The sequence below is a fragment of the Cryptomeria japonica genome, chromosome 8 (genome assembly GCF_030272615.1).
Source record: "Cryptomeria japonica chromosome 8, Sugi_1.0, whole genome shotgun sequence".
NCBI classification, from domain to species: domain Eukaryota; kingdom Viridiplantae; phylum Streptophyta; class Pinopsida; order Cupressales; family Cupressaceae; genus Cryptomeria; species Cryptomeria japonica.
Window position 1 is genome coordinate 626116641 of NC_081412.1, and position 72089 is coordinate 626188729.

The 72089-nt window shown below is 38.5% G+C and overlaps 1 protein-coding gene across 1 annotated transcript; it reads right to left on the reverse strand.

Moving 5' to 3' along the window:
- Window positions 1-40733: 40733 nt before the first annotated feature.
- Window positions 40734-44370, reverse strand: LOC131045126 (pentatricopeptide repeat-containing protein At2g13600). Its single transcript, XM_057978660.2, has one exon. It carries the CDS (start codon window positions 44331-44333, stop codon window positions 41427-41429), a length of 2907 nt encoding a protein of 968 aa, XP_057834643.2. The 5' UTR covers window positions 44334-44370; the 3' UTR covers window positions 40734-41426.
- Window positions 44371-72089: the final 27719 nt, after the last annotated feature.

Genomic DNA, 72089 nt, shown 5'->3' on the forward strand with positions numbered 1-72089 from the left:
AAAAAAGTTGCAAGGACCATGTGCACTCCGAGCGCCACGGTCCCGAACATTTTTTCCGAAATTTCGAGAGATTGTCGTGATTGCATTTAACAGCTTAAATCTAGAAGATTGGCTAATTTTACTGAAAATTGCTACCTCTAAATTCAAAATCTTCTCTCTCTTTCTAGTGCATGAGTTTTACAACAATAAGCCCTACTTACACTATTCCCGTTAGACGAAGCCTTAGAATTAAGTCTTTCCGAGGTTTAATTATTGAGGAGATGGAACCTAATTTGAATAGCCTTTTTAACGAGGACATGGGTAATTCCTCTAATCCTCCTAATGATGAAGAAGCTCTCCATGAGGTTTCTGTAGAACAACTTTTGAAATTGGATAATCAATTTGATGATTTTCACCAATGGATGTCTCATGAGTATCCCGATAGTCAAGCTCTTCCTTTAATTGAGGGTCTAAAACATATGCTTCAAAGTGATAAGAATGGAATTGATATCTTGCGTGGTATTGCACACATTGTGGATTCAAATGTGATGCCTATGAAGAGTTGTGCCAAAACTTTAGGTTATACACAACCTCCCACTCAAGTCAATCATATTGCTAGCATACCTACCTTTACATCAAACATAACGACTACTTCCATACAAGACATTCCTCCTATGATTACCAGTCATGGGGGCAATCCTTCTTCTTCAATTAACCCTATTCCTTCATTCAATCCGACTTCTTCATTCATTCCTGCAATGAGTGTCTCTATTACATCTCCACAAATGAACATCACGCAAGGGGGCAATTCATTTAACCATTCCAATCCTCCTTGTAGTGTTCCTCCTGTCCAATCATCTCCTATGACTAATTATCATAGAGTCCCACCACCTTACTCTTTACCTTCTTTCAATAACATAACACCTCCATCTCAATCTAACACACCTAATATGAACTCTTCGACTGAAGCGACCATTAACAATCTTGCACAAACTGTCTCTTCTTTACAACAACAAATTGCCTCTATGAATCAATCTAAGTTTAGTGTGCCCACATTTGATGTTGCGAGCCCACTTTCTCTTGACATTGTTCGAGCTATCCCTCCTAAACATGTTGAAATCCCGCATTTGGAGCTTTATAATGGTAAAGGTGATCCTCTAACACATGTTAAGACTTTTCAAACAATTTGTACTGATTTTGCTTATGACCAAAGGTTGCTTGCAAAATTGTTTACTAGAACATTAAGAGTCAAAGCCCTACAATGGTATTGCTCGTTGCCTTCTTATTCTATTACTTCTTTCGAACAACTTGCAAATGCTTTCATTCAACAATTTCAAAACAATATAAGTCCTAAAGTTACTTTGATTGATTTAATGCATTGTAAACAAGGCGTTAAGGAAAAAGTGACTGATTTCATTGGTAGATATAAACATTTGTATGCTCAAATTTCTTTTCCAGTGCCTGACAATGATATTCAAAGAATCTTTATTTCTAATTTACAAAAGGATATTCGAGACACACTTCTGTTTTCTGAGTTTACTTCTTTCCAACAGTTGTGTGCAACTCTTCACAATTATCAACTGACTGTGAGTCAAATGGAACAATCACATCCTATGGCTCCGAGTGATAAGGGTGATAGCAGTCAACAACCATTTGGAAAGTTTAAACCGAACAAAGATTCCATCAAATTCAATGAAAACATCATCAACAACAATGTGAACGTAGCATCAGGTGTGCCTCCTATTTCTAAGTTTTTCAAGAAAGAAAGAAAGTATACTCCTTTGAATGAATCATTGCATAGTATTATGAATAAGTTATTGGAACAAAATGTGCTTACTCTTCCTCCTGTACGACAAATTGATCCTACAAAGATTACTTCACCTTATTTTGATAACAAATCTTTTTGTCAATTTCATCGTCAGCCTGGGCATGATACTGAAAAATGTTTTTCTTTAAAGGGTAAAATTCAAGATTTGATTGATAATAATACTATCTCTGTTTCTGGAGTGAATGATAAAGGCAACACATCTGTAGCTCCTCCTAACCAAAATCTTTAGATTTTTACTAATCCATTACCTTCTCATACCTCTAATGCGATTGAGGCTAATGACTCCTCTCTCTCATCTGATGGTCTTGTGTCTATGACTCCGAATGTGATTAACTTTGTAGAGCAGCAAGAAAACCCTAAAGAACCTTCCATCACATTTGATTCTAGTGAAACTATCAGGGCACCTGATGGTCCTTTATACATAGTTGCAGAAGTCAAGAATACACCTTGCCGTGGAGTGCTTATTGATCCTTCGTGCATGGTTAATGTTATTACTGAGGAATTTCTTTTTACTTTGCAATTGAATCAAGTGATCTATGACAAAACAGATGTGATTGTGAAATTATTTGATGCATTTTCTTCTCTTGCAATTGGTTCTATTACATTACCTATTGAGGTCCATAATAAATCCCTTGATGTGAACTTTTCTATTATTCCTTCATCCGAACAATTTCGTGTGAAGCTTGGCTATCCTTGGCTATCTTCCATGAAAGCTATTGCTTCTCCTATTCATAAATGTTTGAAATTTCCCCATAATGGTGAAGTTGTTACTGTCAATCATAGTCTCTTTAAACCAGCTGAAAGAACTTCTAGCGTTCCTATTGATTACTTTTGGCCTAAACAATTCCAATCTCTTCCTCCGCGAAGTGATCATCTTTTCAAATCTTATCAAAAGTGGAAAATAGATATGATCCTATCTCTAAGTGAACCTAGAACACCCAAACTTGATATTCCTATTGTTCTTGAGAAGGAAGTTCTTCTTTTGAAAGATAAAACTAATGTCTTTCCTCAAGAAGATTCCCAACCCATCCCCATGGATGTGACTATGTCTATGCCTAATAAACCTTCTAAAAGTAGACCTATACCTCCTCGTCATGATGGACTTGGTCTTCTTCCTAAACCAAAAATTCCTCCTTTATATGGAGCAGTTCCTCCTCCTGCCTTTTATAGAGAGAAGAGACCTTCTTCTTCTCCTATTATCCAGCCTAAGAGACCACAACCTAAACACCCAAGTGATAAGGATGAGAACATTCCTCCTCCTCAATCTTCTCCACTTCCTACTAAGACTAGACGAAATCGTTCTGCACGTGAACGCTGACGAAAGCGTCGTCTTAGAGCTCAAGCAGCTACTTCTCAAATTTTACAATCTCCAAAAACACCTTCAACAAGCATTATTCCATTTTCTCCTCAGTCGAAAATTGAGCCTAAATCTCCTAAACATAAGATGCATGATGGTCTTGATCCTGTGTGAGTTAAAGATCCTATTTCTATAAATCTTGATGATGATATAGATGAAAATGTTATTCATGATGAACATGTTACTCCTCTTGCTTCTGATAGTGAATATGAACTTGTTGATATTGATAACCATTTATCTAATGAATTTTCTAAAGCACTTATCCTAGCTCCTAGACAAGAACAACGTGGCTTGGAACATGAACATAGCCCTTGTTTGGATCTTGTGATAGCTCCATCTGCTGTGTTGGATGTTCCTCCTCTAGCGTGTTCCCTGCCTTCCCGAAACATTGATCAGCAAGATCGGGGAGTAGATGACGTGCTAGACTAGTTACATTAGCATAGCAGATTCTCTCCTCCTCTCTTGTGTTACTTCTTCTATATGTTATTCTCATTCTTATATTTGTTGTCCTTAGTGCTGTCTACTTGAGGACGATGCAAAACATTGAGATCTCTTTTGGTCTCTCTCATGTTGACTCAAAAGACACATGTGTTCCCTTCTTCTAGGTGACCTTCCTTGATTGGGGAATGAAGAACAATTATGCATACATACATATGATATATATACATGACTATCATACAACATACTGACCCCGAGGAAAGCGAAGTCACCTCGTGCTTTGTGTTTTGTGTCTATTATCCTTGGGTTTATCTCACACTTGGGGGCTAAATCTTTGTGATAACGTGCTCCTTTCCTTTCTCATTTCTTATGTGTATCACTATGTTAAAACAATCACCCCCGTTGAGGCGTGTGCGATTGCTTTAACGTAGGGGGGCATACACCCTGTCTATCCCTTCAGGATACTTGAAAATTTCTTGGCGAACTTAGCTTTGCCTTGTAAATTTTTGGTATTTTTCTTGCATGATTCATAGTGAGGGAACCTTACTATTGACAGTCATGGTTCTCCCTCGTGATCTTCCCTTTTACTTTGTCAATCGAAGTCGTAAGGTCCTTAGTCCACTGGGGGTTTGGTGTGTCTTGCCTCCTTGACGTGGTGAAAGTCTTTCAATGTTGTTTCCTTGTACTTTACCGAAAGTATGAGCATACATACTCCCGCTAAAGTGGGGGCTAAATGTAGCGTCCTAAAATTACGACACTTGCATTTTGACTGCATTTCGGTCTTCACGATGGCGACGCAACACGGAACCTGAATGGAGACCCCGAAACCTATTTACGACACCAAAAACTGCATTTTTCAAGCACCCTGGCCTGAACCTCCTTTGCACCCTGCTGTCCCGGGAGGTGGGACCAGAGCGCCCAGCACCCTGGTCCTTCAGGACAAGGGCACCCAGCGCCCTGGTCCCCCAGGACCATGGCGCCCAGCGCCCTGGTCCCTGGCCCTATTTTGGGCCCGGTCTCCTTTGGGACTTCGGGTCTTTTTGTTTGCAATTTAGAAAATAACATTTCCTGGTCGGCCTAAGGTCAGGAAAATCAGTCTATCAGCCCTAATTGACAAGTATATAAACGTCATTTTCCTCTCCCATTTGGGTAAGAAGGACATATGTGTACAAGCGTGGAAACTATACTCAAGCATTCAAGCATTCAAGCATTCCTTCAAGCAATTGATCATTCCAAGTCTCCATTCAAGGCTAAGTGTTGCATTCAAGACAAGGATTCAACCATTGAAGAGGAGATCACATACTACATATAACATACAACATACAACAAACAGCAACATCTATACCTTCGCACATAAGGATACAAACATCCTTACAACAAGGTATTAGTACTTGTTTTACATTACAGACATTTACATTTACAACATTTCTCATTTCTTGGTTAATTCCAAAACCGGGGTTTGACCTAAAGGCAAACCCCTAATCCCTAACCCCCCCAATCATCTTCGCTTTTTTGTGTGTAGGTTGCAGGTACGCGGCTGAAATTGAAGATCTGGAATCCTTGTGCAGAGACGAACGGATCCCCCTTCGTTTCGCGGATTTTTCGGAGGACCGTGTGCACGCTGGGCGCCATCGTCCTGTCAACTTTTGTTCAAATTTGCAGGACAACACCGTATCGACATTTTACTGCTAATTCCAGGTCCGCAGCTTCATCCTATATCCCTATCTCAGTTTATAAGTGAATCTTTCTCACTTTCTATGCATGCCTAGCTTAATTCTTCTATCAACATTCTTTACAAAAGAGGGTAGCCTTGTTGTCTTAACCCTTGAAACGCATTTAGCATCCAATCTTGCATGGTGTGGGATTGGATCTTGTGGGTTTCAACCCCTCTTTTGAATGTAAAGTCTCTCCCCTAAGTGAAAACCATCAACCCTAGCGACCTCCCTTCTCTCTCCTCGGAGTTGGAAGAGGGGAGAGCAACTAGGGTTCGATTGCGATTTTCTGCTTTACACTACTTAACTTCCTTACACTCCTATTGTTGTGGCTAGTGTTGTGGGTGTTGGGATCCCTTCTCCAAGGCTATTTCCTACCGCTAGCTGGCAAAGCTTTGCTCATGTTGCTAGGATTTTTGTTTCTCAACCTCTCAAGGGGAAATCTTTCTCTCTTCCTTGTGCCAAGACCTCTCTTGTTGTGGTTTGTGGCCAAAATGTGATGGAAAATGTGGATTTCTACCAACGTTGTGGGTTGCTGTGTAGATTGCCTAGTCTTTGGCCTTCTCTCCCATATCTTCATTATTGGGTAATGGATTCTTTGAAGCCCTTGGTTGCTGGTAATATTGTGCTCTTTCCTTGTGCTAAGGGTTTTTATTGCTTCTTTTGATGACCATGATTTGGTGTTGAGCAAGATGTGGGCTTGGGAAGTTCATTCCCTCTCGGTTAAACCCTAGACAACTTCCTTTAACCACTAAATCTGTGTCTTCTGTGGGTTTGGCATCCTAATATTCCCTTTCATTTTTGGGAGAATTCTTGTTTTGTAGCCATTGGAAACTCTATCGGTCACTTCTTGAAGGTTGATGATTCCACTTCCATCATGGGTCGTTCTGCTTTTGCATACATTTTCCTTAATATTGACATCTACACGCCTCTTTCTAGGGATGTGGTTCTCATGGCTGGGGATATGTCATGGACATAGTCGCTAGATTATGAGGGCCTCCACTTTCAATGTCATCAATGCTTCTCTATTGGTCACTTGGCCATAGATTGTTCTTTCTTGCATCATAAAGTCACTAACATTTGGTGGAAGGATGTTAATGGTGATCACTTGACTATGCTGGCTTCTAATTCTTCTTTTGATTACTCGTCACAGGTTGATGATGACTCCTCCCAAGTTGGGAATCTTCTGTTGCTAGTGTGCCCCCCTCTTTCCCTATGGATCCTACTCCACATCTTTTTGTCAATGTGGCCTCCTTGGGCCTCGTGGACCTTACTCTATCTATTGCTCCTCTACTCTAGCCTTTTGTGGATGACATTTTAATGGGTCAACACTCAGATCCTTGTGATGATAGACTCTCTAAGGTGATTTCCCCTAATGCTATCCCTTGTTATGATGTTTCAAAAGATAATATTTCTTGGATTGTTATTTGTCAATGGTGGAAAGATCAATTTTCCCCCTCTTCCTTGAGTTGTGGGTGAAATTTATATCCACTCTTGATGTGGGTTAATAGCCACTTTGCTAGTGTGTTGTAAGTGGTTTGTTATGGCATTTGTCTTGTTGTCACTGGTATGTTCATGATTTGTTGTGGCTTGTTTGGCTTGTATTTGTATAGGGTCAACGCCCTTGTTTTGTTGCTTTTATAATTAAAAACATAGTGAGAAACCCTAATAATTTGAGAATACTTCTCTAATCAAAATGTGTACAATTAAAAGAGGTTGTAGTAGGGTCACCATTGTCTCCAATAAGAGTAAGTCCCTTTATGAAATATTTTGACGAGGAAAGCTCTCAATGCATTTCTACTGAGACCAAAATGATAGACACATTATGTGGATGATATTGATCAAAATTAACAATGTGGATGACACTGATCAAAGCTAACAATGTGGTTTAAAAATTTGGAAGAGTTTTCTTCCTATTTAAATAATTCTACAGGCAATATCAAGTTTCCTAAAGGGTTGGAGGTTGATAGTAATTTGTCTTTCCTTAATGTCTTTCTTTCAAGAGAATAGAATGATTGTCTGTTTCATCAAGTTTATAAGAAATAAATTCCACTTGTATTTACTGTTGGAAATGTTGTCATTGATATCAAAAGTTGATGTTTTCTTTATTTCATTGACGTCAAAGATTGTTGATCCATTGATATTGGGAGGTAGAAGAAATTGAAACCACAAAAAGTGCAAAAAGTGGAAGTGTTTTTTTGTAATTTTCAGAATGTCACAATTGACCTACAAATTTGGAGCATGTAAACATTAAATCTTTAAACACTGAATCTTTAAAAAGTCCAATAATATAAAATATATTACTCCAAGTCTAGTTTCCAAATATGTAATTTATTTTAATACTTAGATGATACAAATCAATTTTCAATACGCATGTATAAAAACCATTGTTTAAAAACACCTCTTCAAGACCATATCATGCATGTGTACAACCACCATATTTTGACCCAGATAAAATTGTTTTCTAAATCCTTTGGGAAAAGATGTGTAACATATTGAAGATCGACAAGGATTTTTTTAATAATTTTTCCCATTTTTTTAACTTAATTTTTTATTATCTCTAATTGGTGTTTTGAAAATGCTTCATGTATGACCACCATAATTCTATAGATTGATGCCCATGTAATTTTTTTACAAGAAACATAAAAAATTAAAAGTTATTAAAAATATATGAAAACTAGATATTTCTAGTTTATAGACTAGTTTCATTAAAATTAATTAACATATAGAAAAAATATAATTTGATCCTAAAAAAAGTATATATTTGAAAGCCAAACTTGTCATCTATATAATTTTAAAGTCAATCTTTTCTTTTGACATTGAAATGACCTTGTACTTGCATGTCCAAGGCTAAGAGTTGGCTTACGATGCCTTTTTTGAGCCTAAATCCAAAGCAAAACATAGGTCAAAATTTTAAATTTATACTGTATGCGGGAAAAGTGGGTTGATAAAACTTAAAATGTGAAAATATGACAAATGACTTATCCACACACACACAGGACTTCTTGATGCAAGCTATGGAGTAATAACGTATTACTCAGCTTCCCAAGGAGGGTCCCATGGTTCTCTATCTCACAATGTCCCTCAAACCAATGTTTTGCTCTCAGATCACTGAGCAAAATGGTTCAGGGATGGCAAATGCAAGAACGAGGGATGTTTTGATTGATTTTAGTATGAGATGTGTTGTAAGCTATGTATGATTCTAGGAATGCAATAAACTAGATGATAAGATGACGAGATTAGTATGGATACTATCCTAGCATGATATATTTAATCTATGATTGAGCTAAAATGATAAAGAACTTATTCTAAACATGCATATTTAGTCTAATTTCTGATCTAAAAGAGGCTAAATGATGAGCATATATGAAATGAAAGCTTGAAAGAATTTGAGCATAAGTGTGATGCTTCAAATTTGAAAGATGATTCTTAAGAATGGAGGAATGAGAGCTCTATTTATAGCACAAACAGGGCAATGGATGGTCAAGATTGAATGGTTTAATCAAGGGCCAAGTTTGAAAGTTGGGGATCCATGTGCACAATTGGCACCAATGAAATGGTGATAAGTGTCAACATAGGATTGCATTGAGAGAAGAGGTTGGAGGCATTAAAGGCCTGAGAAGACCTCATGGTTATCTAAAGGCTAAGGGTCAAGTCTAAATTAAGATTATCCACTGGATTAAGAGTTAATCCAAGGATAAACCTTTGTGCAAATGATTAAGAGATAATCATGGGCAAAGCATTAATGGCCTGATGAGACCTTTGGGTTGGGTAGAGGTTGAGTCAAAACAAATGTTTTAACCATGTGGGAGGGTTTGAGAAGTGACTTCCCTTTGCTTAGGGATGTGACAAAATTTAGAAGAGGGGTTAGGTTAATTAGAAGTGATTAGAAGATTCTAGAAGGGATTAGGAAGGGGTTTGGGATTTTGCAAGTGGATGGGGGGATAATAGGATTTAATTGAAATTATTTAATCCAATTTGGTTGCAATTTGGAGAAATTAAATAAATTAGATTTATTCAATTTGGGATAACTATTTAATTAAATTTGAATTTAATTAAAATTGGATAGGGGGGATTTAATTGAATAAAATGATTTATTCATTAAATGGTATAGTGAATTTTATTTAAATAAATTGAGTAATTTACTTAATAAAATAGAAGAATGTGGATAATTTAATTAAATTGGATTTAATCAAATAGAGAAATGAACATAAAATATTCATTTGGGAATGTGGTCATTTTTATACGTCTACATTTTGCCCCTCTTTGAAGTGACGTGTGTGCACATGTTATTTCAAAGAAAATGATGCCTTATTATGATTTATGATCAAATGCAATTTTTGTGTCGTTCTTTTGATTTGCTAGTCGTGCCCCGATGTTGATTTGATGCCCCAGATTCGATATTTGATGATGATGCCCCCTTGAGAGATGAATCAATATTTTGAAAAAAATAAAAAAAATTTTGATTTAAGTTGATGAGTTGCGTATGATTTGTATGATTTCGTGCATGTAAAATATGTGTGAATTGATTCTGTATATGGTGAAAATGGATAGCAATAAACAACAATATTGAAAGACTAAAATGGATTCAACCACTAAACCCTAGCCTAACAATGAACAAAGATCCACCATAACATATGAAGATAACCTAAGACAATGCAAATAACTCAAAAATCACAAAGATTATACCATCACATGTCCACTAGGGTTTTGATCTCCATTCTTCCTATCTCCATTGATCTTGTTTGATATGCTTGCTCTCAGATTTTTGTATGCACAAGAGCTCAACAAAGAACGGAATGTGGTTGCAAGTAGAATTGTAGTGTAGTCAATTGATCCAGTAGTTAGGGTTAGGTAATGAAGAAAGCATCTCCTTAAATAGAAGACACAATAGAAAATGGAGGGTTAAGATTGAGAGGTGTAAAAAGGAGGTCGGCTAGGATTAGAGGGTAGGTATAAGAAATACCAAAATAATGAAAGGGGTAGGTAGTGTAGGAAATAAGAGATGAATGACATGTGTCATGTGTAGAAAAAGATAATGAATTAATTAAATAAATAAAGATTTATTTAATTAATAGAAGAAGTAGGGCAATTAAATAAATAAAATATTTATTTAATATAGGAAAGGGATAATTTAAATAAATAAATGTATTTATTTAAATGAGAAATAAGGCTAGAAGAGGATAAATGAATTAATTAAATAAATAAAGATTTATTTAATTAATAGAAGAATTAGGCTTAGATAATTAAATAAATAAAATATTTATTTAATTAGACATGACAATTTTGGGTGTCTACATTTTGCCCCTCTTTGAGACAATGCGGGTTGTCGCGTTGTTTCAAAGAAGACAAGATGAACTGATACAGAGTTGCCCCAGGATGGGAATGATATGCCCCCTCGAGAGATTGGATGAAAAAGTCTGGAAAGATTGCAGACAATCTCTCGATAAGAAAGATGGGATAGAATGGACTGATTGGATAAAGTGACAAAGTCACGGGATGAGGAAGACTGACTCGGGAAATGAGGGCGAGGGCTAGGGTAGGCTATAAGATAGACCACGGGCAAAAGACATCCTCATTGTCATCCACACCCATAGAAGATCACAGTGCAGAGCGAGAAAAGAGCAGCAGCAGTCAGCAGCGATGGCATTCGTTCATAGATTTGACCGTGTCCGCCGATTCCAGCGACCAGCCGATGCAGGAGAGCCGGTAAGTACCCGAAAACCTCCTCGTACTTTCACGCATTTTGAGTTTTGTCATTAATGCATGTTTAGGAGCAATAAATGCGCTAGGAATAGGATAGTGTAGAAGTGCAAAAACGCGCAACCGCGTCTGTGTCAGCGCCAGGCGCGTTTGTGTCCAACAGGCGCGTCTGTGCCTGGAACCGCGTTTGTGTTGATTGCGGACGCGTTTGTGAAATTCAGCAGCGTCTGTGATTTTTAGTAGCGTTTATGTCATGCAGGGACGTCTGTGTTCCCTGGTCGCGTTTGTGTCCGGCATAGGCACGTTTGTGTTCAAAAAGCGCGTCTGTGTTGCAGAGGTGCGTTTATGCAGTCTATAAGCGCGTTTATGAGTTAAAAGCGCGTTTGTGTTGAAACAGTGCGTTTGTGTGTTTAAATGCATGGTTTTAGTCCTTTAGGTCAAATCGGCAGTTCTGTGATGAACATACGCTGTCGATTGGATAAGCTGCTGAGAGGATACACTCAAGCAGGTCCTCTGGGAAGATTAGGATAGATCAAGGCACTTTGTGATGAACAGGGAGCACCAGGATATGCAGCACTTTGTGATGAACAGGGAGTGCGAATGTGAGTGACACTTTGTGATGAACAGGGAATGTCACACACGTAGTACTTTGTGATGAACAGGGAGCACTACTAGGATAAATAGCAACACTTTGTGATGAACAGTGAGTGTCACTAGGGTAGATAGCCATATGCATTTAGGTAGCAAGTAGCATTTTGTGATAAACAGTGAATGCCACGATAACTAACAAGATTGATTTGCTTGACTGCAGGAGTATTTGCCGATGTTGGAGTCACGGGAGAGATTCCCGTCGACACAGAGACTGCGACCAGAGTTGTCTATCCAGGACATGATTTCCGTTGAGGAGATGGGTCTCACACATATGCTCTATGTGCCCGAGTTTCGAGCAAACATGGGTTTGCTGACTGCACTGGCGGAGAGATGGCACTCCGAGACTTGCACGTTTCACTTGCCTATGGGTGAGATGACAGTGACGCTTGAGGACATCTACAGGATTCTGCATATTCCGATCGATGGAGAGTTGATTCCATATGATCGAGATGGTGACAAGGAGGCCTTGAGATGGGTCTTTCAGGATCCTGAGTTGGAGATGCGAGCAGGCCATGTAGCCTGGGACACCATGACTGCCACAGGATTAGCATTGCCGGCAGTTGTTGGGGGAGTTATCAGTGGATATTTATGTCCAGACAGGGCCACACGAGGATTGGCAGTGGGCTGGGGAGGGGCCTTGGAGACGCTGATGGCAGAGCACACTAGGTATGCATGGGGGCCATGTGTCCTAGCACATTTGTATTATGAGCTGCATCAGTTTGTATACCATGGATCAGTGGGGTTGGGCTGCGGTGTGAATCTCTTGCAGGTGTGGGCCTATGAGCACCTTCCCATCACACGACCTATTCATTTCAGAGGCAGAGGACAGGGACAGAGTTTTGTGCACCTATATGCGATGATTACATCCCAGCCTCGGATTGGGAGATTGGAGCACTGGAGGAGAGTCATTGATGACATTGACATGGTGATCTGGAGGCCGTACCTGGGGTGCGAGGAGTGGGAGGACGATGCACTGGAGCTGCCCTACACCTTCCGGAGCAGGTACCTGATTGGGCGGACACCCTATATATTAGAGAGACAGCTGGTGGACAGGGTATGCAGGCAGTATGGCAGGATTCAGAGGATGCCCCGAGGCTCGGGCATGTATGCCCGTACGGTCAGAGATCAGGTGCAGTTTGGCCCACTGCTATCATATGATCAGGCAGTTATGCAGCTAGCGGAGATGATGTCGATGCCATGGGACATGTGGCCAGAGGTAGATGATGCAGGGATGGACGCAGAGTACTCTGCGTACTGGGCAGAGCATCCATTTCCTAGGTTGACAGATCCAGCAGAGCCAGTGGATGGAGAGGGTGGAGGAGAGGATGATGAGGGAGGAGGGGATGGAGGTAGGGGCTGGCGGAGGCGGAGGGGAGTGGTGGGAGAGAGACGGGTAGCACCTCGGAGGGAGGGAGGTCAGGAGAGAGCAGCTCCAGTGGTGAGAGGACGGGGTGGACTGCCCCTACAGGTGCCAGCAGCACAGGGTCCCAGAGAGGGACAGAGACAGGTACAGCCACAGGTACCTATACAGGCACAGGGACAGGTGCAGGCAGAGGCACAGGGATAGGCACCTGTAGAGGAGGAGCCACAGGCAGGGACGGAGAGCGGAGACTCTGATGAGGATGAGGTGCTTAGGCTGCGGGAGATCTGCCAGGGCCAGGCAGATGAGATTGAGGATTTGGTTCGAGAGAGGAACCACCTCAGGATCAGGGTCCGAGACACAGAGCGGGAGAGGGATCAGGCCATCCAGAGATACACCGAGGCCGAGACAGCTCTGAGGACAGTGTGGTTTTCACCATAAGACCCTTGTTTTGTCTTTATTTTCACATTTTTGCGACTAGAAGGCCCGACACCCTCACCAAAGTATGCCATGTTATTTAGCTCTATGGCGTATCCTGCTTTATGGTCTCCAAGAGGAAGATCATCGCGAATGCCAAGATAATCAACAATAGCTTCGTCATTTTGAAATGTATCAAACTGTGGTGGTCCATCCTGATCCCAGTCAATGAGTTGGGGGTGAACGAGGGGAAGGTCTTTAGTGTTTTTAGAGTCCGCAAGGCTAATAGTGAAGATGTGGTTATATTCAGGTATGTCAAGGTAGTCATCGAGGTCGTCAATGGCACTCTCCTCATCAGTGTCGATCGTGAGTGAGTCCAAATTATCATCACTAGTAGCACCCTCAGGGACAGGTGTCCTCATCCTATGTGATCCTGACCTAGGGCCCTGAAACGAAGCTTGTGCGGGATCCTTATGGGTCGGTTCTTGACCAACTCTGAATTTCTTGTAAAACTCCTCCTCCTCTGTAGGTTCATCTGGCTCTCTAAATGTCTCATTAAGTTCATAGTCGCTGGAGGATTTGTCTGAACCCCATTCCCACTCATTGGAGTCTGTGGAATAATTATCCTCTTGTTGAACTTCAGCCACTTTGACTCGCCATATTTGTTTTGTTCTCTTGTTTTGAATCTTGGGATTTAGAAAACCAAGCCCCTTAGAGCGTTCCCTTCTTGTAGTTAGCTCAGGTTGTAGAGGCTCCATGACACCTTCTTTGCGTAGTCCGAGAGGACTTTTTCCATCATACCCGAATCTCTGTAGAATTTTGAAACCTTTACCATAGTTTTCACAGGGTATTATAATTTGATCATGTGTATCATCTTCAGCGTCCTTATATAGCATTTTATATAAACTTTCTTCCTCTAGTTCGCCCCATTTTTGAAAGACGGTAGGATCCCATTTGAGGAGCATGATGGAGATTTGCTTATTAGGATGTGGTCTCCCATATTCCTTGGGGGAGTTCATGACTTGTCGTAAGAACATTGTTTGATTCAGAGTGTATTCTCCCATGCCTTTGTCTTGAAACTTGGCTCTAAGTTCACCTTGTTTGGATGTCGAGGGCTTTAATGACTCAGGATCAATATATGCTGAAGAAGGAGTAGCCTCACGATTGCTGGGAATGATAATCTCAGTATGTGATCTCAAGTTATTGCAATATATGAATGGATTTGGATCACCATTGACCGTTACCTCGACTCCATTATGAGGAAATTTTATGCACTGATGGTACGTTGATGGGACTGCTCTCATTTCATGAATCCACGGACGTCCTAGCAATATGTTATATGTGAGGTCTAGATCCAGGACTTGACAAATCACGTCCTTTGTGACTGGCCCTATTCTTAGTGGTAAGATGACTGTGCCCTTGGACGAACGCTCTTCATCATCATAAGCCTTAATAGTGATTTGGTTTGTAGCATTCACAGCTTTGTCAGAATATCCCAATTGTCTGATGGTGTTCAATGTACAAATATTAAGACCTGCTCCTCCATCTATCAGGACTCGTTTTATTCGGTGTTCATGTATGAAGGCTTCAATATGTAGAGGTGCATTATGAGGCTGACTTATGGAGGCGTCATCGGCTTCTGTGAATGTGAGGGAGTGTGGAACGGATAGGTATCCCACCATGGCTTGAAACTGATCCACGTTCAGATCAGTAGGGACAGCAGTATCTCTCAAGGTTTTGTCAAGGACAGCTTTATGTGCAGGAGATATACGTAAGAGCTCAAGAATAGAGATGAGTGTGGGTGTTTTCCCTAATTGCTCTACAAGATCGTACTCAGGCTTAGTTGACGAAAGATTGGTATTCTTAGTAGAGGTACCTGGCAATGTGATCTTACCTCGACGGGTTGTAACATGACATTCAGAGGTAGATGCGGACGAAGATCCCACACCTTTTAGGACAATTTTAGGTCGCTGAGGAGGATTCTCAGGATTTTTATTTTTGATAGTAATGGTAGAAATATGATTGTCCATTGAGATGTGATTAATAGTGGAATCATAATTGTAAGATGTTCTGGTGTAATTGGCTTGATCATCTGTGACTTTGCCTTTTCCCTTGTCATGTTTCGGGAATGGTTCCTTAAACACCTCATGCTCTTGGTTAGATGAATGTCCCTCAATCTCAATATCTCCTCTGTCAATGAGATCTTGTACAATGTTTTTCAATCGATGGCAATTACTTGTCTTGTGACCCTTGCTCTTATGAAATTCACAATATTCATCATCATTCCACCAATTCGGTTTTACCTTTGGTTCATATGGAGGAAAATCTGGGACCGTGATCACTTTGTTTGCTACAAGCTTTTTGAATACTGATTCAAGTGGTTCTCCCAATGGAGTGTACTTCCTTCGTGGTTTAGCAGCCGTTTGATTGTTCACTTGATTGTTGGTAGAATTTGATCCAGAAAAGATGAACTTTGGTCTCACTGTGTTGGCATCAACAATACCATCATTAACTGTGTTCTTGTTCTTGTTCCAAAACTTTGGTTTGTCCTTTCCCTTAAAGTCCTCTTTGTTTTCTTTGAATAGTTTGATAACTCCTTGTTCAATCAAGACCTTTTCTGTTGCTAGGCCCTTTTCAATGACATCCTTAAATGTAGACAAACAAGCTTTTCTGAGATCATAACCAATAGCCTTGTTAACATTTTGTGTGAACATTTCCACCATTTGTTTTTGCGGGATTTCACAAGAGCATCTGCTAGCTAAGTTTCTCCATCTTTGTAAAAATGACGCAAAAGATTCTCCTTCTTTTTGTTTCGTATTGCACAAGGTAGTAACTGAGACATCTGTTTCAATGTTGTAAGAGAAATGTTTAATGAATGCCTCTGCCAAGTCGCCCCATGACTTAATACCAGGAGGTAATTGAGAAAACCATTCCATTGCTTGATCTCCTAAGCTCTGTGGAAACAACCTCATTAAGTATGTTTCTTCTGCCGCTACCTCAATGCAAGCTGTGAAGAATTGTCTTATGTGTGCCTTGGGATCTCCTCTCCCTCTATATTTGTCGAATTTCGGCGTTGCAAAGTGCGGAGGAAACGGAGGCATTGGAATGCTCTTATCAAAGGGATAAGGGCATATATCTCTCATAGTATATGTGGGTTTTGATGTGCCCATGTCTTCCACTTTCTTTTGTAGATCTCTAATTTGTTGCTCCAAATTATTTTTGGGAGGAGATGGATTTCTTGTAGCATATCCCATGTTTGAAACACCCATTTGAGGAGGAGCTTGTTGCATATATGGATGATACTGATCGTAGACATGTCCATATGGAGGTCTATATTGTTGTGACATGTATGGAGCACTTGGCATAATTTCTTGTTGAGGGACCCCATATCTGTTTTGTGTATATAAACCATATTCAATGGGCCTTTCATTTTCCATTATGTTGCCCCCAATTTTGGCATGAGGTCTTCTTGTGTCAAAATTTTGAGGAAGTCCTTGAGTATCCATTTGTCTTGGTTGACCCATATCTTGAGCATGTGTTTGAACATAAGGCCTCCATGATGGTCTTTGAGTGTAAGTATCATGCATTTGAGCTTTTGTATGTGGGATTGCTGGTTTCTGAAGCAAAACTGATGGTGACTCCGGCATCATATTATTGGGTCCTCCACTATTTGGTTGAGTTTGTTGTGAAGGTCTACTTTCCATAAGTTGAGATAAGTCAAAATCATGTGGTATTTTAGCTCCACTTTGTGCCATCATGTTTAGAAAGTATTGACGATCTCTCCTCATTATCTCTTCAACCAATCTATTGAATTGAGGATCCATTATAGATTCTTGTATGTCTGCTGATAGTATTGAAGAATTGTCAACATTGTCATTGTGTGTAGCGTTGTGTATAGCGTTTGCGCTTTCCAAATTTGGATTGTGTCTATAAACATTCATGTCTGGTAATGTAGTGTGCTCAGGATTGTAGAAGACATCATTGTCATACTCATAAGAACTCATGTTTACGGACCCTTGAGCTTCTTTAGCTTTTCTCCTAGATTTTTGAAGACGGGTTTCAACCATGAACTAGGTGTTTAGCAATATGTGAGAGTCTTAGACGAAAATGACAAGAGTATGTAAGACCAAGAGTTGTATGGAGTGTAAATGAATCTGAAGTTTACTTGCAATGTCCAAAGTGTAAGACCAAGTATGTACGTAGTAGAGTAGGTGTGACTTCCAAAGAGAGGATAGTTTCTCTTGATGAGGTAAGCTGACCTTGACTCTAAGTAAGACCAAATGAGACCCAAAGGTAAGAAACCTTGATGAGGGACCACTTAACAAAGTGTTGTAGTATGTAGTGTGTTGACAAAGTATAGTGAGGACAAGCAAGTGACCTTTTGACTCAAGTTTAGACAAGTATGAATGTAAAATGAGGTATGAAGCAATGATGGACTGTGTAAGACCTTAGAACAGGCTGAATGCTAGATGAAACCTGAAGAGACAACCTAGGAAGCTCAAGTATGCCGAAACTGATTTCTTTGTTTGCTTGACTGTTAAACTTTTTTTCAAACCCTGACACAGACGCCTCTGTATACTTCACAGACGCGGTTTGAAGACACAGACGCTATTCTGTTTGACACAAACGTGATTCTGAGATTTCCTGTTGATGTTTGCTGGGACTGTAACAGTTTTTTGCAATTTTGGACACAGACGCTGCTGTATACTTCACAGACGCGATTTCCAGACACAGACGTGTCTCTGTTCGACACAGACGCTGATAAAAACACAGACGCTATTCTGTACTTCACAGACGCGTTTATCAGACACAGACGTGGTTTTAACAGACACAGACGCGTTTCTATAACCTTAGTGCAATCTTTCCTATCTGTGAATTTGTTTTGCTGTGACCAAATCTGATTTTTCGACTGTTTTTCGTGACAAGAGGACACAGTGTTGATGACCCCATGTTTGCAGACTGTTTAGACTCCAAAAAGTGTGTTGTTTGATGTAAAAAGTTTTTGCATACACTTGAAGACACAAAAGACACAATGTTTTGTTGTTTTGTCTTGATTGTTTGAATGTTTATCATAAGTCAAGCACAATTCTTATGGCTGGCCAGGACAATAATTGTTGATCCCACATGGGGTTTTACCCCCGAGGCTACGCTATTCAGAGCGGATACTTAGATGCTTGACCTCACTGGCTCCACCCTCGGCACTCACTTCTCGGGTCAGCTAAGCATCAGTCCCCATGAAAACTCCCCATGGTGAACTTTGTATCTCTACTAAGAACCGTATGTGTGTGGGCCGCTACCAGAGGTCCGACCTCCTGCCTCAACAACTAGAAGGATTTGGGCATCTAAAACAATGAGGTGCTAGTAAGGGCATTCGCTCGTGTGGCCATACATGCGGCACTTTCAGCTCTGTAAATACAGAAGGCTCCCAGCCGGTAGGGGTTACGCCCTACAAATGATCAAATAAATTTGATCAAACGGGTTTATGGGGAGACATAGTGTCGGTATGAACTAATCAGAACACGTTATTCATAGTTTTCACCATGAATACATTTGATTATAGTGGCTTGGAAGAAGATGGCTTTTCTTTTGCTACCACTTGGGTCGTTCTCTTCTCACTAGTAGTCCTAATGACCACACGGGAAGACAGACCCTCTAAAGAATAAACAAAAAGAGCCTATTGCTCAAGACACAAAAGACAATGGTTCAATTTTAGTGCACCAATTGAAGTGTTTGCTAAGCTATGAAGACAAGGCACACAAATAAAATTACAAAACCCTAGCTAAGGCCCTGCAACAAAATTGTTAGTAGTTTGGGTTGTTTCAAGTGATAACCCCTTTCTGCAAGCACACAAGTTAGGTAAATTTTAAGAAAACCCAAAAAGACTTTGTGAAAAGGGGCCTTCAACAAAAAACGTATTTGCCTCCAAAGCAAGCTGCACAAACCAGGTTAGCTAGATCTGCAAAGGTTAGCCAAAAATAAACCAGATCTGAAACCCTAAGTACAAAATCCGAAAACCCGAATCGAAAAACTTAAAAAAATTTGCAAAACAGAATGCCCAGACGCTGTTATACCAGACACAGACGCGTCTGTCCGACACAGACGCGGTTCTGTGATTCGGAGACGTGATTTCAGAACACAGACGCCTCTTTATTCTGCAGACGCGATCAGATGGTTCACAGACGCGATAAAAGATATCACAGACGCGACTTTCAGAAACCTGCAAAAAAATAAAAATGACAGAAACACAGACGCGATAAAAGATATCACAGACGCCTCTGAAATACAAAAACGCGATCCGAACACTCGCAGACGCGGAAAAAACCTAAAATGTCGTCGAAATCGTCCGATCTGCAACTTCAAAAATGCAAAATCTGCAACAAAAATGTTAAATGCAAAGGGACAAGAGTCCCACCGGGCGTGCCAAAATGTATATGGTGAAAATGGATAGCAATAAACAACAATATTGAAAGACTAAAATGGATTCAACCACTAAACCCTAGCCTAACAATGAACAAAGATCCACCATAACATATGAAGATAACCTAAGACAATGCAAATAACTCAAAAATCACAAAGATTATACCATCACATGTCCACTAGGGTTTTGATCTCCATTCTTCCTATCTCCATTGATCTTGTTTGATATGCTTGCTCTCAGATTTTTGTATGCACAAGAGCTCAACAAAGAACGGAATGTGGTTGCAAGTAGAATTGTAGTGTAGTCAATTGATCCAGTAGTTAGGGTTAGGTAATGAAGAAAGCATCTCCTTAAATAGAAGACACAATAGAAAATGGAGGGTTAAGATTGAGAGGTGTAAAAAGGAGGTCGGCTAGGATTAGAGGGTAGGTATAAGAAATACCAAAATAATGAAAGGGGTAGGTAGTGTAGGAAATAAGAGATGAATGACATGTGTCATGTGTAGAAAAAGATAATGAATTAATTAAATAAATAAAGATTTATTTAATTAATAGAAGAAGTAGGGCAATTAAATAAATAAAATATTTATTTAATATAGGAAAGGGATAATTTAAATAAATAAATGTATTTATTTAAATGAGAAATAAGGCTAGAAGAGGATAAATGAATTAATTAAATAAATAAAGATTTATTTAATTAATAGAAGAATTAGGCTTAGATAATTAAATAAATAAAATATTTATTTAATTAGACATGACAATTTTGGGTGTCTACAGATTCATCTCCCGATAAGTTACAAATTTTATGGTATAGAGGAGACCGCGACCATATTACAGGTCCAGTCGGCTAACCCTAATTTCATTTTCCTCCTATAAGAGGGGAAAAGGGCTTGATTTAGGTTCATTTGTGCTTTATTGACTTTGGAGAAAGAGAATTTTCTCTGGAGAGAAAATGCCTATTCCCTATCACCGACACCGTTTCGAGCATGTCCGGAGGTACCGGAGACCTGCAGCGCGTGGACCACCAGTAAGTCAACGTTTTTGTCCCTTTTTGGATTTTTTGTTTTGTCGTTTTTAGTCAGTTTTTGAATTTTAAAGTTTAGGTTTAATGGTTTAGCGTGTCTAAGGTCTAAAGTAGCGCATACGAAGTTTAGAGTAGCGCATCGAGGTCAATTTTAGGGGTCGCGTCCGAAAAAGATAGGTTAGCGAATAAAATTATTAGGTTAGCGCGTGCATGTAGAATAGCGCATGGAAAGTGTTGGATAGCGCGTCGCATCAACAGGTTAGCACATAGGACTAACCTAGCGCATAGGGGCCGCAGGGGTTCGCATAGGGAAGGGGGTTTAGCGCGTAGAACTAACCTAGCGCATAGGGCGAAAAGGGTAGCGCCTAGGAGGGGTAGATTAGCGCGTAGGCAGAGTCTAGCGCATGGGGTGGGTTAGGTAGCACATGGAGTGAAAATTTTAGCGCGTGGATAGAATCTAGCGCATAGGTTAGATAGAATAGTGCGTAGGAGAGGCAGCCTAGCGCATGGGGGTGTTTTAGCGGATTGAATATCTGTTTTAGCGCATCGAAAAAATTTGGCAGTATTGGCCAATTTGAAAATTTGTTTTGTTTGCCTATCGTGTTTTGATGAATTTATCCAATATGAGTGTTTGTATAACGTGTTTTGATTTGCAATTTTCCAAGTTATGTATAGATATCAATGTGTTTTGATTTATCAGAATATGATGTATTTGCATGCTCTGTTTCAAATTCAATGTGTGGGAAGCCTGAGTTGTATGACAAGTCGATATGGGTTGGAAACTTGAGTTGTTTTACAAGCTGATATGGGTGGGAAACTTGAGTTGTTTTACAAGTTTATGTGATTGTGGAGACTTGAGTTGTATTACAAGTTTTGATATGGTTTTTGAGAACTTGAGTTGTTTCACAAGTTGAAATGAAATGATAGGATTTTGAACTTTGATTGTAGATGAGCAAATTGTTTCATGTTGTTGATGTAAGTTTGATTTTGATATCTTTGTGTTGATTGGGAAACTGATATTGGATATGTTTTGTTTGTTGATAGGAGCGATTGGGTGTTGTTCAGTCGAGGGAGAGATTCCTGAGATCATGGACGTTAATACCGCAATTGTCACAGGCAGATTTGGACATTATAGAGAGATGTGGATTGACCTCTCTTCTGGATATACCTCGGTTCACTGTGAACCGGGGGCTTTTGACAGCGTTGGCAGAGAGGTGGCATACCGACACGAACACCTTTCATTTTGCCACTAGAGAGATGACAGTGACACTGGAGGATTGCTACCAGAATTTGCAGATTCCTGTAGTAGGGGCACTACTTCCCTATGAGCAGTCAGAGGAGGGTGGCACAGAGGCACTGCGCCGCATATTTCAGGATGACACAGTTTGTGGCTATGAGATCCCCTGGCAGGAGTTTTTGGATTTGGGTTATGCACTGCTGCCATCTGTACTGGCAGGATTCATTGGGGGATTCCTTTGTCCTAATCATAGGTCAAAGGGATTCTCGGTGGGGTGGGGGTTAGTGTTGGAGGAGATGGTCACACAGGGCCAAAGATTTGCATGGGGGTCAGCGATACTGGCTCATTTATACCGGAGTTTGCATGAGGTAGTATACCTCGGGTACAACAGTTTGTCAGCTGGCGTGACCCTATTACAGATATGGTGCTGGGAGCACATTCCAGCAGCGAGGCCACTAGCAGATAGAGATAGGCCCGTAGGTACAGCATATGCCTATGGATATAGAGGTCTAGTTGTCTAGCATAAGCTGGGCAAACTAGAGCATTGGAGGAGGGTTTTTGATGACATAGATACGATCACCTGGAGATCGTATACAGGTTGTGAGGTATGGGTGGAGGATGGGCTGGAGATGCCCTTTGTATTTATGACAAGGTATCTGATTGGGAGGACCCCGTTCGTCATTGAGCGGTTTGTGGTGACCTGAGTTTTGAGGCAGTTCGAGCACCAGCAGGGGATTCCTCAGGGAGCATGTTTGTATGCCTGGCAGCAACAGGATGTGGCCGATTGGGGGCCGACTATTGATAGTGCCGTGGCAGTGGAGGAGTTTACAGGGTTGGTCGGGCAGATCTGGGACTATGCCCCAGAGATTCAGGATGCAGGGATGACAGATGAGTTCGCCCGTTTGTTTGCTGCACTGGCGGTGGTGAGGATCTCAGATCCGGAGGAGATGAGGCCAGCGTTTGACTCGAAGGAGGAGGAGGGAGATGGGGGAGATGATGGAGATGATGGGGAGGATGGAGGAGGGAGAGGAGCTAGAGGGAGGCGGGGAGGTAGAGGTGTGGAGAGCGGTACAACAGGGGAGGATTGAGAGGGGTAGAGTGGCGAAGGTGCTAGCTGTAGTGGGGGGTGAGGAGGAGCTGAGTAGACCAGCACAGAGGAGGAGGGCAGATGTAATCCCACCTCCAGCACTAAGGACAGGGCGAGTGGGAGGGGTTCCTCCAGCATAGGTACCACTGCGGGTTCAAGTGCCAGGTCATGTGGAGGATGCACAGATCTGAACTTTGCAGATTACCGTTCAGCAGCTGCAGGTGTAGATTTTGACCTATCAGCGGCAAATTTCTTAGTTGACCACTGAGAGAGATACTGAGATAGAGCGGCGAGGACGAGCGGAGGAGATGTTGGCGAGTGTGCAAAGAGCAGCGGCGGGTGGTCCGTTGAGAGACACCCTTAGGGAGCTGACGCGGAGAGTGTAGGAGGTAGAGTATTATAGGTGGCATTATGAGGTTGTAGTACCCAGAGATCGGTGAGTGGAGAGCTTTGCACAGTCGAGATCGAGTCGATCTCGAGCCACTGGGACACGATCTGAGAGCCAAGGTGTGACAGGGCCAGCGAGACGGGACCCTCCTGGAGATCCAGGGGCGGGTACATCTGGAGCGAGACCATCTCCGTCAGGAGATAGTCATACTTGAGATACAGGGTCTCTGTTGTATTTTTGGATCATTGTTATACTTTGTACTGGACATAGTGTTTGTACACATTTTGTAGATTTTGATCATTTTTTTGAGATATATATACGACACCATTTTTGATCTATGTGATGTGTTTATATGGATGCATGTTATATGAGGTATTTTATGTGATGATGCAATATATGATGCATGATGCAGGATGTATGTTTTTTATATGTTGTGAGATGTATCTTGAAAATGAGATGTATGTTTTAAGATGCTGCTAAATGTATCGTGATATGTAAATGATGTTAAATGATATGCAAATTATTTGTAAAATGACATGCAATAATGATATGCAATTAATTGTAAAATGATGTGCAACTATTTGTAAAATGATATGTAACTAATTGTAAAATGATATGCAACTAATTGTTTTTGGAGCATCCCTCGTTTTGTATTTGCTATCTGATAGAACCATGTTTTTGCTTTCTTTGTAGATATCATCATTGAGCATTGATTTGTTTAGGATATGTTGAAAATTTATACAAGCATAATGGTATAATTGAACCATAATGACCTGAAAAAAATTTACATGATATTTAATTTTGCAAGATAGCACAAGCATCAAGGTATAATTGAACCAGGATGACCTGAGTGCGTATTGCGTAAATAGACAAGATTTGATTATTTGTATGCGTGAAGTGGAATCAGGCCTTCAGTGATATTCGATGTATCACGTCTCGAGGCAAGTATTCACACAGTACAAGTGATCACCTCCCAGACAGAAGACTAAGAAAATATTGGAAGTTCCCCTTGACCTCTAGCTGTGAAGCATTTAGTGAGACAAGGAAGAGAATCCAATAATGCCAAAAGTTCAAAATGCAAAACTAGTTAAGATTTTATGCTATAGTGCAACATTCAGTACTTCAGAAAATCATCCATCCTTGGTAGTTTTGTGTTTTGTTTAGTTTTTGTTTGGCAATGAAGCGTAGTTGTTTGTTGGATGTCATGCTGGTGAGTTTTGCATCTAGTCTTGATGTCTTGAGTGTTTGCAATATTGATATGATTCATATGCCCCTAGCTGAGTGTGCCTCTTGATGTGAATATATACAGGGATTCCAAGCCATGGTGGATTAGTGGTAAGAGGATATATATAGACAAATCAGGATAGTGACTACGCTAAGTATGTCCTGAATGGATATTTGCTAAGTGTCGGTCGATGGCCGATAGTGTTTGTAGGGATAAAATGGCGTGGATATAGATGGAGGAGCCATTCTTTCACAAGAGCGCCTGTTTACCAAGTTTTCACCCTTTGTTTTTATTGTACTTTGTTTTTTCTTTTTCTGGATTTTTTTTGATTTTTTTGTTTGTTTTGGGCTTTTTCCGTGCACTAGGCTACTTTAAGTATAGTACCTTTTTAGATGGATGCTGTTAGTTGGTTCATCGAGCACATCTCCTTCAGAATTTGTTAGCTGATAAGAACCTGATCCATAAACTGATATGATAACATAGGGACCCAACCAGTTAGGCTCAAATTTCCCTTTCTTTTCTCGATCTTGCTGATTTCTTGGATTTTCTTTAAGGACTAGGTCACCAACCTTGAAGTTGTGGGGAATGACCTTGTGATTGTAGCTCCTGCACATGCATTGCTGATATGCTTTGAGATGAGTATAAGCATGTTGGCGTCTTTCATCCAATAGCTCAAGTTCTTGTAGGCGGTTAACTCGATACTCTTCATCTGGGATTAAGCCTTTCAAAGAGACTCTGAGAGATGGGATCTCTACCTCCAGGGGTAAAATAGCCTCTAATCCATAAACCAATGAGTATGGTGTTGCTCCAGTAGGTGTGCGGATGCTGGTCCTATATGCCCAAAGTGCTGGATTGAGTTGTACATGTCAATCTTTGCCTGCATCATTCACTGTTTTCTTGAGGATTTTTAGTATTGTCTTGTTAGATGCTTCCGCTTGACCATTTCCTTGTGGGTAATATGGTGTAGAGAACCTATGTTGGATTTTGAATTTTTCACATAGTTCCTGTACATCTTGATTCTTGAAGGGACATCCATTATCTGTAATGATTGAACTTGGAATACCATATCTACAGATCAGATAATTGAGGATAAAAGAGGCAATTTGTTTCCCGGTTACTGTGGTCATGGGAACTGCTTCGATCCATTTGGTAAAGTACTCTGTTGCTGTTATAATGAACTTGTGTCCATTTGAAGATGAAGGATGAATTTTTCCAACGAGGTCCAGTCCCCACTGACAAAAGGGCCAGGATGTTGTAAATGGCTGCAGTTCTTGTGTTGGTGCATGTATCAAATTACCATGGATTTGGCATATAGGACATTTCTTGACAAAGTGATATGAGTCTTTCTCCATTGTAGGCTAGTAGTATCCCATCCTTAGAAGCTTTTTAGCAAGAGTAGTGCCGCTTGAATGTGTGCCACAAATACCTTCGTGAAGCTCGTGTAAAGCAGAATCGGAATCATTACGATCAAGACAACGAAGAAGAGTACCATCGAGACCTCGACGATATAAAGTATCAGTGGTAAGGGTGTAAAGGGCAGCTTGTCGGATAAAGTTACGTTTTTGGTTGTAGGATTGGTCAATGGGTAAGATATTGTGTTTGAGGTAGTCGTATATTGGTCCATATAACGAAGAATCTGAACCAGTCAAGGCATAGATAACATGGGATTCAGAGTGGTCATAGGCGGGGGAGAATAGTTGCTCTACCAGGAACTCATAACGACTCTGTTGCTCTGGAATTTGTAGTAATGAAGCGATAGTAGCCATTGCATCGGCTGCTTTGTTGTTCAACCTTGGTATTTGCTCGAAAGTGATGTGCACAAAATACTGTTTGAAGTCATCCACCATTCGCTTGTAGGGTAAGAGCTTGTCATCCTTTGTTTGATAGTCATTGTTGATTTGATGGACAACCAGTTGCGAATCCCCATAAACTTTTAACTCTATGATTTTCCATTCTACGGCCATTTTAATGCCTATGACCAGTGCCTCATATACAGGCACATTATTGGTGCATGGAAACATAAGTCTGTATGATCTTGGTATAGTGTGTCCTTCAGGAGTGATGAATAGGATGCTAGCACCGGAACCATGTTGTGTATAGGATCCGTCAAAGTATAAGGTCCATTGTTTGGTAGAAAGAGCAAGAACATCTCTGTCTAGAAATTCCACCTCCATGGTGTGTTTTTCTGGTAGGGGTGCTTCAGCTAACTGATCTGCAATTGCTTGTCCTTTGATGGCTCGTCTTTCTGTGTATTGGATGTCAAATTCACTGAGAATCATGACTCATTTAGCCAATCAGCCTGTGAGAGCTGCCTTGCTGAGTAGATACTTGAGAGAATCAATTTTTGCCACTAGCTTGATGGTGTGTGCTAGCATATAATGTCGGAACTTCTGAGATGCGAATACCACTATTAGGCAAGCCTTTTCAATGATTGTATAGTTGAGTTCATAGCCATTCAATGTTCTACTGATGTAATATATGGCGCGTTCCTTTCCTTGTTGATCCTCTTGTGCCAATAATGCCCCCAATGATATGTCTGTGGTTGAGATATATAAAATAAGAGGCTTTCCTGCAACCAGATGTACTAGAACTGGTGGATTCATCAGGTACTGTTTGATTTGGTAAAAAGATTCTGCACACTTAGCCTCCCATTTGAATGGTACATTTTTGTGTAGTAAATGGTTAAATGGTAGAATTTTATCGGCTAGCTGAGCGATGAATCGCCTGATTGATTGAAGTCGTCCTTGCAGAGATCTGAGTTGATTGATATTCTTTGGTGGTGGCATGTCCATGATGGCTTGTACCTTTGCTGGATCTACTTCAATACCCTTAGCTGAGACTATGTAACCTAGTAACTTGCCTGATGTAACCCCGAAGACACACTTCTTAGGGTTAAGCCTGACTTGGAATTTCTCCAATCGATCAAAAATCTTTGTTAGGATGCCAAGATGTTCTGCTCTGGTGAAGGATTTAGCTAGTAAGTCATCCACATAGTCTTCCATAAATGTGTGCATCATGTCATGGAATATTGTGGTCATTGCTCTTTGATAAGTGGCCCCTGCATTCTTTAAGCCGAAAGGCATAACATTCCAACAGTACGTTCCCCAAGGACAGGTGAACACAGTTTTATCTTGATCTTCTGGGGCGATTTTGATTTGGTTATAGCCTGAGAAACCATCCATTAGGAAGAGCATTGCATGGCCTGCTGTGAGATCTACAATGATGTCGATACTGGGCAAAGGAAAGTCATCCTTTGGACAAGCTTTGTTGACGTCTCTAAAGTCAGTGCAGATTCTGATACTACCATTTGGTTTTGATACTGGAACGATGTTGGAAGTCCATTCCGCATAGTCAATGGGTTGGATGAATCCGACGTCTAATAATTTCTTTAGTTTAGTTTTGACCATGAGTGCTACCTGTGGATTCATCTTTCGTAGCTTTTGCTTGACTGGCTTAACTCCTGTAGAAATGGACAGATGATGCATGATTAAGTGTGGATCCACTCCAGGCATATCAGCATATGACCAAGCAAAGTTGATTTGCTGTCCTTTAAAGAAAATGATGAACGCTGATCTTTCTTCCTCTGTTAGAGATTCTGCAAGGTGTAGGTTCCTAACTACTTCTGTGGTACCAATGTTGATTGATTGAGTGGGCTCAATCAATATGGGTGATCGCTCATGAAAGTGCTCAGGAAGAGTGTCAAGTCTCCCATCATTAGGTGCCTTAAAAAGGTTTTCACCCTCCGATACATCCTTTATTTTTACTTTTTTATGATCTAGAGCTGCCATTGACTGGTTTTCAGCATCCGATCCTTTATCTGGTTCATTTTTGTGACTGAGAGACTTGGCACTCCCTGGCTTGTAGACATCGTTATTTTGTTCACTGGTAGAGCCTGTTTCTGGATTTACGGTACATAGGTAATGGATAATAGATTCGTCATTTAGGAAAATTGGTATATTATGGATTTCAGGTTCATCCCAGTCGATGAGGTCAGGAAAGACAAGTGGTAAGGAATCGTTAGGTGGATCAAGTTCGGCTATTGTGAGTGTCAGGACAGAGTTTTCATCGTGATGGTTCTTGGTTTTAAAGAAGTTCAGGATTTTGTTGAGGTCTTCGATGGTATTATCCTCTACATATACTTGCTCATAATGTCCCTATTCGCTTTCCTCGGCGTCATAGATATTCTGTGATCCAAATTCCAGAGGTCTATCTTCTGCATTATGTTCTTCTTGGGAGATAGATATAGAATCAGTATCACTAGAGATATCTGTAGTAGCATTGGAGCAGGTACCCCATTCATATTCATTGGAATCAGTCTCATAGGCATCATCCCAGATTTTATCTGTGCTATAAACAGGTATGTTGTAGGGTGAAAACAAATCTTTGATGATGGATACCATTTTGATGGTTTTTGTTGATTTTGTGTCAGATCCATCCTCTACTTTTTGAATATGAGCTACTGCTGCAACTAGGGCCTTCTTATGACTTAGAAGTTTTTCCTGATGTAACTTCTGATCTTGACGTTTTCATGCCTTGCGGATTGTTTCTGCAGATTCAAAGAGTGCTTCCTGCTAGGATTCTTCTTTGTATTTTGTCTTTACTTTCCATTGAGGTTTGATAGGTAGGTGTGGCGGTCGTTTCAATAGGAACGTGAGTTTGGAACCCAATCCTGCTTTGTTTCTGCTAGGTTGTGAAGGAAGATCTATAGGTTGAATGACTCCTTTGCGTTTGCCAATAGGTCCTTTACCGTCATATCCCATTTGCTTCATAATTAAGTAGCCTTTTCCATACAGGTGTGTGGGTAGAACAATGTCCAGAGCGACTGCTCTATGATTTTCTTCCTCATCTTTGTATAACTAGCTAGGAACATCTTTGTCCTCTGATTCATGTGCCAGAGTACCCAATTGGATGAAGGTACCATCAAATTTAGTGATGGCTCGAGTAGCCAGTTGTGTTGATGTAGTAGGCAAACCATGTGATCTAGGTGATGTTGGCAATTTTGCCGAGCATAAAGGCTCTAGAGAGTATTCTCCCATGCCTTGGTCTTTGATTTGCATTTTCTGCTTGAAGTCTCCCCATAAGGAGTTGGATTTTACTGTGTGTGGATCTGATGTTGAAGATTGCTACTTTTCTCTATTATGAGGAACCAAACTGTCCTGGGCTGCCTCCATTGCATTGCAATGTTGAAATGGATTGTGATCAGCAGATATGGAGATTTCTTGTCCATCATAAGGAAACTTGACACACTGGTGATATGTAGAAGGTACTGCTTGCATTTCATGTATCCAGGGTCGTCCTAACAAAATATTGTAGGTTAGATCAATATCTAAGACTTGACAAATAGTATCTTTTTGTACTGGGCCTACTTGAATAGGTAATATCACTGTGCCTTTAGAGGACCTTTCTTCATCATCATATGCTTTTATGGTAATCTTTTTGCAAGGATCAATAGATTCTTCTGAGAAGCCTAATGCACGGATAAGCTTTAAAGTACATATATTAAGTCCGGCTCCTCCATCTATTAGGACTCTTTTGACTTAGTGTTTGCAAACAATGACTTCAATATGGAGAGGAGTATTATGTGGATGGATCAAGGAAGCATCATCATGCTTGGAGAAGGTGAGGTTATGAGGTCCTGTCATATGGGTGACTATGGCTTGAAATCTGTCTGTATCCAGATTTTGAGGTACATTGGTTTCCAATAGTGCTTGTTCCAATATGTCTTTGTGCTTCGGTGATAGTTTCAATAATTCCAGGATAGATATCTGAGTTGGAGTCTTGCGTTGTTGGCTAACCAAGTCATATTGGATTTTTGGTGTGGTAGTTGCAGGTGCAATATGTCCCTTCAAGACATATTTCTGAGTTTGGGTTGTGACATTGACAGATTCATGATCACGCTGATCTCGGATGGTGATGACATTTACACGATGATCTTCAGCTGAAATGTGGTTGATGGTGTTGTTGTAGATATGATTAATACGAGCTCCGTGTGTATCATCTGAAGTGGATGCTCCATCTTTGTTGTAATTTGGGAGAGGATTTTTAAAGGCTCCGTGATCATCATTTGTTTTAAGTCCATCGACCGTTAAGTCACCTCGATCAATCATGTCTTGTACTATGTGTTTCAATCTCATGCACTCGTTTGTTCTATGACCCTTGTTGCGATGGGAATCACAATAGTGTGAATCATTCCACCAAGGTGGTTTGATTGGGGGTTCATAATTGTTGATTGGAGGTAAAGACAGAATCTTGTTTGCCAAGAGCTCTCTGAATGCAGATTTTAGTGATTGTCCTAGTGGTGTGAAGTGCGCTTTTGGAAATTGTTCGTGTTGTTGTGTGAATTGTTGTTAGGTCCCAGATTCATGTTTTTGCTTTGAGTATCGTTGGTATTGTTTGTATTGAGTTGTCCTTGATCAGTGTTTTGTGCATATGTGTTAGCATTTGGTGCAGCATTTTTAGTATTTTTCGTGTTCTAAGGATTTCTAGATAATGCAATTACTGGTTGCTTTGATTTAGGATCATGTGATTCGTTGTTGCCTTCGTTTCTGTTTTGAGTCCAAAAGCGAGATTTGTCTAGATTGGTGTTGTTTTGGTTATTGTAGTTTGATGAGTTCGTTCCTTCCTTGTAAAATTTGAGTGTTCCCTTTTTGACACACGCTTCTTCCACTTGAATACCATTTTCAATCAATTTAGCGAAAGATGGTATGCATTGAAGTTTTAGTCTGTAACTCATTTCGCCGTTCAGGTTATCGATGAAGATTTCCATTTTCTCCTTTTCAGGAATATCTTGAGGATATCTGGAGACCATGTGTCGCCAGCGTTGAAGGAATACCATGAATGTTTCATTGTTCTTTTGTTTGGTATTACAAACATCTATCATAGTTATGGCATGTTGGATGTTGTAGGAATAGTGGGTTATGAATTTGTTAACCAACTCATAAAATGATCTGACAAGTGGTGAGATTTTGGATAACCATTCCATGGTTTGCCCTCCTAAGCTTCTGGGGAATAACCTCATTAAATAGGTGTCATCATGAACAAATTCAAGGCTTAGTGTGCAAAATTCGCGAACATGATCCCTGGGATCACTTTTCCCATCATATTTATCAAATTTGGGAACGTCCGAGTTTGGAGGAAAAGGCACCATGTTTAAGCTTCGGTCAAATGGATAAGCACAGATTTCATTTAAAGAGTACCGCACTGTTGTCCCTTGTTGCATATCCTGTATTTGCCTTTGCAACATTTGCATTTGTTGAGTAAGGGCTGCCAAGGGTATATTGTCTTGTCGAGGAAAAATTTCTTGCCTTGTATTGGTTCTCAGCTGAAAAGGTGTGGTAAATGGTATATGTTGCTCTGGTGTCTCTAGCTCAGGTAGACGCATTTCTGGTATGCGTTGTTCTAGAATGTGTTGTTCAAAGTTATGTTGTTCAGGTATGCGAGTTTCTTCTTCTTTGGGTTGTTCTTGATATGCATATTGTTGAGAACCAGTTTGAAAGATGTTTGGGTCGAAATCTTCAGGAAGTTTAACGCCTTTGCTTGTGAGCATCAACAGATATTTTTCTTTGTCATTTTCCATGAGTTTTTCGACAAGTTTTTGGAAGGAAGGATTTTCTTGACATTCCCGAAGAAGTGCTTCAGTAATTTCAGGTTCTTCTATGGGTGGAACTTCAAAAGGATTTGATAATCTGTGATTCATACTTGATTCTGCGTGTGTCTCGCTTTGTTTGTCTCGTTGAGAGCGAGTAACAGGCATTTTAGTAAAAAATTTCAGTGATAAAAGGGACAAAAGCCTCTTCGATGGGTTGCTCGGGTGTTGGTGGTTCTGGTTGAGATGTGTTATATGTGATGCATTCGTTGGGCAAGAATGCTGGATTGATTTTCTCGCTGCGGTTTATGGTTTGATTAAAAGCAGACTTTTGACAGTATGCTCTCGTTTTTAAAGGTTCTTTGTCAAATTCACTAGATTTGTTTTGGATGTAACGTTTGACGTGATGAAGGAATACTCGATGAGATTTGAAGAGTTGATGATTGATGTATAAAAACTTATTTCTCTTGATGAATTTGGAAAAACTAGGTTGTTTCTTCAACGTGATGTTATGATAGAGGTTCTTTCTTCTCAGAATAAGGGGATTAGTCATGCATGAGTGATCAATGATTTCCTTTGATGTGTTTGGATTCAGTTGATTCTTGTTTTGAAAAATTTCAAATCTTACTTTATCAGAGTGAAGGTTTAGATGCCCCTTCACAATAAAGCGTGTCAAATGATATGGATAAAAGCTTCCCGATCTGGAAACTGGATTTGACAATTTGAGAATTTTAAACAAGTGTTTTGAGATAGAAATCCGTAAGATGGTAAAGGATTTTGTTGATACTGATGATGAAATCTTTGGATTATGATAGGAGAGACGTCCTCTATTGTGCGATTTGTTTAGGATTCTGACAACTTTTGTTTTGACGCAAATTGAGCTTAAGAAATAGTTTTAGTGGTTCGTTTGTCACTCTGGTTTGATGAAAAATGGTTTTTTGATGAAAAAGGCTTCTAAAAATGTTTTTGAAATTTTGAAATTTTTCACGGTTTGTGCTCTTTGTTTTCCTGTTTTGGATCACGTGCTAGAACAGAGTCTACATGCACTACTGAATTTACTTGATGCGCTAAAATAATGGGCCTACACGCTAATCTGCTCCTAGACACGCGCTAAAGTTTGGATTTTGGAAAATGACGGTCTAACAGTTTCAAAGGTTTATGCGCTATCCTGGGTCTTCTAAGCACTAACTTCTAGACTGCATGTGCTAATGTATCTATGCTACGTGCTAAGCTGTTTCTTCCACATGCTAAAATTAGGACTGTTGAAAATTGTTGTGGAATTTGTTTGAAAAGGCTACGCGTTATACTGGGCCTGTTACGTGCTAACTTTTAGACTTTATGCGCTAATTCTTGGCACCTACGCACTAAGCTATTGCTACCACGCGCTAGACTGTTTTTCGGATGCGCTAAAAGATTTTATACTATTTTGCCTAAGGATAAAACGCTACTGTTTTAACTCTATGCGCTATTTTGAGGTTTGGATGCGCTAACAGAAGTTTTCCACACGCTAAGATGTTGCTCTTATGCGCTAGACTGCCCTGATTTTTCCTTTTGATTGATCTCTTGAGGATTTTGAATTTTGTTGAGAAATTTTCAAGTGTGATGGATAATTTTCTGAAATAATAAATGTAAGCATGACAAAAAAAATATAACCATTTTGCCTAATCTAACAAAAATTGTATGTTCTGCGAGGATGTGTTCAAATCTCCAACGTTTTAACAGGTTTGGATACAAGTCATACACTTCAGAAAGACTCTTTATTCAAGAGTCATAAATAACATCATAGCCCACTAGTCTCGATACTCCGTCAGCTCAAATAGCCGTGTCACCTCCTAGAGGGTGCCCGTTTTTTTGCCTTTTGCCAGAAATTAACTCAAAGTGAATTGCTTCACAGTTGAGTAGGTATCTTGGGAGATATATGGTGAGTAATCTTGGGGGTGGATTCTTCCCCACCCTTGCACTATGATGTTATAAATGTTCGGTTACTGACTCAGTTCAAAGTTTCTAATTCTATGGTTCGTAATCAGGCTTCCCGTTCGGCCGTCAGTGATAAACTCCCTCAGAAGGCTTCTCAACCTTTAGAACAAAGACTTTACGTATCTCAAGGATACTGGGGGAAGACTAATCTCTGTGCGCAACCGTTGAAAAGGACTTTCATCACTTTCCACATTTGATTATAGTGGGTTGGAATTCTTGGCATCAAAGTCGTTCCCCACTTAGGTCATTCCCTTCACACCGGCCATAAATGGCTTTAAGAGTTGATTGCAACTCCTCGGGAAGGCAGGCCTGCTAAAGGTTTTAATGCTTGAATTACTAAAAGCTGTAAGAGTGGTCTGGATTTTTGGTCACCCAGTTAAGAGGAGAGCATATACCTTCCACTTTTGAGACAAGGCAAACAAAGTTCTTTTTAGCTTTCAAGACAATGATTTTCTAACTTCTATTTGGAGATGTTGCTCCAACAAGCATGATGTTCTTTTTAACTTTTAAAAGAAAGATTTTCTGATCAATAAAAAGGAAATGGTCAACAAAGCAAAATTTTCGATTTGGAGGTCAACAAAAGAAATTGTTTTTAACATAAAATCCCCTGCTCTATCTGCAAGAAACTGTTAGCATCCTGCAAGCAAACAACAAAGATAAAACGTCAGGTGATCTGGAGGACTTCTACAAGTCTAAAATTTTAGTTCGGTTACAAATTTTTTTTGGGTTTTTGTTTGTGATGCGCTACAGAATTGACTGTACGCACTACAATAAAAGCCAGATGCACTAAAATTATGTTCCCCTGCGCTATATGGTTGCTTGGATGCGCTAATCTGTGAATTGGAAGTGCTGCTCTGTTCCTTTTCTTTCTCTCGCGCTCAGTTCTGCAGGAAAATTTGAAATATGATGCGCTAACTTCTGAGGTTTACGCGCTGGATGATGGACTATAAGCGCCAAACTGGGGATTGGATGCACTATTCTATTTACTGCATGTGCTACTCTGTGTTTTGCTCGCGTCGAGACCTACAGGAAATTATTAGTGGAGTCATGCGCTAAGAAAATGTCTTCACACGCTAAAGTATAGGGCCCACGCGCTAAACAGTGAGCTGGATGCGCTAGACTGTTGATCAGATGCGCTATGAAATGTTGCTGACGCACCGATTCCTATTTCCCGCGGACCTGCAAAAGTCATTAATTTGAAAAACCGATTTGTTATTTGGGGTCGGGCCCCACGGTGGGCGCCAGAAATGTATGCAGGAAAAGTGGGTTGATAAAACTTAAAATGTGAAAATATGACAAATGACTTATCCACACACACACACACAGGACTTCTTGATGCAAGCTATGGAGTAATAACGTATTACTCAGCTTCCCAAGGAGGGTCCCATGGTTCTCTATCTCACAATGTCCCTCAAACCAATGTTTTGCTCTCAAATCACTGAGCAAAATGGTTTAGGGATGGCATATGCAAGAACGAGGGATGTTTTGATTGATTTTAGTATGAGATGTGTTGTAAGCTATGTATGATTCTAGGAATGCAATAAACTAGATGATAAGATGACGAGATTAGTATGGATACTATCCTAGCATGATATATTTAATCTATGATTGAGCTAAAATGATAAAGAACTTATTCTAAACATGCATATTTAGTCTAATTTCTGATCTAAAAGAGGCTAAATGGTGAGCATATATGAAATGAAAGCTTGAAAGAATTTGAGCATAAGTGTGATGCTTCAAATTTGAAAGATGATTCTTAAGAATGGAGGAATGAGAGCTCTATTTATAGCACAAACAGGGCAATGGATGGTCAAGATTGAATGGTTTAATCAAGGGCCAAGTTTGAAAGTTGGGGATCCATGTGCACAATTGGCACCAATGAAATGGTGATAAGTGTCAACATAGGATTGCATTGAGAGAAGAGGTTGGAGGCATTAAAGGCCTGAGAAGACCTCATGGTTATCTAAAGGCTAAGGGTCAAGTCTAAATTAAGATTATCCACTAGATTAAGAGTTAATCCAAGGATAAACCTTTGTGCAAATGATTAAGAGATAATCATGGTCAAAGCATTAATGGCCTGATGAGACCTTTGGGTTGGGTAGAGGTTGAGTCAAAACAAATGTTTTAACCATGTGGGAGGGTTTGAGAAGTGACTTCCCTTTGCTTAGGGATGTGACAAAATTTAGAAGAGGGGTTAAGTTAATTAGAAGTGATTAGAAGATTCTAGAAGGGATTAGGAAGGGGTTTGGGATTTTGCAAGTGGATGGGGGGATAATAGGATTTAATTGAAATTATTTAATTCAATTTGGTTGCAATTTGGAGAAATTAAATAAATTAGATTTATTCAATTTGGGATAACTATTTAATTAAATTTGAATTTAATTAAAAGTGGATAGGGGGGATTTAATTGAATAAAATGATTTATTCATTAAATGGTATAGTGAATTTTATTTAAATAAATTGAGTAATTTACTTAATAAAATAGAAGAATGTGGATAATTTAATTAAATTGGATTTAATCAAATAGAGAAATGAACATAAAATATTCATTTGGAAATGTGGTCATTTTTATACATCTACATATACATGTTGGGTGCTCTGGGCTAATATTTAAAAAATGGGTACCATTTCTAAAAAAAATAAACAGTTTTAAGAAATGAGTACCTGCTATTTAAATTATGGTTGCTTGTTTCTTAAAACTATTTATTTTTAAATGATGGGTGCCCATTTTTTAATGATAACAAGTGCTCATTTTATTTTTTTTGCCTTGGGATCTCGAAGCATAATGGGTACCCGTTATTTATAAAACAAGTTCCCATTTCTGTCAACATTTTTTATAAGGCAAAAAATTCTCCTAGAAGTGGACTCAATTACTTTTGGGTGCCCATTTTATTATCTTTCAAGAGAGGTAAAATTCATTGTAGATTTTATTTGATTTTGTACGTGCATACAAAACGCATCAACACTCCCCACATAAAAAAATCATCTTGCAACCCATCTATGTCTTGTGCTTTACCTCCTATTAGACCCTTTATGCCTTGTTTGAGATCTTCCTAAGAGAAAAGCTCAATCAATATATTGATTATGAGAGGGATGTATTTATCTTTGATCCAATCATAAAGAAGCTTTGCATATTCTAACCATTAGACATTTGTGATATAATTCTTTATTTTTTTTTCACTATTTTGTAGTTCCCTTCTAAAAGCCTTTGAGGTTGTGTTTTCCAATAGCTATTTTCTCTTTCCCTCTTATGTTCACATATCTTTCATTTTATGCTTGTATCAATTTCTCATAAGTTTTATTGTTTTACTTGTTCATCCTACAATCTTCCAAAAGTATTTTTTTAGCCTTGCACTCCTCGTCATACCATGGGATAGCTAGGAAAATACTTGTATATTTGAACTCTTAAGCCAAGACCTTTTGCAAGCTCTTAATACCTTAAGAATTAATTGGATTAACTTACAAGGTCACTTGCTTTCCCTACTACACAATCCTTTGTATTACTTTTTGCTTCATGAAAATGTTTCTTAAGGGTTATCATGAATGCTTTTAGATTGGAGGTGAACCTTTTGATTATGATGGGGATATTCTCTTTATTGGTTATTTATGAGAATTGCCAAAATTAACAATCAATGGTTATGATTAGATTTCAACTTAATAAGGTGTTCCCTAATATTAACTCCATCAACCTTGAAGTAGAGCCATAAGAACAAATAACATAGTCAACCACACTTTAACCCTTGTATGTTTTACAAGTAGTATCACCTAAATTTACCATGCTCCTATGCCATTGAATATAACCATGTCGTGCAAACTACACAACCCTAAAAATTATGCCCTAAATTATGTAACACCCACATTTCCATCTTGTTATATTCTTTATCAAAGCTGACGTTCTTCTTTCTCTAGCCATAATGGATTGTTTCCCCTCCCTCTTGGCTACTCATCTAGAGAACTTCATTGTTGGTTGTCCTTACACTAATGTCTCTTGTTGAAAATATTTCCCCTAAGGAGCTAAAATTGAAATGTCATTTTTTAACAAAGCATAAATGTCTTCATTGCCTAATTTTATTGTTCACTCTTTTTCTTTTATGTTCAACTATATCTATTGTTTTTTGGGGTCTTCTATTTCCACTTTTATGATTCCACACCACATTTCTCTTATTATTTTTATAATCCCCCATGCCCTTTACCATTTTTATTCCCTTTTCTCGAAATTGAGTGTTCCTTACACCTTTCAAAGTTTGGATCTTTGTGCCATCATGTTTGTGCATTCCATAAGAATGCTAATGTCTTTCGCATCTGCTATGGACTTCAACCCAAGTCCTCTTCTCCATGATAACCTCTATAGTTCCAATTTACCATGTGTAGGTACTCTAGGGGGCCTAAACCCCTATTTCTTGTGTGACAAGTGATAGCTAATTTGAACCTTTCTATTGTTCATCCATGCCCATTTTCTTGCACCTCTTGCTATTTTCACTTTCTCCCATTCCTTAAATCTTCTTGTTTATGGTCATGTCTTCATCTAGGTATACATGTCCCTTTGGAACGTAGTTCTTTAGAATCAAGTTCTTGTCTTCTATATTTCTCATGATAACTCTTACATACTTATTGCTTCCTCATAATCTTTTCTCAAATATGTTTGCTTGATTAATATGACCTACCTATACCTATTGGTCTTTAAGGAAATCCATTGCTAAAATGTTAGTCCTCTCTCTCACATCATAGTCCTTTAGACTGTTGATGTTGGTCTTTAAGGAAATCCATTGCTAGAATGTTAGTCCTCTCTCTCACACCATAGTCCTTCAAACTGTTGATATTGATATTTATAGCTTTGTCTTGCCTATCTTTTTCTTCTTTTATTTGCATCTTAACTTGTTTTCGTATGATTTCTCTTTGTTGGCTTGACAGATTGCTTACAACTTGTAATATTGGCCTCTTGGAGTTGGTCCTTAATTTATTTTCTTTTTATTTCCATGTTCATAATTGCAAATTGAATCTTTGTTACTTTCATCATGCCATTTTCTTCTAACATCTTTGGATTATTTCCTTCTATTGTTTTTAGTTGGTTTAAATCATGCTTTAACATGGCCAACTCTTAGTACCCGTTTTCCACAATATTATGTAAATTTAATACTTGTTATTTGAGTATTTTATTCTCCCTTTCAATTGGTTAGTTCTATTTTACAAATTCCTTTTGTTTCTAGAGTTTCAAGTCTCTTTTTCATGCTTATGAGCTTATTAACATATAGCTCCAAAGAATACATTATTGTCTTGGAATGCTTTCTCCCTTTTACCTTTGTTTGTCTTGAGAACCCCTGTCTTGCTTTGATTTGCCTATTATTCATCATGAATTGACAAGGCCACTTTATCTTTTCTTTCAATCTCACCTTGCTTGTTTTGCTTTCCTTCTATTTGATGCATTTTGATAGTGATGGATCATTGTTGCATGCATAGTGATTTTTTTCCTTTTCTATTTGCCTCACGTTTTGGATCTACCTATGCTTAGGATCCCCCTATATTGCTTTGCATTCAAGAAAACCAACCTTTCACCTATGTCAACTATGCTAGTTTGCATGTATTTTATCATGCAAGACCCCCATGGCCCAACTATTACCCATACCTCACGGTCAAGATTAGGATGTGGACTTGTAGCTAAAGACCTATTTGAAAATTGGAGACCGCGGTTCCAAGGAAATATTGGACCCTCGTAAGATAAAAACCTTGTCATTGAAGTATTGAACCATGCAACTGTTCTACATATTTCACAGGAACTACCTAGTTCTCTTATGGTGAGCCCCTGAAACCCCCAGGTCTATATTTGACTGCAGATCCCTCCTGTTGTTCGATTGTGTTTTGTTACGATCTTTCCCTTTTTGTGTTTTAAGTTCTTCTATGGTGGGCTCCTGAACCCCCAAGTCTATATTGACTGTAGATCCCTCCTGTTGTTCAATTGTGTTTTGCTACGACCTCGGTTTAAATGATTATGGAAAGAGGTGTGAGATATTTGAAAGTGTTACAATAAAATATATTGCAGAGGAGACAGTGTGAGGATTACCTATTTTTGTTGGACTGTGCCCTAGAGCCCATGCAATTACTGCCAACTATGCTTTCTGCCATTGATTGACACTTCTGTTTACCCTGTTCTTCTTTGTCTTGCTCTGCACTACAAACCTCACCTTCCACTTTCCAAAAAGTCTTGCTCACGTTCTGGAGGAGAATATGCTATCCGTTTGGAAAACCACACTACTTGCTGGAAAATCCTACTCGTGTTCTGAAGGAGAATATGCCGTCTATTTGAAAAACTACATTGCTCTACCGTGATCTAACTATGATGCTCAGTGCATCGCGATGCATGAAAATAAAATCTGGTTGACCTTGTGCTCCATCTCTGGGTTTTCGAGAGAGGCTTCACGGTTGCTTCAATGAAAGGCGTTCTAGAAGAACTAAATTATGAGATCTTTACAGCAATTATAAGTTCGAAAGGTTTGCCATGTCATCTTTACATAATCCACTCTTGAGAGTACTTAATTTCATTTTGCTTCGTTTGGGTAAAGCCTAAACGGCCAATACACTGTTTGTTATTGTAAAACTTTGACTCTAAAATAACAAACTATGTGCAGTTTTTTACTTTTAGGCTTTGTATTGAGCCTAATACAACCATAAGGAATGGCCAGTCCTATGGCATACTTTATATTACAAGTGCATAGCTGTTGAGAAGCTTAGTTGCACGGATCATGACAAGTTTGTATACTAGATCTTAGTCCCATTAGTAAATAGAATTGGACGGTATTGTATGACAAAACCACGCTTTTAATGGGATGGGCGATAACCTTCTTGTTTTTGAATTGTAGTTAGAAGTTATAGGATGTAACCAGCTTTCACAAGCAGCATCAAGGATTGATGCAAGTATCTCCTTCATGCCTGTGTAACACCTATACCTAAGTCAGCTGAAAGCCAGTTTGCTTGAATTCTCAACTCGCTCCCATAATTTTCTATTCTCCTTACAAAATAATGTTTTATCCAAACTATTAGATTCCTTCAACTCTGTAGAATTTTCAGTAATCTGTCTCCTGCAACAAAGGTGTGCATCTCTTTATCAATCTCAATCCAACTGCATCCAGGAGTTTTTTTTACTCCTCGATCTTTCATCAATTTTCTCACCTTTTCAATCTCATCCCATCTGCCAGCTACAGCATAAATGTTTGAGAGCAGCACATAAGGTGCTGTGTTTTTAGGGTTCAATTCAAAAAGATGTTTTGCCACAAATTCTCCTAAATCTACGTTGTTGTGCATTCTACAAGCACCGAGCAAACAACTCCATACAGCAATATCAGGTTTTATTGGCATTTTGTTGATAAAGTCTTGTGCTTTTGCTAGATGCCCAGCACGGCCAAGAAGATCAACCATGCATATATAGTGTTCCATTGCAGGTTTGATGTTATAATATTCATACATACAATGGAAATGTTGATAACCTTCATCGACTAATCCTGCATGGTTGCATGCAGACAAAATATGAAGGAAGGTAACATGGTTTGGGTGCACCCCAAAGACTTTCAACTGTTCAAAAAGATCAATGGCCTCCTTGCCACAGCCATAGATGGCATATCCTCCAATCATTATGTTCCATGAGACCAGATCTCTACGATGGAGTCCGTAAAAAAGTTTTCGGGCTTTTTGTATATTTCCACACTTTGCATACATGTCTATAAGGGCATTCATAACAATGACATCAATCGAAAATCTGCTTCTGATTATTTCTTGGTGAATTCTTGTACCCTGTTCCACAGATGCTATATTTGCACACACAGGAAGTATTGTAGTGAATGTTTTTGGGTCTGGTCTCTTTCCCTCTACTTGCATTTGCCAGAAAAGCTTTAAGGCCTTCTCATAATGCCCATTATGTGCAAACCCTGCAATCATTGCATTCCATGAATCAGTGTTTCGCAGAGGCATTTCATTAAATAGTTTTAGGGCCACATCAAGAAGTCCATTATTAGCATTTCCTGTAATCATTGCATTCCAAGAGATTGGATCTCCCTGATGAATGCTTTTAAATAGTTTCCATGAGTGCTCCATGCACCCGCATTGTGCATACATATCTAAAAGAGCAGTTGTCACAAAGATGTCAGACAGAAGTCCATTTACAATCGCTTTTTCATGGATCTCCATACCCAGATCCATAGCTGCCAACTTTGCACAGAGTGGAAGAATGCTGGCCAAGGTTTTTGAGTCTGGCTTTACACCTTGTAAATGCATTTGTTGAAAACATTTCAGGGCTTCCTCACCTAATTTATTCTGTGCAAGCCCTGAAATTATTGTATTCCAGGAGACTAGATTTCGTTGAGGCATTTGCATAAAGAGATGAAGAGCCTTATCAACAAGACCATTCTGTGAATATCCAGCAATCATTACATTCCAGGAAACCACATCTCTGCAATATATTTTGTCAAATATATCACAAGCCTTTTGTAAGTTGCCGCATTTCGCATACATGTCTATAAGCGAATTCAGCAGCATGACATCGGATTGAAACCCATCTGTAATTAGTTTTCCATGAATCTCCAAACCCTGCTCTACAGCCGCCAGTTGAGCACAAGCCGAGAGAGTACTGGCAAAAGTTCTGGAGTCTGGTGCAGCACCTGCCAATTGCATCTGTTGAAATAACTCCAATACCTCCTCACTATAACCGTTTTGTCCTAATCCTGCAATTATTATATTCCATGAAATAGCGGTTTTATAACCCATTTCATTGAAGAGTTTCATGGCCTCATCAACAAATCCATTTTGCACAAAGCCTGAAATCATTGTATTCCACGAGACCGCATCTCTTTGAGGCATTTTATTAAACATCACCAAGGCCTCGTTCACAAGTCCTTTCTGTGCATACCCAGCAATCATTACATTCCATGACACAACATCTAGATGAGGACTTCTCTCAAACAGTTTACAGGCCTGGAACATAATCCCGCATTTTGCATACATGTCTATGAGGGCATTCACCAGAAGAACATTAGAATCAAACCCACTGACAACTATTTTCCCATGGATCTCCATACCCTTTTCCAAAGCCACCAAGTTAGCGCAAGCAGGGAGAATACTAGCAAAGGTTTTGCACCCAGGGTTCACACCTGCCAATTGCATTTGCTGAAAAAGGTCCAGGGCTTCTTCACAAAAACCATTTTGCGAAAACCCCGCAATCATAGCATTCCAAGCAACCATGTTTCGCCAAGGCATTTGTTTAAAAATCACGAGGGCCTTATCAACAAGACAATTATGCGAATACCCTGCAACCATTGCTGTCCACGAGACGACATCTCGTTGAGGCATTTTGTCAAACAATTCACTGGCATTCCGTACACCACCCCATTTTGCGTATGTGTCAATGAGCGCATTGACAACAACAATATCAGAAAGAACCCCATTTATAATGACTTTCTCGTGGATTTCCATAACCTGTTTGAGGGATTCGCATGCTGGAAGAACACTGGCAAAGGTGAAGTGATTGGGCTGCACACCAGTTCCTTGCATTCTCTGAAACAGCATCAATGCCTCCTTCAATGCTCTCTGTCTTACATAAGCTGAAATAATCACAGTCCACGAATGCACATCCCGATCAGTCATACGGTCAAAAGCTCTGCGAGCTTCCGCCAGAGTTCCACAGTTGACATACATGTTGACAAGGGTGTTTTGAACGATTATGGGTGTCTGGCTTCCCATCTTACAAATGTGGGCATGAATGAGTTTACCATCTGCCAAGGCCTTCTTAGCAATGCAGCTCTGCAAAAGATAGAGATATATAGATGGAGAGTATGAAGCCACGCGACATTGCATAATTACAACCTGAATGTGACCCTGATTACCCAAACAGCTCTGAGATTCATGATTAACATTAGGTTTTGCAGGAATTGTTTCAAGATAAAAACGGAACAGCAGATGTTGCATGAATGGCACTGGCAATGCCGATTCCTCCTGCCCAAAATTGAGGGACAATTATTTTAAAGTTGTTTTATTTAACGAATGCGACCAGTGTTGTCTATGATGTTTAAGGTCTCACTCTTCACGATCTTTTAATTTTTGTTTTTATTAAATAAAAATATGACAAATAGATTAAAATCAATCAATTACATATACTTATATTTTGTTTATTTTTAATTCAACTTAATGATTAAAATCTCATTTGATCTTAGAATCTAACATAATTTATTATATATATTTTATTTTTTCTCTAAAAATTTTAAAGCTGAATTTTATTTAAAATATAAAAATAAAATTATAAAATAAAGAAGTGTTATAAATAAATAGACATTTTATAGACAATTTATAAAATTATTTGATTATATATCAATTATAATTATAAAAGAGGCTATCTACAAGTGATAATGAAAGACTCAATATGTCAAATTAAAATCTTTACATCTATACTTAGAGTTCAACAGATTCTTCCATTTTTCACTTTGTAAGAAGAGGGGAGCTTCCCCTTCACGAGAGAACTCAAAATCGACTATTGTTTAGGAGAGAGTTCTTGTAGAATTATTTGATATGTAACTCTAAAACATACATTTTGTTTACAAGAAAAATTAGTTGTTTCATATACAACACACAACTATAATACTGTGCTATTAGGGAGATGATATAGGATACCATGTGATGAATGAACCTAAAATTCACTAAATCTAAATATTATAATAAAATATGTACTTGATCAAGGAATTGAAGTCTTTGGATACAATTTTATAGTTTCATGTTTCAAAAACAATAATCTGGCAAGACATTTCTCACCTACACAAATGAAGTTCAATACAAGTTTATCTCTCAAATTAAGTGAGTTATAAAGTAGTGTCAAAAATTGCACACCTTTGTGGTTTCACACTATCAAAACTTCCCTTTTAGCTTGAGATAAAAATATATTAATTGTAACATGTTGATATCAAAATATTTATTTGGAGATTTTCACGTTGCCCATCCTCCAAATTTGTATTGGACCCTTATATTGCAAAGGCTAGTCCTTTTTAGGATTGAAAAAAATCTGCTCTGCAACTTGGGTCTAGTTTTTCTTGAAGGTGATTGCTTGCACGTGTGCAGCCGACCTCACTCGATCCAAACCCTACTATTTGCCCTTCTGCATTTAATGCTCCTGTGCTTGTGGTGCAGAGGTACCTAAGCACGCAAGCATACCAGGAGGTCAAAAGTCATAATGTGAGCAATTTGATTGTATTTGAGTCATTCATAATGTATTCAGGTCATTTGAGTCCATTGAATCATAATATGTAAGGCTAAATGAACCATTTTGTCCAAAGTTGCTCAAGTTGTGCATTGAGGTCCTAATTGGTCTATATAGTCAAATTTGTATAAAAGAGTCATGAAAGGGTAAAAGGGTTGTAAAAGGTCATCTAAAGTCCATTTTGATGTATTTGGAAGGTGCATGTGAAGTCTTACAAGTTTGGAGTTCATATTCATCAAAGTTGTCATTTGTGGCATTAAATGTTATCAAGCAAAAACTCATGTATTGCAAAGTTGTAAAAGGGTGGTTGATCGATCTAAAGGTGGTTGAGTCATTTGTAACTTCCAAATATCTTATAAAAGGCTGAAATGGTCGAGTTTGAGGTGGTGGATTAGTTAGTGGGAGAATTGTATTGAGAAATCTACAAAACCCTTGATTGTCCCTTTAGTTCCTGTAGGGTTGATGGAGAGTAGGGTTTATATTGGTCAAGTTGAATGCATAGGAGGATTGTTGTAGAAGTGGAGGATGTAGTATTGTGAGATTTTGCCAAGATCAAGAGCTCAATGAAAAGTACAAATTAGAGAGACGAAATATAGGACAAGAATAAACTGTATTCTCATCAATAGATAAATGATCAATAGTTGTTGTTCAATGTAGATGAGCCTGCATATATAACCAAGGCAATATGGATATGTGAGCACACAAACATGACATGTGGCTCAATAAGAAACAAGGGTAGGTAGGAGATAGGTGTGGTAGGTAGAAGAAACAATAAAATATTCCACATGAGGTGGATCACCCACCGAAGGTGGAATTATCACTCCACAATAAGTGGATATGATAAAGTAGTAACAAGATCACACCATAAAAGGTGGAAAATCTCCTACACATGCTATCCCAATGTGGCACAAACACCCAAGTGTCTCATACCCAAACTACTATGAAATGCATTTCCTAAGTAAACTTAAGTAAGGTGTAATAATATCCATGATGAATAATTATTTACACCAATAGCCCCCCTTAAGTGCAACTTAGGGGAATGCACTTAAGTCTACAATGCAACTAAACATTACAAGATGGGTCCTGACTATGTTTCCATGTTAGGTTCCCATGTACAAGTGCAAATGCATGCAAACCAATGCAATGAAATATCTCACAAAGCGGGGAAAGAGAGAAAAACCCAATGGGAAAAAAACCCTCCCCCAAAAGAGAGATGAAAGCTATACAAGAGAACTCTCATAGAAGTATGTGAGGAACAAAACCCCATGTGAGGAAAAAGTCCCCCCCATATGAGAGAAGAAGAGAAGCGAGCTAGCCCCCCCTCAATGTAGAATTTGCACCAATGATAGAAGCTTGATGATGTATGAAGAAACTACTCCACAAATGCCAAACAACATTCCTCCCCTTAGGAAGAAACAAAACCAAAGGTGAATCCATGAAGTCTCCCCAATCATGAAGGGAAGATGTATGAAAAAAACTCATGATGAATGAAGTCTCTAAAAATTGCTCAAGTGCCCCCATGTCGACATTGAAAGATACCCCCTCCAAAGGTGGTAAATTGCTGCACACTACTGAAAAGGCACTCCAAGATCTAGTGGAGATGAATACAGAACAAGTCCCAAAGACTCACATGTCTCCTCCAAACATAAAGAGACCTCCTCCAGCTGCTATACATAAGTATCGACAATCATGTCAACCTCGAAAGAATGATCATGTAGAGAATGAACAAGAGGGTCACAGTGCTCCCTCGCAACAATTGAAGAAGGATCATCTTCATCAAAGAGAAGATGAATATCATCAGCGATGTCTCCCAAATCTGCATTGTAGGATTCCACAAACAAACCTACAATGTCTGTCAAGTACTCATCACATGAAACTGAAGCTGGAAGACAATGAATATCCTAGCGCACTAAATCACAAGAAGGCAAAACTATCACACTATCTGCATCATCAGGTGAAATAGGTGATGTGATATCAAGAGGAGGAGATGAAACACAAGGCTCAAGAACGGGGTCACATGTGAGAATCCCCAAGTTCAAGTACCCAAAGCTCTCCTTAAAATTTGAATCATCACAAGAAGTGTGATCATTATGTGTAGAATCATCATATGTGAAATCATCCTCATCAACAAAATCTGAAAAAGGAGTATAATCGAGATGCATGATCAACCACCCTAGTCGTAATGATAGCTCTAGTCTCCAAGTCTCTAATGAAAACTAACTCAAGTGTGAACTCCACAATTCCCTTAGTTGTGCCATGTGTGATTTGATAGATAGAAAGGAGATTGTTTGTCAAGTGGGGTACACACAACACATCATTTGAAGGAGTTATCCCTAATGGAAATAGATCCTTTCCCAATCACATCCATGTATGTATGATTGCCCATCAAAATCTGTGGCATGGTGCAAGGCTCAAATGTAGAGAACATAGACTACGAAGATGCCATATGATGAGAAGCCCCTGAATCTAGAAGCCATCTCCCTGAATCGTGACTTGAGGTAGCACAAAGAGCTTTTCCTTTTCTTGTCCCAAAAGAGTGAGTCTTCCCACTTGTAGAAGCCATGAATGCTTGCCCTTTCCCTTTTGTTTGTGAGGAAGTGGAAGTTGACGAATCATCCTTCTTGTACGCATTAGGAAAATCAATATTGTCCTTTTTGAGGATATGTGTGAGCTCATCAATCTTCTTAGAATGGAAACAACACTCCTCATGACCAACCTTTTTACAATAGGCACAAGTAGGTCTCTCCCTCTTTGGTGAATTGTCCCTCTTGGAAGAAGATGAATCTCCTTGTTGTGGAGAAGGTGATGCTTTGTCCTTAGGCTTTGATTGCCATTTTTTCTTGTTTGAGTTGTCCTTTCCTTGATTTCCTTTGTTCCCTTGACTTGCCACCAATGCTTGAGAATTAGAAGCCTTAAGAATGCCCATGCTTATCAACTTAGTTTGTTCCATTATCAACATTTTGGCGAAAGCATCAAATGTAGGCATTGTGTAGCTTGAACCCATTGGCAATTGACACTCATTGGATTCATATGTTGTCATTGATGGCAACAAGATTATGTAGAAGGCAGATACCGTTAGCTATCAGCATTGGAGTAATCAGGGTCATAACTAGAATAGACATCGACACTTATATCCAACACTTCAGTGGAGCTGACATCAGTCTGGGATTCGAAAAGTTTTATTTGTAAAACCATTTTGTAATTATTGTATAGGGCTGACATTGAATATCTTTTGTAACATGTTGTAAGCTGACATAAGGCATATTGTTTATAAAGGGTATATAAGTTAGTTTATTAGGTCATTTTGATATAGGACAAGAAAGTAGAATAATATGATGTGAAGGATATGTATGTAGATCATTTGTATGTGAAAGTAATATCATGCAATGATGAGTAGATGGTTTATAAAGCATTCTTAGAGAAAAGGAGATACTGGTAAAAGGATTTAGGGTTTATGAACTGGTACAGAACAAAGCTATAACTGGAACTCTTTTTGGCATTGCAGATGCATTTTGTGAGTTCACCATTACTGTTTTACCTCAGTAGAAGCTTGTAGTCAGTGAGACTCTTTTGTGTTGAGCAGTGTGCTCTAGGTAGTGTGCCTTTTTGCATGTGCAGGCCCCCATACTATGTAATATCTTTCATATGGCCAATGAATTGATATTGTGGGTCACAAATCCCACCGTGGTTTTTCCTCTTTGAGATTTTCCATGTATTAAATTATGTGTGTTATGGTGTTCATTCATGTGGCTGATTTATTTACTTCATGTTATATGTTTCTTCATTTACCAATTTATATGTGTATGTTGTAATAAGGTAAAATCTTATGTTACCGACAGAACACTGATTCACCCCCCCTCCCACCACCCCCCCTTGCCGCCCTCCCTTAGTGTTCTTGGATTCCTTCTATTCCAACAATTGGTATCAAAGCCTAGTGGTTCGGAGGAATTTTAACAACTTGAGGGAGGTCCTAAAACCACATTCATTGAACATGGCTATGGAGAAGCAAATTGAGATGGCACTTGAGGATTATGATGCTGAAAGGTTGAAGAACTTAAAAATACAAGATGAATTGAATTCTGCTAATGAATTCATTCTTATTCTATAAGAAAGTTTATCATCTGGTCAAGCTAGGAGGAAGGAACTTTTGCAAAACTAGGATGATGAAGAGAAAAATGCATTTAAGGAACAATGTCAGAAGCTGAGTCAAGAAAACATGCTTATGAAGAATGAAATGCAAGACCTGACTATGAGGATGTCAAAAGAAATTGAGGACATAAAGAAGAAGGAAAAAAATCTTGTTGTATCTTTGAAGAACAAATTTGAAGAATATGGAAGATTGGCTCATGAGAATGATATGTTGAGAACTGATTTGGTACAATCCCGAAATAATGAAGAAGAGCTTGAAAGACAAATAGTGGTTCTGAGAATTGATCTGACTACTGCAAGTGAGTATAAAGAAAAATTTAAGATTAGTATTGCACAGTTGGATGATTTATTGAGAAGACAAATGCAGAGTGATGATTCTAGAGGACTTGGATTTGAACAAGGCGAAAGCTCCAGTACTGCAAATGAAGATCAGGCAACTGATATGCAGAGGAAACTGGTAAGGCAATCTAATGCTTACAAATTCAATGGTAGATGCTTTGTTGTAATAAATTAGTCCATATGGATAAACAATGTAGAAATAGAGCAAATCAAAACTACAATTCAGTTCCCAATCAATGTACAAATTGCAAGAAATATGGTCATAAGTCAGAAGATTGCAGAATGAATGTTAAATGTCATGCATGTGGAATGTTTGGACATTTGGCTAACCAATGCAGATCAAGGAATGACATTGGATATGACAAAGCAATTCAAAAGAACAATGTTACATGTTATGCATGCAACAAAATAGATCATATTGCTAAGTACTGCAGAAGCAAGACTAAACCGGTTAGCAATGACAAAGAAAATGAGAAAGGAAAGCAGAAGGTAGATGAATTACAACAAGATCACACCAAGAGATAGGTTAGAAAGTCTAAAGAACCAAGTGGAGATGCAACTACATCGGTAACTACACCAGTAACTCCATCGGTACAACAAAACATTCCTACACCGGCAGGAAACTCAACTGGTAACTGAGGTAGACGCCTTAGGGGTTGGCAAATTCATTGCAAATCTTGCATATTCCCCATAAGAGATCTAGAGAGTTGTATTGATCATTGATGGAGGTTTATCTGACATAAAATTGTGAAACCGACATCTGGTAGGGCGCACCGCTAGGCATTTATGACAGTGAAGGATTAGGGTTTACTCATTGATAAAAAGGGAAAATGGACTCATTTTCACTCACCTAGCACTCGAGCAAACCAGAGTGAAGAAAAGGCAAATCACAGGCGATCAAAAGTGAGCAAAGGCATTCTAAAGAGATTTCTAGCTATTTTCTAAGAAGTAATCAAGATCTTTCAACTGACAACTGTTATCTACACATTTCTTTGAAATGACATCCAGATCATCATCTGCTCCTACTTTCATTGCGAATCCCACTATTGTTGAGGTTAAGGATAGGATTAGACCTATTTTCAAGGAAGTTCCTCAAATAGCAAGGAAGGAAGACTCTTCTGGTGCATTTTCGAGGGTTCCCAATGGTGTAGTTTATGTGGAAGATGTCAAGGCCTGTAATCACTGCACCTTGGAGGATTTAGGCACTGAGGAAATCAAGGGAATGTATCAATCTGTGATATTGGGAAACTCCAGAACAATCAAGTCAAAATATCAAATCATTGAAGACCCAAGGTTAACCAGAATCCTGTATATACTAAAATTCGAGGACAAAATGATTAGATATGTTCTAAGCGGGGTCCATAATGAATTCATCTAACTGGATTGACCTCACATGATCACCAGAGAAGTAATTCAGGTGGTCATCGGCTTACCCAAAGTCGGGTAGGAACCCGAGAAGAAGATCTCCAATGCTGAGGCTGAAAACCTCATTGATGCAACCCATGATGGAAGGTCCATGAGGATAAGAACCATTAAAGATTTAGATTTAAAATTTGCTAGCATGATCATCGGTTACAAGGTAACAAAATCAAGTCGATTAAACTCTGCTGCCAGTTCCTCTATCCATGTTGCATATCAAATGATAAAGAATAATGGTAAATATGATTTGTGTGAATGGTTAAGAAGTGAATTAATGATAAATCTTGGCAAAATCAAAGGTGTTAAGAAAGGGACATTCCGGTTTAGCAACCTTATTGTCTATTTGATGCTATATTTCATGAATGATCTATCAGGTTTGGGAAAGAAACGGTGGGCTCATGACATACCTGTAGGTATGCAGATTAGAGATGCAATCACCGGTCTTGGAAACAATAGGGATGAGAAGTTAAGGGGTTTCTTCAAAACTTTCCAAAAGAACATGAGAATGAGGGAGATAATCTCCAAACACATTGTGGAGCAATACTCCACTGAAATATGCTTCATGGGTTAGTGTAGGGTCATGGGGGGCCAAAAAGTGGCGATGTGAAAAAAATAACCTTCTCCACTCGCTTAAAAATGCAAAAATCCATGTTGACTTTTTGCTTGGCCTAGGTGTCAGTACACCTTGGCATGGTAAACACCTAAGCAAATTAGATATCAGATAAAATCTAAATCGGATATTCAGTTTTTATTTGTAATTTTAAATTAAAAAATATATTATATAATACATACTATTTAATATAATATTAAATTTTAAAATATTATATTATATTATATAATATAATAATATTATATATATATATATATTATATAATAATATATTATATAATATTATATTATATAATAATATATTATATAATATTATATTATATAATAATATATTATATAATATTATATTATATAATAATATATTATATAATATTATATTATATAATATAATAATATAATTATAACATAATAATATATTATATAATATATTATTATATTATATAGATATTATTATATTATTATATTATATAATATTATATTAAATATAATAATATATTATATAATATGTATTATATAATTTATTATTATATTATATATATTATATAATATATTATATAATATAATATAATATAATATATTATATATATATTATATAATATATAATATAATATAATATAATATAATATATTATATATATTATATAATATATAATATAATATAATATAATATAATATAATATAATATAATATAATATATTATATAATATAATGTTATTTTAAAATAATGTTATTTTAAAATAATTTAAGTATAAAAATCGGATATCCAATTTTCTGAGACAATATATTTGGACTGTGACAGCCCATGAGATTTTTTAACCCATGGGCTGCGCGATTTTTGGGAATTCAATATCTGGTTGGACCCGATATTTGGTTTTTTGCCCAAAAATTGCTAAAAAATACATTGAAAGGTAAGATTTTTATTGTTTTCAATCATTTTCATTCAATTTTTGTATTTTTTTTAATGTTTATTTGTTTTTTCATGAAAACTAGGTTTTTTTAAATCAAATGCAAAATTGTTTAAATTTGCTAACTAAATTCAATTGTTTACATTCAATTAGGTTAAAAATGGGGGATAAAAGTGAAAACATTGATCAACCACAACCGCAATAACCAAACCCTCCTTTGCCAACACCACCCCCCCCCTCCCCCCCCCCCCTCAATTCAAGATTTAATTGCACAAAATTTGAATGAATTGAGGGGGATTGCAGATGTATATCATTGGATCCCTCGCTTAAACCCAATGTTTGATCCTCTCACGTCGATCATAAAGAGTATGGAAACCATGAATGAGGAGCACAATGCCAACCTTTTGTGGCAAGATTCTATGAGGGAACAATATACATATGGCTTGTCCTATAAGGAGATCAAGGATCTCGAGATATCCAAAGCGGCTATCACCTAATTGTTTGTGAATCCCCGCATTGGTCAACCCGTAGACCCCCAAAAAATCAAACTTTCTATTAAATGGCGCACAAATGATGGTATTATGAAAAACTTTTGGGATCATTGGTGGATGGTTTTTGACAAACCACCCAACAACAATCTTGATGTCCCCTTCCACTTCATAAAAAAATTGTATGCTGAGTTTGTTTGAGGAAAACATGTGAACTACTTTGACATCCATCCTTTCCAAGGTGTAGGTTTAGATATGCCCCAAAATAGACCTGGGGCAGTCAGAGTAGTCTAGGGCCCATATGTCCCCCCTCGTCCTGTTGATCCCCCACCTCCAGTGCAGCATCCAGATATCATTTGTGAGGCAACATCATGAACCATATCGGCTATTCACTCTTTGAGTAGCCTTTTGGTTTCTTAGGATGGGTTAGTAGCTCAACCTACTTTTGATAGTAGCAGTGCATCCGGTGGCGCTGATACGTCATCCTCGACTCCACACATTTGCGTGCCCCATTGTTGTGTCATGTGTGGGCACGTATGCTTAGGTCCAGTTGGACAACCCATTGATCCTCCTGCGGACAGTGCAGATTATGAGGTGCATGAGATGCACGATGCACCAAATGTTATGACACAGACTAGAGGATACCCTGGGGAGTCCTCACATGCTAGAGGTGAGGAGGCACCACCATCATACATTGATGATGTAGTGGTAATATTTGTATTTTCACAGCTCATGCTATATTTTAAATGAATATTTATAATCTAGATAATATTAAGTACTAATTTTTATTTACATGGTCTATTTAACAGTTGATGACCGAGGAGAAGTTGACAAAGATTTAGGAGGGAACCTTGACGACCATTTCATTTGGCCTTGATAGCTTGACGGTACATATATTATTGCACGTAGTTGTTTGTATTTTATTTTACATACATGCTCATCATTTATATTGGCATTAATTAGATTATGCAGTAACTTGCATGTATATCTTATTTTACTCTTGTAGGGCACAAGCATCACGAGTGCGGGGCAGTGTGATTTAGGATCTGGTAGTGCAGTTGGCGACAAGGGAAAGGTAATTGAATGCAAATATGATTGAATGAATAGTTTAAATAACTTATAGTGATTATACACGTCTAGACATAGATTGATAGTTTCATATACTTGTTGTGTATATGTACAAAGAATTCTTGGCTTCACATCCTTGTTGACTACACCTAGTATACTTGAAGATGAAGAAGAAGAGATGCCTCGAGTACATGTGTGTTTATTTTATTTTGTGTTTAGTAGATATAAATTGTTATTATCAGTGAAAATTATATGCTAACTTGTATCAATGCCATGTTTGTGAACATATGTAGGTTGTGTATGAAAATATTGAAAACATACCTCCTCTACCGAAGACATACATCAAGAGCCCTGCAAAGCTGAAGAGAAAATGTGGAGACGAGGTAAACAAGAATAGTTCAATTATAGTTCATTTTTATGTTAACTTTTCAAATTTGAGTTATATAATATAACTAATATTAATCGTGGTTTGTTTTTTCTTGTGCAAGACCCTTCAGATCTGATAGTGCGGTGAAGAGGATCGATTTTGATGATCCATCAACAACTTAGGATGTTATAGATAGTTTTGGGATGCTTACATGTCTAGTTGGCATGTATATTTTGTATATGGACATACATTCACATATATAGACATACATTTTGTTTGAGTTGGTGCTTATGCCATATTTGTGTATGGACATACATTTGTAATCATTTGACATTTTCATATATACAGAAGTTGATATTTGATCATATAAATTGTTGCTTATCTGTGCATGGTGTTATCATGGAAATATTTAATCTTCATTCTAATAATTAACAATGGTTAATAATGGTTATTTAATGAACAATACAATTCATTTCATTTCATCATAAGTGTTGTTTGTATAATGAACAATACAATACAATTCATTTAATGAATAATACAATTCATGAACAATACAATTCATTTAATGAATAATACAATACAATTCAGTTAATGAACAATACTTGATACAATTCATTATTACCCCATGCATGATCCTATTTTTCCTCCCACTCGGTTGAACGCTCAGGGTCATACCCTATCGACGTTGTCCCTTGGGCACCCTAAGTGCTAAAAATTGTCAAACTTTGACGGGCCCTAAATCAGAATCTGTGGCACCTACAAATGATCCATTTGAACCTACGGGGCCATGAGAGGGGTTCCTACAAAATCCTATCTCGGTTTTTCAAGTTTCCTTATGGTTTTATTAGGGCAACATTTTTTTGGTTGGCAAATAAATCATTAGTCTCATTCAATCGAATGTTGTCACGTGGCCAATTTTTTGCTCTTCTCATCGTGATAATGAACCGTCAGCTTTGACATGTCCAATTAGGCATTATTACCCTATTCATGCTCCTATTTTGGCCCCCCACTCAGTCGAACACTCGGGGTCATATCCTATCGACGTCGTCCCTTGAGCACCCTAAGTGCTAAAAATTATCAAACTTTGACGGGCTCTAACTTAGAATCTGTGGCACTTGCAAATGATCAGTTTGAACCTACAGGTCCATGAGAGGGGTCCCTACAAAATCCTATCTCAGTTTTTCAATTTTCCCTACGGTTTTATTAGGGCAACATTTTTTCGGTTGGCAAAAAAATCATCAGTCTCATTCAATTGAATGTTGTCGCGTGGCCAATTTCTCATTCTTCTCATCATGATAATGAACCTTCAGCTTTGACATGTCTAGTTAGGCATTATTACCCTATGCATGCTCCTATTTTTCCCCCCCCACTCGATCGAACGCTCGGGGTCATACCCTACCAACATCGTCCATTGAGCACCCTAAGTGCTAAAAATTGTCAAACTTTGACGGGCCCAAACTCAGAATCCGTAGCACCTGTGAATGATCCATTTGAACCTACAGGTCCATGAGAGGGGTCCCTAAAAAATCCTATCTCGATTTTTCAATTTTCCCTATGGTTTTATTAGGGTAGCATTTTTTCAGCTGGCCAAAAATTGTCAGTCTCATTCAATCGAATGTTGTTGTGTGGCCAATTTCTCGTTCTGCTTGTCGTGATAAAAAACCATTGGACCCAACATGTCCAATTAGGAATTATTACCCTATGCATGCTCCTATTTTTTCCCCCTACTTGGTCGAACACTTGGGGTCATACCCTACCGGCGTCGTCCCTTGAGCACCCTAAGTGCTAAAAATTGTCAAACTTTGAGGGGCCCTAACTCAGAATCTGTGATACCTACAAATGATCTGTTTGAACCTACGGGTCCACGAGAGGGGTCCCTAAAAAAGCCTATCTTGGTTTTTCAATTTTACCTACGGTTTTATTAGGGCAACATTTTTTTGGTTGGCAAAAAAGTCATCAATCTCATTCAATTGAATGTTGTTGCATGGCCAATTTCTCATTCTTCTCATTGTGATAAGGAACCGTTAGCTCTGACATGTCTAGTTAGGCATTATTACCCTATGCATACTCCTATTTTTTCCCCCAACTTGAACGAACGGTCAAGGTCATACCCTACCGACGTCGTCCCTTGAGCACCCTAAGTGCTAAAGATTTGCAAACTTTGACAGGCTCTAACTTGGCATCTGTGGCACCTGCGAATAATACGTTTGAACCTAATAGTCCACGAGAGGGGTCCCTACAAAATCCTATCTTGGTTTTTTAATTTTCCCTATGGTTTATTAGGGCAACATTTTTTCGGTTGGTGAAAAACTGTCAATCTCATTCAATCGAATGTTGTCGCGTGGCCAATTTGTCATTCTGCTCGTTGTGATAATGAACCATCAACTTTGACATGTCCAGTTAGGCATTATAACCCTATTCATGCTCCTATTCCCCCCCCCTACTCAGTTGAACGCTCAGGGTCATACCCTACCGACATCGTCGCTTGAGCACCCTAAGTGCTAAAAATTATCAAACTTTGATGGGCCCTAACTTGGAATCTATGGCACCTGCAAATGATCTGTTTAAACCTACGGGGCCATGAGAGGGGTCCCTACAAAAGCCTATCTTTATTTTTCAAGTTTCCCTATAGTTTTATTAGGGCAACATTTTTTCGGTTGCCAAAAAATCATCAATCTCATTCGTCGAATGTTGTCGCATGACCAATTTCTCGTTCTTCTCATCATGATAACGAACCATTGAATCTAACATGTCTAGTTAGGAATTATTACCCTATGTATTCTCCTATTTTTCCCCCCCACTCGGTTGAACGCTCAAGGTCATACCCTACCGACGTCGTCCCTTGAGCACCCTGAGTGCTAAACATTGTCAAACTTCGACGGGCCCTAACTTGGAATCTGTGGCACTTGTGAATGATCCATTTGAACCTAAGGGGCCATGAGAGGAGTCCCTACAAAATCCTATCTCAATTTTTTAAGTTTCTCTATGGTTTTATTTGGACAACATTTTTCGGTTGGTGAAAAAATTGTCAGTCTCATTCAATGAAAAATATAGATAAACAAGAATTACACTGTAGACACATAATGATCATCAATATTTGCATGTATCATATACACATAATTACCATTACACTTGCATGTGACATCCATGAAGGGATATGCAAACATGATTTTTTTTCATTATCAATACAACTACACCAATGTACTCATGTATAGATAAATCGTATAACATCAATATAACTAAACCAATTTTCTCATACACAAAGGAATATGTACCATCACCAAGAGAGGGTCTTGTCAATGACGAATGATCTAGCATGAACTTGTATTTTTAAGAATTGTTAGTCTACACATAAAATGCATGGATGAACATAAAGGCTTTATGATAATAACTTCAACTGAAATGCATGATAATAAATGAAAAGGTGGGATTATATACCATAAAATATGTCCCTTCAAATTATATCAATAGAACCCACTATGTTGACGTAAAAATCATAATGTGATATTGTTGTATATCATAAAAAAAGACCTGCATGAGCATAAAGGTTTTGTGATAATTATATCATAAAAAATTGTCAAATAGTGTTGTCTAATAACAAAAACTGTAAATCTCATCAAATGCATGATAATAAGTTGTGCTGCAAAAATACATTCCTTCCAATTATATCGAGTGTACCCACTATGTGCATGCAAAAACCGTGTTGCCAAAAAAAAACATTCATCAATAGACCTGCATTTTGAACACATCCTTAATATACACATAACAAACTTGAACATTAAGGTTTAATGATCATTGTTTGAAATGAAATGCATGATAAAAAAAATAAGGCATCATTAAAGACCTACTACTCAAGTATGCCTGAAGGGTCACCTCTTTGCTTAAGAGTATCCAATATTGCTTCACGATCAACAGTAGTAACTGTCCATAGCTCTTTGGTCTTCGGTTTTACTTGATGCTTCAACAACTTGAGATTTGTAGCTATAATAAGGTGTGAATATATTATAATGGTTTTGTGTCTACCATAGTCTTCAAATGCAGGTATGCCATTCTTTCTAATCATGTATGTTCACAACCAAGTTCCCACAACAACAACTGAACCTGTAGGATATGTGAGCCCGTCATCATCTGTCACTGGTTATGTTAGCTCTTGTTTTTGCTGTACGCATCGTGCCAACCAATATTTTGATCTCTCTTCATTCCCTTGCAGTGCAACAATTACAAAAACATGTCCTGATTGTACAAGATCTGATAGATGGTCATACTCAAGTGAACTTTCCATGTCATCATTTGACAAGGATATTGTTTGAGATAAAGGAGTTATATATTGGGGAACCCACGTATCAACCCACTCACTTGACTCACACTGATCCCAATCACACCAAACACAACTCTGACAAAAACAAGCCAATGCTAATATCCAATGGTCCATGTACTTGCATCTGAGCTGAGAAATGAATGCATCTTTGAAGAATCTTTAATTGTTTGACAATCCAATCTATCTCCCACTGTGCCCTCCTCAACCAACCAAAAGAATCTGGTCACTATTGAATCAAGAGTACCTCCATGTGATAATGTTGAACTACACCAATCAACAATAGAACATGCATCAAATAAATTTGCACCTGAAATCCTCAATTGCTCCTTAACTAGAGCTCTCTTCAAAAATGCACCTACTCCATCATGCTCCCCCTTCCCATGTCCTACCTCAAAAAAACACCAAATATGAGGTATATGCCTCTCTACATGCATTCTACTGAACCAATAAAACATACGAGCATTCTTGAATTGACCCATATAGTTATTTGACCATATGATATTTCAATCAATTGCAATATCTTTCTCATGCAAGAACTAAAAAAAATATCGAAATATTGTTGCACATACTCAGAGGAGTGTAATCTATCATCACTCATATAAAAATGTAACTCCCTAATTATTTTCCTATCCTCTTCTGTACTATTAAAAGCATGCCTATATGTAATGTGAACAAAAATAGCAATCTAGATTGAATTGTAGTACTGAGTCTGTATCTCATTCTGTGGTTGCAATGTATAGTTCTCTACAAAATGAAGCATCAGTACAATAGTGCCAATCGGGAAAGAGTTCTTACACATCCTGAACTGTTGATCCAACCACTGAGACCTATGGGTGTGGCTTGCATACTTGTAGAAAAGTTTTTCCTTAAAATCCAAAATAAACTCAGCAATACTCACTTCTCTTGAGACTAATTCGCATCTAGAACCTTCACCTCCACTCTTCAAAGTATATTTCACTATCTCATATCTTTTTTTCTCAACATAATTCTTTCCAAACTCCTGTTCGCTGCCCTCATGAAAACATGAAACAAACTTTGACAACCCACCACATTCTGAGCACTTCTCATTCAAACAATCATTTCTATAGAAATAGCAACCATCATCTCTAGGGCATAAAAATAGATCTTGCAAGTCTCTTGATGATCTCGAAAATAGCATTGCACCACACTCCTACAACATCTCATTAGTATGCATCGTAGAACAAATATGACATAAAAGTTCATGGTACATTGAAAACTCCACACAGTACTTGCAAAAACAAGTATTACAAATCTTAAGAGGAACACAATAAAATGGCTTCAAAGATTCAAAGGCCCTTTGTGATATTTTCAAAGTTGGATGTACTTCACAAAATTTTTTGTACAACATTTTTTGGCTTGATTCCAAGAAATGTTTGGGATGCGGTGTGCGGTCTTGGTTGCCTATTCTTAATTTCAAAACGTCCTTTACATTGGGTGACACTCTAAAATTAGAGTGCCAAAATTTTTGAATCTCCTCCTTCACATTGTTAGTCAACTTTCTATCAACACGTGGAAGCCTCCCACCAAAAGCACATGTATCTTGTTGAAGTAGATCGTCAAGTCTTTGTCTTCATGCAAGTGCTCTATCCAAAGTTTTATGGTTTATGTTAAAATCAACACAAGTTTGTCTCATTTGATGAGCCTTCCTCAATTGATAGCTTACTAAGGAGGTTGTAATCACTCTTCGAGTGGCTCTCTTATCTCTTTCTTTGGTATTCTTTCCATTAAAATTGAGAGTGTCAAATAGATGTTTTGCAATAATAGAATTTCTCTCCATCTTCTTGTTCATACGAATATTCAATTTGTTTAGAAATGGTCTCATCTTTATCATCTTTAGCAATTGAACAAAGAGTTGGCATTGCTCAGTCAATGTCTTATTGCTAAAATTTTGGTCAAAAAGTTGTGTAGCTCACAACTGAATGGTTCTTGTTGACCTCTTGTCTTCAAGATTCGCAATAATGTTCTCATCAATTTTAAGTAACCTTTTTGGGGTTCTTGAAGGTCTTGGATTTGGAATTTGTCTTTCATCCATGAGAGGGTCTTCATTTCTAAAGTAATTAGGTGTTGCATATTGTTCACTTGGTTGAGCAATTCCACCTTCAATGTCAAAGTTTTCCACATTTTCACCTCCAATGTCAAAATTTCCACATGTTCACCTCCAATGTCAAAATTTTCCACATGTTCACCTCCTACATCAAAATTTTCCACATGTTGAGCATTTTCATTATCACTTTCAACATTTTCAACATTTTCAAAATTTTCACTTTCAAAATCTACATTTTCATTTTCAATAATTTGTGACACATTTTCATTTTCAATTTCCTCTTCACTTGAAATAACATTAGAAATATTTAACATACCTTGTCTTCTCCTCCTATGACCTTCTTTATCTCTCTCTCTATACACTTCAATTTGGTCATTTGAAAGTTTTCTTTTGCGTTTAGATTTCTGATGACTACTCTTCCCCGTTTACCTCCACAAAGATGCTCCTAAATGATTCACAATGTAAGATTTGACTTTAAGAATCTCTCAAAAGCACAAATTTGTCTCAACCTATCTGAAAACCCGTTATCGTCGACAAAAAATAGAATATGTAGACTGTGGGCCATTGGAATCCACAAAATGGCCCACAAGGCTCTATTTTATTTACAAAAATTGGATATCCGATAAAATCGAATATCGGATATCCAATAAAATCGAATATCGGATATCCGATAAAATCGAATATCGGATATTCGATTTTAATGTATAAATTTGTGGTCCCAAATTTTTTTTCCCGTTGCTGCCTTTTTTTTTACTGTTGCCACATTAATGGTAATGACATAAATCAGATATCCAATAAAATACAATATCCAATTTTATTACTCATATTTTAGGGAGAGAGAGATTATGGGAGAGGGAGAGAGAGAGAGAGAGAGAGAGAGGGGGGGGGAGTGGGGAGAGAGAGAGAGAGAGAGAGAGAGAGAGAGAGAGAGAGAGAATATGACCCATTAGATACCATATGACCCCTGACGACACAATTTGGTGTCTTAAGGGGTCATATGGTGTCCTAAGGGGTCATAGGGCATAATATGATCCCTTAGGACACCATAGGACCCACAACAACCCAATATGGTGTCATAAGGGGTCGTATGTTGTCCTTAGGGGTCACATGGTGTCCCATGACCCATTAGGACATCATATGACCCATAACGACATAATTTGGTGTCTTAAGGGGTTATATGGTGTCCTAAGGGGGCGTAGGACACAATATGACCCCTTAGGACACCATAGGTCCCATAATGACCCAATATGGTGTCTTAAGGGGTCATATAGTGTCCTAAGGGGTTGTAGGACATAATATGACCCCTTAGGACACCATATGACACCTAACGATACCATATGGTGTCATAGGGGGTCGTATGTTGGTCTTAGGGGTCATATTGTGTCCCATGACCCCTTAGAAAACCATATGACCCATAACGACACAATTTGGTGTCTTAAGGGGTCATATGGTGTCCTAAGGGGTCGTAGGACACAATATGACTCCTTAGGACACCATACGACATGTTAAGGCACCAAATTGTATCATTAGGGGTCATATGGTGTCCTAAGGGGTTGTAGAACACAATATGACCCCTTAGGACACCATAGGACCCCTAAAGACACAATAAGGTGTCATAAGAGGTCATATGACCCATAATGACATTGTATAGAGTTGTAAAGGGTCATATTGTGTCCTAATGGGTCATATGGTGTCTTAAAGGGGTCATATGAGATAATATGACTCCTTAGAATACAATATGACCCATAACGACACAATTTGATGTCTTAAGGGCTCATATGGTGTCTTAAGGGGTTGTAGGACACAATATGATCCTTTAGCACACCATAGGACCCATAATGACCCAATATGGTGTCTTAAGGGGTCGTAGGACACAATATGACCCCTTAGGACACCATAGGACCCATAACGACCCAATATGGTATCATAAGGGGTGGTATGTTGTCCTTAGGGGTCATATGGTGTCCCATGACTCCTTAGGACACAATATGATCCATAACAACACAATTTAATGTTTTAAGGGGTCATATGGTGTCCTAACGGGTCGTAGGACACAATATGACCCCTTAGGACATCATATGACCCATAACAACCCAATATGGTGTCTTAAGGGGTCATATGGCGTTCTAAGGGGTCGTAGGACACAATTTGACCCCTTAGGACACCATAGGACCCATAACGACCCAATATGGTGTCTTAAGGGGTCATATGGTGTCATAAGGGGTCATAAGACACAATATGACCCCTTAAGACACCATATGACCCCTAACGACACCATATGGTGTCATAAGGGGTCGTATGTTGTCCTTAGGGGTTATATGGTGTCCCATAACCCCTTAGGACACCATATGACCCATAACGATACAATTTGGTGTCTTAAGGGGTCATATAGTGTCCTAAGGGGCCATAGGACACAATATGACCCCTTAGGACACCATATGACCCCTTAAGACACCAAATTGTGTCGTTAGGGGTTATATGGTGTCCTAAGGGGTTGTAGGACACAATATGACCCCTTAGGACACCATAGGACCCCTAGCGACACCATATGGTGTTATTAGGGGTCATTTGACCCATAACGACACCGTATAGAGTCGTAAAAGGTCATATTGTGTCATAAAGGGTCATATGGTGTCTTAAAGGGGTCATATGACACAATATGACCCCTTAGAATACAATATGACCCATAACAACACAATTTGGTGTCTTAAGGGGTCATATGTGTCCTAAGGGGTCGTAGGACATAATATGACACCTTAGGACACCATAAGACCCATACAGACCTAATATGGTGTCTTAAGGGGTCATATGGTGTCCTAAGGGGTTTTAGGACACAATATGACCCCTCAGGACACTATAAGACCCATAACGACCCAATATGGTGTCATAAGGGGTCGTATGTTGTCCTTACGGGTCATATGGTGTCCCATGACCCCTTAAGAAACAATATGACCCATAACAACACAATTTGGTGTCTTAAGGGGTCATATGGTGTCCTAAGGGGTTGTAGGACACAATATGACCCCTTAGGACACCGTAGGACCCATAATGACCTAATATGGTGTTGTAAGGAATCATATGGTGTCCTAAGGTGTTGTAGGACACATTATGACCCCTATGGACACCATATGACCCATAACAACCCAATATGGTGTCATAAGAGGTCATATGTTGTCCTTAGGGGTCATATGGTGTGCCATGACCCCTTAGGACATAATAAGACCCATAACGACACAATTTAATGTCTTAAGGGGTCATATGGTGTCCTAAGGGGTCGTAGGACACAATTAGACCCCTTAGGACACCATAGGACCCATAGCGACCCAATATGGTGCCTTAAGGGGTCATATGGTGTCATAAGGGGTCATAGGACACAATATGACCCCTTAGGACACCATAGGACCCCAAACGATACCATATGGTGTCATAATGGGTGATACGACCCATAACGACACCGTATAGAGTCATAAAGGGTCATATTGTGTCCTAAGGGGTCATATGGTGTCTTAAAGGGGTCATATGTCATAATATGACCCCTTTGAATACAATATAATCCATAACGACACAATTTTGTGTCTTAAGGGGTCATATGGTGTCCTAAGGGGTTGTAGGACACAATATGACCCCTTAGGATACCATATGACCTATAACAACCCAATATGGTGTCTTAAGGGGTCATATGGTGTCCTAAGGGGTTGTAGGACACAATATGACCCCTTAGGACACTATAGGACCCATAATGACCCAATATAGTGTTATAAGGGGTCATATGTTGTCCTTAGGGGTCATATGGTGTCCCATGACCCCTTAGGACACAATATGACCCATAATGACACAATTTGGTGTCTTAAGGGGTCATATGGTGTCTTAAGGGGTCGTAGGACACAATATGACCCCTTAGGACACCATAGGACTCATAACGACCCAATATGGTGTCTTAAGGGGCCATATGGTATCCTAAGGGATTGTAGGACACAATATTACCCCTTAAGACACTATATGAACCCTAACGACACCGTATGGTGTCATAAGGGGTCGTATGTTGTCCTTAGGGGTCATATGGTGTCCCATGACCCCTTAGAACACCATCTGACCCATAATGACACAATTTGGTGTCTTAAGGGGTCATATGGTGTCCTAAGGGGTTGTAGGACACAATATGACCCCTTAGGCCACCATAGGACCCAAAACAACCCAATATGGTGTCATAAGGGGTCTATGTTGTCCTTAGGGGTCATATGGTGTCCCATGACCCCTTAGGACACAATATGACCCATAACAACACAATTTGGTGTCTTAAGGGGTCATATGGTGTCCTAAGGGGTCGTAGGACATAATATGACCCCTTAGGACACCATAGGACCCATAACGACCCAATATGGTGTCTTAAGGGGTCATATGGTATCCTAAGGGGTCGTAGGACATAATATGACCCCTTAGGACACCATATGATCCCTAACAACACCATATGGTATCATAAGGGGTCATATGTCACATAACGACACCGTATAGAGTCGTAAAGGGTCATATTGTGCCCTAAGGGGTCATATGGTGTCTTAGAGGGGTCATATGACACAATATGACCCATAACGACACAATTTGGTGTCTTAAGGGGTTATATGGTGTCCTAAGGGGTTTTAGGACACAATATGACCCCTGAGGACACCATAGGACCCACAATTTCTCTCTCCCTCTCCTAATCTCTCTCTCTCTCTCTCTCTCCCTTCCTTCTCCCCATCTCTCTCTCCCTTCACCCTCCCCATCTCTCTCTCTCTCTCTCTATATATATATATATATCCCCCTATCTCTCTCCCCTAATCTTGCTATCTCTCTCTTCCTTTCCTCTCTCTCTCTCTCTCTCTCTCTCTCTCTCTCCCTAATATCATATACTAATTTATTTATAAATTAATATATTAAAATATTATATATTAATAAACAATAGATTAATTATGTGCAAATTTAGTTAGTGAATTTACTTATTATAATCGGATATCCGATTTTTGTTGTACAATTTTCAAATTTCAAATTTTGGCTTGGGAATGCTTTGGGATTTGGCTTGGAAGTGACAAGCCTGGAAAGTCAACTAAATAACGTGTTTTTTAGTATTCCTTGATTTTCTAGACTTTACACTGGTGGCTGACGACTTTGTTTTGTAGCCAAAATTGATAAAATGAAAAGGGTTTTTTAAGGACATTCTCAGATTTCCAACAATATAAGGCTTGTCTTATTTCGACTTTAAAAATAATAATTATTTATTTTCTAATTGAAATCTGACAATAATCCTAATTGATAGGCTGATTGAGAAACACTCATAACTTTCAAATGGTATAACATTTTTTGAATCCGAAACATGCATCACATCCTATTCTTTGTCTACTATAGGGAAAAATTAAAAAAAATAAAAATTTCATAAGGTTTTGACCAAGTTAAGGTGGCCAGACGTAGGAGTTTTTGAATTTATGAAAAGATGTAGTAAAAACATAAATAATTATTTACATTATAAAATATTATAAAAAAATATGTGTCACATCCAGACATGAGTCTAATACTTATATTATAAATATTATAAAAAAATATTATGGTTTGATTGTGATTAGGGTTGTCAGACATACGTCTACTTCTTATCTTTTTCCTGAAATTTTAGTACCACTGCATTGAAATTTGAAATTTTCATCAAATAGGATGTTTTTTAAAAAAAAAACAACTAGTAGCTTAGAAAGTACATTCAATTTTCTATATATTCTCTTCTTACATATTTTAAAAATAATGTTCACAACTTATTCAAATTTTCGTGTCAAGTTGCATGACTCTGATTTTCTGAAATTTCATTGCCACTTAAGGGCCTGTTTTGGCACACCATGATCCTGCACATACCCTCATGGAAGAAGTGGAACCAAGAACAATATGGGTCACTGAATTGGGATATGAAGTTGATGACAACATCTTAGAACTATATGCTAAAATTCTTCTTGATGCTCCTTTGGATGACAAGACTAAACACTTTGGTATTGCAGAGGAGAAGGCTCTTGAAGTTAAAATTGGCTTCAATCAGAAAGGGAGGGAAAATAAAATAGAAAAAATGTCTACCTTTGTTCAAAATTTAATTCACAGGATAGATACAGAACTAGGTTCTGCATCTAAACCGATAGATCAACCGATAATGGCAGCTGCAACAACTGTGGTGAAAAGTGCTCCAGAGGTAAAGAGGCCAGAAACTTTCATATCTCCTATCACTTCTAACTCTGATATAGAGGATAATCAACCTCTTGCATTTAGAAGGGTACAAAGGAAGAAGGTTGACAAGCCTTCCGTAGAAGAGAAGAAGGTGGAACCAAGGAGGAAGCTAGTAAGAAAGGTGACAACTACATCCACACCTTCAACAAGGAAACCTACTCAGAAGAGGAAGCCAACTCCATCCACTCCTGCAACCCCTAGTAAGAAGAAGAAAAAGAGTGAGATGGATGAAGAAATTGAATATGGTGATGTTACCATCATTCCCCCAATGACTTGTGCAAAATTAATTGATGAGGTAACTAAAGATGGAATTTTGAAAATGTGTCAAATTTCTATGAATATTTAGATGACAATGAGAAAAATGAAATGGAAGAAGCAATTTTGTTATATTATTTTGTTCTATAATAATGATGAAATGAAAAGATGTATAGAAGTTGCCAATAAAACAATTTTTAGCAGCAAACCCCGACAAATAAGCTTAATGATGGGTAGATTCAATGAAATAATAAATGAGACCAGAGAAGGTTGGGCTAAATTCTTCCAAAAGAATCTTGATTTTCTTACTTCTCAAGAAGAATTTGCTAGGGCAATAGCTCCCACCATTCCAGATAGATCCAAGAGAAAAGGAATTTTGGGAAGTTCAAATCAAATTTTGAATGAACCGGTAGATAATAAGAGTGTACAGACTCCACCGACAGTTGATTCCTTAGTAAAACTTTTGGAAATTGACACTTCTCAAGTTGAGAAGAAAACCATCACAAAGATGAGTCCCACAAAGCTAATGATGATGACTGCTCAAAAGCTAATGAAGGAGGGATCTGTAGACAAGGGAATAATGGATTAGTCAATAACAATTTTACACAAATTGATTCCTGAATGTATGATTGAAAATGAAGCAAGCCCTTCTGGAAAGCTTAAATTATTGATAGAGTACATCTTTAAAAACTTTCAATCATTACAACAGATTTTTGACCGGCAAGCACTTGAAAGATTTACTTTAGCTAAAAGAGTCGCTTTTGACCAGATTATTGAGACAGAGAAGAGGAAGATTGGAGAGAAATTTATACTTTGAAACAATGTACTAACATCTACAAGGTCTGTTGTAATATAGAGATTCTTACAACAAATATAGATAAGAAAATAAAGGAGTTACAAGAAAAGATTGCTAATATTGCTAATTCTTTTGATGGACTAACTTCACTTACAACATCTATTGATGGACAAATTTTGACCTTGGAGAACCAAATTTTTGCTTTTGAAAAAGAAAGAGATAATATCATTCAGAGAGCAAGGAGTCTCAGAGGTTTGGTGAGTCCAAGATTGGATTCACTTGGTGTACATAAGAGAGAATGCATGGATATGCTTGCGAAGCCCACACTAACATACGTCATTGAGAAAGAATCACTTGCACATTTACTGAGTGGACTTGTATCCATATCTGAAACATTCAAAACTGGCTGGGATACCTATATAGAGTTACTAGATAAAGCTTATCCAAAAATCTTGAAATTGGTCAAGCTTCGGTAAAGCAATCTATATTTATTCATTCTTTTGCACAGATTCCTAACAATTATTTCAATTATTTCACCAAGTCTTTGGCATTGATGCCAAAGGGGGAGGATATGTATGTGAAAAATAAAGTATGTATATAATCCTAGGGGGAGGATATCAGATAGAGAGTATATGAGTCAAAGGAGGAGATAAACACAAACTTAGTCAATCAGCTTAGGGGGAGCATGTTTCAGTTCATGTTTCAGTTTCAGTTGAACCAACAGGGAATCCATTTTTCACATGAGTGTTGCCATCAATTGCAAAGGGGGAGATTGTTGGCAATTGAAACTCATTGGATTCATATGTTGTCATTAATGGCAACAAGATTTTGTAGAAGGCAGATATTGACATTGGAGTAATTAGGGTCATAACCAACACAGGCACCGACACTAGTAGAGGCATCGACACTGACATCCAACACTTCAGTGGAACCGACATCAGTCTAGGATTTGAAAAGTTTTATTTGTAAAATAATTTTGTAATTATTGTATAGGGTCGATATTGAATATCTTTTGTAATGTGTTGTAAGCCGACACAAGGCATATTGTTTGTAAAGGGTATATAAGTCAGTTTATTAGGGAATTTTGATATAGGACAAGGAAGTAGAATAATATGATGTGAAGGATATGTATGTAGATCATTTGTATGCGAAAGTAATATCATGCAATGATCAGTAGATGATTTTTAAAGAATTCTTAGAGAAAAGGAGATACCGGTAAAGGATTTAGAGTTTATGAACCGGTACAGAACAAAGCTATAATTGGAACTCTTTTTGGCATTGCAGATGCATTTTGTGAGTTCACCATTACTGTTTTATATCAGGAGAAGCTTATAGTTAGTGAGATTCTTTTGTGTTGAGCAGTGTGCTCTAGGCAGTGTGCCTTCCTGCATGTGCAGGCCCCCATACCATGTAATATCTTTCATATGGCCAATGAATTGATATTGTGGGTGACAAACCCCACCGTGGTTTTTCCTCTTTGAGGTTTTCCACACATTAAATTCTATGTGTTATGGTGTTCATTCATGTGGCTGGTTTATTTACTTCATGTTACATGTTTCTTCATTTACCAGTTTATATGTGTAGGTTGTAATAAGGTAAAATATTATGTTACTGGTAGAACACTGATTCACCCCCCTCTCAATGTTCTTGGATTCCTTTTATTCCAATAGAACCTATTGTCATCCTATGGGTTTGGAAACTAGAAACAAATGCTGCATATTCTTGTGGAAGTTTGCTCATCAAATTGAAGATCAATTGAGTATCCTTCTTATCAATGCCACAATCTTTGAGTTGTGCCCTCAACTCTTTTGCCTTAGTGACATGATCTTGTATAGTATCAAATTTCTTGGGATCTAACATGGTGATATCACTATCAATCTAATATCCCCTAATCTCATCAACTTGATCATACAAGTCTTGAGACTTTTACCAAGCATCCTTGATTAGAGTACATTTATCAATATGAAAAATGATATCATTTGATACATACTTTCTTAAGGTACCAATTGCCATGATATTTTTAGTGAGCCAATCCAAGTGACCAACGAGATCAGCCTTAGGATCAATGGGAGCAACAATAGTTCCATCAATATAATGAGTTAGTACTTTTTCCATAAGTTTACTCCATATATCAATTTTCCAAGTAGCATAATTATGAGGAGTTAAGAGAGGAAACTTAGGAGAACCCATAGCAGCAAAAAGGAAAGAACACAAGAGAACAAAAGTATAAGAGACACCCCCTAAAATGATGATTTTGGCACTTTATATGTAGTGCGTGTACAATAGGCCACTTGCAAACAATGTCAAGGTGGACTTCTGATTTTGTTTTACAACTGCCCCAATAGGCTGAAAACTATGATTCAAAATACCAACAAGATAGATCTATGCAATACAAGTGCCAAATTGGCTAGAAAAGACCATATGTTGAAAGTACAATTTCTACCCAAAATCACTACAAATTGATAGCATTTTATGAGAGTAGACAAAAAATTATGCACTTAAAAAAAAAATGACACCTAAAAATGAGTTCATATGAGCCCAAACGAAGTCCCGAAAGTTGTAGCAACGAGCATCAGACAAGTACAATCACCAAAAAACTGATATTTCTGAAATATCTATCTATTAAAATTAGAAAATAATTCTACCACAAGAAAGTACATGAAAAATTATCCCATTTCAAAAAACATTGCACCCAAAAATGAGCAAAAATGAGGAAGATATGGCCTTCCAAAGTTGGACTGCAAAATCGAAAAGCTCAACGGGAGGGAGCTGATAAATTTTAAAAAATTGATGATGTCAGAGAACTGAGCGATTAAATTTGATAGTCGTATGACCTTCACCAAAGCTTTTCCTCCCCTGCTGATTGTGCGTCCATACGGTATAGACTGTTGACGTGTCAAAATCTAATTAGCAAAAAAAATGACATGGCAGGTGAGTCAGCAAATGATGGGGTGCTGACATGTCACAAATGTGGCTATTGAGGTGGCGTTGATCAAGTGATGAATGGCTAGTTGTCTGCATGGCAAGAGGGGTTCACATGGAAGGGCCCTCATGGCGGCAACGTCAGTGGGGCCGGGGCTGACGTAAGAGTTCGATGGAGACCGGGAGGCTCAAAATAGAGCATGAGCATCGGAGGAGCTATGGAAGACAAGTGTTGCTAGTAAATGGTGGAGACAATAGAAGTTGTCTAGCTGGTGAGCTACTGATGGTGGGGAGGTCGGAAGAGGAGGCAGTCGAAAGAGTTCCAGGGTAGTGACCAGTGGGTACAACGTCGGTGTTGACAAAATTGAAGAGGCCATGGGTAGTACAATGGCTTGATCGGAGGTACAGACGACCATGGGAGGAGGATCGTCAGTTCTTGCAAACACGTAGGCTATGTATGATACGGGGGGTGGAGTAAAATCCCCCCCCCCAAAAAAAATAATATAATTATTTATTTATTTTTTCAATAAAAAATTTCTACGGA

Coding starts and splice junctions, on each gene's coding strand:
- LOC131045126 (XM_057978660.2), bottom strand. CDS start 44,333: ATGCAACATCTGCTGTTCCGTTTTTATCTTGAAACAATTCCTGCAAAA.